Source organism: Ambystoma mexicanum, chromosome 3p, assembly GCF_040938575.1.
Source record: "Ambystoma mexicanum isolate Mex_15411 chromosome 3p, UKY_AmexF1_1, whole genome shotgun sequence".
Taxonomy (NCBI): domain Eukaryota; kingdom Metazoa; phylum Chordata; class Amphibia; order Caudata; family Ambystomatidae; genus Ambystoma; species Ambystoma mexicanum.
Window position 1 is genome coordinate 416,156,384 of NC_090925.1, and position 72,089 is coordinate 416,228,472.

The window sequence follows — 72,089 nt, forward strand, 5'->3', positions numbered from 1 at the left end:
AGCATTTATCCTTTCACACTTGTCCGGCATAGCTGCTACATGGGCTAACCCTCTGTTGGAAACCTACCACCCCGCCCTCTATGATTTCGATCTCTTGATAACTGAAATGTCACGTGTGTTCGATACCAGACACAAAGCGCAGTCTCATGACTTAGAACTATTAGAACTCACTCAAGGTAGAGAGTCCCTTATCGAATACATTACTCGATTTAATCAACTAGTGGCGGCAACATCATGGCCGGAAAATAAGAAATCAGTGGTCTTCTACCGGGGTTTAAGTAATCCGATGAAAGATGCCCTATCAGTGGTCCCATCCTTGCCTACCCAATTTCCTGATCTTGTTGATTTGGCTCTCCAAGTGGACGCCTGACGTTCTGAACGGAGGGCCCAGGCCGGGTCTCCCTTCCCCTCAGGTACACCCACACCCGCGTCATCTTCTGATGCCTCCGGGGAACCCATGCAGATCGGAGGGGTTAGGTCCCCTATTACTTCAAGGGAAAGAGAGAGGAGGAGAACAGATAATGCCTGTTTCTATTGTGGTCTTGAACGGTCACTTCGTTAAAGAATGTCCCCGTCGACCTAAACCAAGGACTCAGGTTTTTCGCACAGCTCGACCCTAGAATGGGGGCCTGGATCGAGCGCTCTCTGTCAGACCCCAGACCCTGTTCCCGCGTTTGGCTGTGTTAGGCCCATTCAGGTACAGGCCACCCTTCAGCCTACCCCTGGCACCATCCATCCAGTCACTATCATTATCGATTCAGGAGCCACAGGGAATTACATCGATATCACCCTAGCCCGAACACTGAACCTACCTTTAGTTAACAAAATCCGACCAGAACCTGTGCAAGCAGTCGATGGAACTGCATTGACCTCCGGTCCCATCAAACAACAAACAGCACCACTCATGTTAACAATCCAGTCCGTGCACAGTGAAACCATTCATTTCAATTTGATCGCCATGCCCCAGTTTGGGCTGATACTAGGGATACCCTGGTTACGGGACCATAACCCTCATATCAATTGGGGAACGGGTCAGGTGCACTTCGAGTCGGAGCTATGCCAGAACTACTGCCTCCCTATGGTCAGAGAGGAAGGAACACCTGCGTCAGTGTCGGGGGCTATCGCTCATCTCAGGGTGTCAGACGACCTTGAGTCTCCACATATAGTGGGTATGGTTGCCGCTAATGTCCCTGCGGTATACCATGATTATGCTGAAGTCTTTGACCAGGGTTCTTCCGAGGTACTTCCCCCGCATCGCCCCTATGATTGTCCCATTGATCTAACCCCTGGGATCCCAGTACCTGTGGCTCGTATCTATTCTCTGTCCCCATCCGAGGATCAAGCCCTTAAGGACTATATTACGAAATCCCTACGTTTGGGCCATATTAGACCCTCCAAATCATCAGCTGCCAGTCCAATCTTCTTTGTCCCGAAAAAGGAGGGCGATCTTCGTCCCTGTGTGGACTACCGACGTCTCAATGCCATTACGGTTAAGAATCAGTATCCCATACCGCTTATCTCTCTCTTACTGGACCGCCTAACCAATGCTTCCGTTTTCTCCAAACTGGATCTACGGGGGCCGTATAACCTCGTCCGAATGCGCAAAGGGGACGAGTGGAAAACCGCCTTCTGTACACAGTATGGTCTTTACGAATACACCGTCATGCCTTTCGGGCTCTGCAATGCCCCGGCCACGTTCCAGCATTTCATGAATGACGTTTTTTGTGATATACTGGACGTGTTCGTGGTAGTGTATTTAGATGATATTCTCATCTTTTTGTGTAGTCTGAAAGAACACGTACAACACGTCCGATAAGAGTTCTCTCTCTTGAGGAAACACTCCTTATTCGCTAAACCCAAGAAATGCCAGTTTCATGTAGAAAACATCGAATTCCTAGGGTTCAACATCACACCTGGTGGCCTGGCGATGAATTATTCCAAGGTACGATCGGTCTTAGAATGGCCAACTCTGAAGACCCTAAAGGCCCTACAATATTTCTTGGGTTTCTCCAACTTCTATTGCCGCTTTATATCTGGGTTCTCTTCCATAGTGTCACCGCTTATGTCTCTTACGAGCCCTCACACCCCTTTCGTCTGGACAGAGGTACACTAGAAGGCCTTTGAGGATCTAAAAACAGCCTTTACTACCGCTCCCGTATTGCAATATCCCGATTCCGAACGTCCATTCATTGTCGAGGCAGATGCCTCCTCATTTGCTGTAGGGCCGGTTCTGTCACACACCTGTGCCTCCACTGGTCGCTTGCATCCCGTGGCCTACCACTACCGTATATTTAGCTCCACGGAGGCCCATTACACCGTCACTGAGAAGGAGCTGCTGGCGGTTATGGACGCCTTTCGGGTTTGGCGACACCACCTCTTGGGGGCAAAGCATAAGACCACTGTGTTTACTGACCATCAGAATCTGCAGGACCTAGCCTCCCTTAAGTGTGTGAATAGCAGACAGGTCAGATGGCATCAGTTTTTTGCAGCCTTCGACTTCCAAATCAGGCATCGTTCTGGAATGGCTCACGGCAAGGCTGACCCGCTGTCTCGTTCTCCTGGGGGGGTTGCACTACCTGTCTTCCCCGAGACTCTCCTACACCAAGGAAACGTTATCTGTACCTGTACACCCCCACTGGCACTACTTGACACGATCCGTACTTGGGCACTGCAGCACCCCGATCAGGCATCAGAATATGGGACCCTGTATACTATGATGGATTACCTTATGTACAAAACCATCTAGTCCTACCCACCAGCAAAACCAGAAATATAGCCCTGGATTGGTCCCACGACTCCCCTGTCAATGGCCACCCGGGTCAGGACCGTACTCTGGACCTCTTGAAACGCTGGTGCTGGTGGCCCTCCATGAAGCGGGACGTTGTACAATACGTACAGACATGCTCAGTTTGTGCCCAGTGTAAACACTGCAGGAGCCGACAGGTGGGCCTCCTACGACCGCTACCCATCCCACCGAGACCTTGGCACACTCTGACCATGGATTTTCTGACCAACCTTCCTAGGGTCCGGGGATTCGACACTATCTGGGTGGTGGTTGATACCTTCACCAAAATGGCCCGTTTTCTTCCCTGCCAGGGCATTCCATCAGCCCCTAAATTGGCAAACCTGTTTTTTGAGTCCGTTTTTTGTTTTTTTGGCCTGCCATCGGTACTCATTTCGGATAGGGGTTCCCAGTTTACGTCCCGTTTTTGGCATGCCCTGACCGGCATTCTCGGTATTGACACACGCTACTCCTCTGCCTACCACCCAGAAACCGATGGTCAGACTGAAAGGACGAACCAGTCAATGGAACAGTACCTGCGTTGTTTGACTCTGCAACTACAAACAAACTGGTTGCAGACCCTCCGGTTTGCGGAGTTTGCCTACAACAATGCTGTCCATTCTTCCACCGGTTCCTCACCCTTTTATGCTTTGTATGGTCAGAATCCACGTGTTTATCCCGTCCCTGATATCTCTTCGGCGGTCAATCCGGCCGCTGCTGCCTGCATTCAGGATATGTCCTCTGTTCATGCCCAAACCATCACTCACCTCAAAGAGGCGCAGGCATCAATGAAGTCCCGGGCAGATGCTAAATGGGACCCAGCCCCGGTATATTCTGTGGGGTCGCTTGGCGGGTTGTCGGAAGCTGCTGCCCCGTTTCATTGGTCCCTACGTGGTTTCCCGGGTCATCAATCCAGTGACTTACCGTTTGGTGCTCCTGTCCTCTTGGCGCATACATCCCGTCTTTCACACATCCCTGCTCAAGCCTTGCCCGGACACATCCCGTCTTCGTTCCTCTGCTGCCCCAGTGTCCCTAGGTTCCCCTGATGTTTTTGAGGTTTCTGATATCCTGGGTTCCCATCTCCTTAGGGGTGGCTTGCAGTATTTAGTGGACTGGAAGGGTTATGGTCCTGAAGAGAGGTCCTGGGTTTCCGCTGCAGACGTCCAAGCCCCCCGTTTGGTGGCTTGGTTCCATCGGGAACATCCTTCCGGCCCACGTGGTCGTGGGCCTTTGGGGGGGGCTCTGTCATACCCTCTGCTCATTCCACTAGTGAACCCAGATTCCCTTCAGCCCGACTGCCCCCACAACCCCCACAACTCACTTCACGCAACTCTCACGGTTTCCGGGGCTCACGTTGGCAATCCGGTTTGGCCCGCGGACGGGCGCAACATCGGCCCAAGGTTTGCACCCTGCATTCACGCCTACGACCTTTTCTTCATTGGCAGTTGCCCTGGAGACTAGGAAGCAGTACGCTTCGAGGAACGCATCCTCGTCGCGTTGCCGTTTCCATCCATTCACGTGACCCAGAGTCTCGGTCACGTGATGCGTTCTCACGTCACGTGACCAGGAAGCGTTCAGTACAACGGCCGTAATTCGCTTTCGTACCGCGCTTCACAGCTGTTTTTCTTTCGGAAACTCTTTTTGGCTCTTGTGCTTCCTGTATTTGCTCTTGGAACCTGTACCCGGCTTCGTCTCACGGATTGTGTTTGGATTACCCTTGGCTTTGAATTGGAACTTCGAAATTGTTACTTTGCCTGCCGACCTCGGACCGTTTTATGGACTTGTTTTTGGATTGCCCCTGGCCTTCGTCCTACTGACTCAGAATTCTACGGACTCTCCTGCTATCACATGCTCTTGCCAAGTACTAAGGAACCCTCTCCAGGAACGAGCCCATGTGGGGTTTCTTGGATCTGCAGTTGGCTTTCCTGCTGCTTCCGTGGCATCTTGAACCTGTCCGCGTGAGTCCTGGAACCCTTCCACACCCCTAGGTTTCCCTCAGTTCTTCTGACAACACTTGGTAAGGTCTCTTGTTTTACCTACCTTTGCACAAGTTATTCCTGCTTGCCTAGTATTTAACCTACGTTTCTTTTCAGCTTCCTTGGGGTTTCCAGCACTCGGCGGCGTCGGACTTCTCCACCTGTGGCCTCAAGGTGTATTCAGGGAGTAGATTTATATCTCCCTGCGTGACAGTTGGGGACGGAGGTCTCATATATCTGCACGACAGTCAAGGTCTAACAGTTACTCACTAGGGCAACCCTACCAACCTTTTTTCTTGGATCAATCAAAGAAGTGATACATTTGCAAACTATGGAGGATATGAACATGGTGTAACCAAGACGCAGATGACGTCACCACGGAGACTGAAACGCGTAGATGCATTAGACACAAAGCAGAATGCATACACCATGAAGCTACACAAGCAATAGGTAATAATGCACTTAGACGTGAAAAATATGCTTGCATCCAATAGACCAGAAAACACATTCTTCATATATATGCTGTAAACGCAAGACACATATGAATACACATAAAGCTTACTTAATGCAAAAACACGACAGAAATAGGTGGCCATGTTAATCAAGATGGACGGTGAACCCACGTTCAAGTGAATGGCAGACATTGAGAAGCCTTGAAGCAGCATGGGGACCTGGCTCACTGAGTTAGCAGAAAATTCAGACCTGAGCAGCCCAGACAATAATCGTACAGCCTGTGCCAGGGTTATTGTGCATAGGGAAGGGTTGGATAGGCACCCAGGAGAACAGACGATAACAGTTCCCAGTCGTAAGACTCATTTCTCTTAGATAAGCAAATAAACAATTCCGGAAGATCACATTCCCATTAACTAAGGATTAATATTGGGAAGAAAGTAACCCATACAAGCCTCTAGAGGCCAGGAAGGGTACAAACGCCTGCATTAATAAGGGCTAAAATCTTTGTAAATGCTGAGCAGAATAATCCAAAATGTGATCTCCACACACGTGACCTACAGTTGGAGAACAAGGACTATTTATCAAATTCAGGGACAGACAGACTGAGGCCTTCGTTCCCATTGACTTCTCAGGAGAAAAGATACAAGATAATGCCAAGTTAAAAGCGAAATGTCCTGGCTCATGGCCTAGAGAATCAGAGATGGTAACCTTATTGGGAAAAGTAGCACCTTGGTGCAGTTCTCACCAGCCCCTATTTTTGCTCATGTGCTGATAACCCTCCAAATTGCCAAGGCTGAGAAAGACAACACCAACCAATCCCTACCCACCACTAACACTCTTCTATAATTGTTGCACCAGCCTTTAAAACTGCATAAAGATGAGATGTATTCACCTTTATCAGTTTAGTAAGTGGTCTGGGACAGCGCCACCAGAAAGAGTATAGCCAATGAACATACTAACACCTATAGAACATATACATAGATGATCCCCTTAACCAATCCCTCCACCTCATAGGTTTTCTAGGATGAAACGTCAATTGTGATGTAATTCTTGTTTTTAAACCATTGTCAAGCATGAAGATATTCGAGTGCTTAGAGATTGTCTTGATGTCCACAGCTGTCCCTGTTTTATATGGGTTTTGTTGAATAAAACAGGTCTTGTCAAATTCTTTGGACTCTTCTGTTATTGGGCATGGGATTTCCCTGGCCTGTCCTTTCTTCTTGCCCAGGGGATTCCACCCTTTCTTTACACCATGAACAGTGCCAACATCTTCCTGATGCTGATATATTAGTTTAGTTTAGTTTCATGTATTTGTATTGCGCGCCTGGCCCAGGGGCATCTGGGCGCATGGCTCACTGAGTTAGCATATGCACCTACTGGGTGGGAAACATATTGGACACATTCTTTTTTCCCGTCACAGATGCTACAAGAAAGGCTGCACCCATTGAAGGTGTGGACCCCTACATACCACCCTTGGAGGACGATGAGTTGGTGCTGATGGTAGACACCTGCGGAGTCCCAGGGCGATGCAGGTGGAAAGAGCTCTACAGGCACAGCAGACCCAAATCAGCCACCAGATAACCAGATCAGCGCAACATCACCCACCATTCTCACCAACCTGCCACAACCTGGGTCAAGTCCAAGATGCCCAGGGAGGAGTGCACATACAAACAGGCAATGCACAACCCCTTCACCAGCAGGAAGGAGTAACTTCGGCAACACCAGGTCACAGTGTACACCCAGCTCACTTGCATCAGGAGCACCTGGGATGAAGGGCTAATGGCCATCTGAAAGAACATTGCGGGTTGCAGACAGAGAATGGGGTGGAATCCCAAGCTATCCAGGAGGGGTGCACGTGTACCCGGGAGGAGAGCAGAGCAACCTGGGAGGAATCAGAACTGCTAAGCAGCATGCAGCACATGGCACAGAGGTATACCTCCAGTTGAGGCAACATGCTGAGAGTAAGACTGCAGCAAATCAGATCACCTCAGCGATAGAGGGTTATGTAAACACAATAGTTACTGGCTCCACTCGCAGCTCTAGTCCCTGTGTTGCCTCAGAGGAACTTTATCCAATAGCTGATACAACAGTGTGTGATACACCATCGGCTCAATCTGTGAGAGGGGAATCCTAATAAAAGGAGCCCACACGTCTAAGAAGAAACAACCACCATTCACACAAATAATTTAATGGGCATGACAATCAGTTGGTTAGTTCTTGCTACAATGTTCATCGTTTTCTAGTCATGTTTTATGTTAACCCAAAGAGTGTCAATGTTGTTTATTTCTTTCATAAAGTGGTCCAATAGGCCAAGCAGTTGGCCACACATTGTTCATGCCACACACTGTTCATGCCACAAGTGGAGCAATCCCCTGATTGGGACAGTGAAAAGGCTGCGTGCTATGTCACTTGGTTCGCCAACACAGCGAGCACCAGAAGGTGCTCCAAAAGGGTCTTGGAGGATTTTCTTCATTCATCCATTACTGTTTCAATGCTCTGACCAGTCATGGGAGTTGTCCGTCATTAGTATTTTTAAACTACCACCCCACATATGTACAACAATGAAAAAACTAACAAAAACAGTTAAAGTATTACATATTTCCTTTGTTTCACATGTGAAAAAACTAAAGAAAGAAACATTTAAAATAAATGTTTTTTCTTATAAGAAAACATTACAAATATTCCTTTTAATTCACAACAGTCAAAAAATGAATAATGAAAGTTATAACAAAAAAAGACCAAGTATGTCTCAATTCACAGCATTCACATCACCAAGGGTGAACTGGGAACCGAAAGACGTCCAGGAAAAAATCTTTAAAGTGGCCCCATATTACACTTTTTCAGCAAGCCCACTCTTTTCCTATGAGAAAATGTGGAAATAACTCACAGAACACACAGTATAGGCCCAGGGTGCAAGCGGGAAACCTCCAGAGTTCCATATAGGCCAGTCACCCCTGCATATCACAGGTGTACCTCAAATAAACAACCGATAAACAAAAGGCAAGTGAACATTTCCAATGATAGCCCTATATGTGGCAATCAGGGATGTTATTTGAGGGTCGCCGAGGTCTCCCTATCTACCCCTGGGGTCTCCCCGTCTACCCCTAAAAGAAAGAAATATAAAAAGAAATTTTTTGTACACATTGGTTAGTGCAATGTGGCTCTTTTGTTTCTGAAATGACTGGAATTTTTGTTGAGGCCTCTAAAAAAACAGGAGGTTCCATAAGTGTAAAACTTTGAGCAGTGACCCTAAATAAGAAATAACAAATCATTTGTCTTTCTGGAATTCTATATAATAATTTCTAGTCTCATTAAAGGGGTTAAAGGTCGTGTTATATTGCTTCCCATGATGCCACTTTGAAGTGGGGTCAAATGACATCACTTCCTGTGATGTCATCAGATGTCAAAGGTCATGTGCTGTCACTTCCGCTACTCATGGCATTTTGGTGAAATGATGTCTCTGGTGGCAATTCTGAACCCGTGTATCCAAAACACTATGCCCTTTAAGACGAGGCAGCAATACTTTGAGATGGATGGGGATGCAGAATATACACAAACATCAATAATCAGACTGACTCAGGAAGTTGGCAAAGTAAGTCTGTTTTAATATCAATTGTCTAAAACATGGAGTACAACAAACATCAACGAATATGCGCTCTATCTTCTCACTCAGCGAGTTTCATAAAAAATACAACATTTATAGGAAAAACCTGTCATCATTGACATCAATCTACGTGACAGCCTACAAAAACCTACTTGGGAAAGTGATAGGCTTAGAGGGAACATCTAGGTATACAGTCCATATTTGTTTGGAAAATGATTGAGTCTCTAACATCACGTGGGGCAACTAAGCCCTTCTCTAGTGAAAGTCACTATGAACATCATCAAATACATGACGTCCCATTGGTTATACAAACTATAGGGCTCTCTGTTATGTGTCCCTCTGTAATTGGTTGGCACCCTTGCACCCCTATGTAATATTCCACACACGGTAGCAGCATGCAGGCTGGCACTCAGGTGCTGGTGGGCTGTTCATAACCATAGCTCCATACCTAATTAGTATGCCATCTATCATCACTCTTGCTGTCTGCCAGTCAATTAGCTCTTCGAATTTTGGCCTTGGAAATGTTCTCTGTGCCTGAGAATAGAAGGGAGTACAGACATACTTTTTCTTTTGGTTTCCATACAGCTCAACCTAGTATCTATTTTCATCCGACCATGTAAATGCAGACCATGTTTCAGAGCCTTTCTGTATTTAAAATACTATTAAATGATGAACCTCTGACGTCTTCAATGTTCCTGCTTCTCACCTCAGACAGGAGTTTGTTCTTTTCACATGTTCTGTAGCTATTGCATGAATCATCCACGCTCACAGTGGCCTTGACTTTCTGATGCTGGACCAGCCAAGCCTTTCTCTAACTCACCTCCTTTTATTAGGTTTTGATTTCTAACTGCACCACACTGGAAAAGCCTTTCTGTCCACTGGGTCCAAGCTCTGCTAAAGTGCTTTGTTGAATCGTCCATAGTCCATACATTCCTATGCATATACGTTTTTTCGCACCACCACAATCTATTCACTACCTAGCTAGCCTCATGATTACTTCATCTGCTTGCGTTTTCTGCATTTGTACACGTGTAAAATGACTTTGCATTTTCTTAATTGTTTCTGTAGCATGAGCATTTTCATCTTGAGCCCGAAATGGTGCTCATCTCTAACACCTCCTCCTTAGATATGTATAGAATGTTTATGTTCTCTCTCCTCTGCATCTCTTCTGGGTGTGTCAGCCCTGCTTCATATGATGTCACCAATCTTCTCTTTTGCTCATTTTTCACACTTCCTCCGGGATTTAATTCAAATGGCCATCAGATTCTCGTTAATGCATATATGGCTTCCTTAATGGGTACCTTACTTCCATGATTATTTGTGGCATAAGTATCTTCACTGGTACTGCTCTTGTCTCACACTCTGGCTCCCAGCATATAGGCAAAAAGAGAGCAGTTCTTGAGATGGGGGTAATTGGCTGCTTCTCTACACCCCCCGCCCCCGGGCGATTCATCGACCACTCTCTCATCACTCTTCACATCTAGACATCCTCGTCTGAAGAAATGCTTCTTTGCGACACATATTTTTATGGCTTCCTTCAGGTATCCAGCGGATTTCACATGCTCATCCTTGTTCCAGGACATAAGCATTCATTGTCCATTGGGAATGCAGTATATCCACTTCCCCATATACTTCTTGTGGTTCTTTGGGTACAGGAACTGTGTTCCCTCAGGTGCATGGATGCTGGCCTTCACATAGTCCCTGATCTCTTCATCTGTCAACTCTTTAGTTTTACATCCTGTTTCAATATCAATCATAATCTTCATTCCTACTGCCTTCTTTGCAGTCTTCTTGCACTGTGTGATTACTATTCTGACCACGCAAAATCCAAGCATGATCATCACCAACAGGGCTCCCAAGAACTTGAAAATATTCGCCATCCGCTGTGGAACCCAAGCAAAGATTAATCCAAGCCAACCGTCATCAGCAACATCTTGTACTTCATCTTCCATCTTGGCATGCAAGTTTGTCAGCAACATTATAGCCTCTGTCAAGGTGCCATTCTCGTCATCATGAGAAGGTATGAACGTGCAACATGATTCTCTATTTCTGGCACAAACACCTCCACCCATAGCTGTGATCATGACCAGGACATATCTATTGCAGCTCCTTTCACTCCAGGCTGGTCGTATCTTATTACATGATTTTTGGTGTGTGTCCTTGCCCTTGTCTTTGTGTCTTGAACATAATCATCTTTGTCTGGAGCTGACCATTCTGTTGCCCATACCAATGATGCTGTCTGGCCCATGAACTGACCTCTTGCTCAGCAGAGTGCTACGTGAGATAGCAAAGTGCTGTCTGAACATCTATTTCAATAGCTATGAACATCTTAGACTTTCCCATAGCGTAAAACAGGAGTGCACACGCATAGCATTCCTACTCTGAGGTTCTCCTTCCCACCTCTCTCATGTGCTGATACCACATGTTGTTCCCCAAATGTGCTGTACTATCTAGATAATCATTCAATTCATGATCATCCTCTCTTGTACTTCTCTTAGCTATCTTTCTTGCCTCATGGGCTTTTATGATCATCTCATGAAGTATATCAGCATAGTTCCTTCTCACTGGAGGAACCATAGGGTTAATTGTCAGTGAAATTGAGGTCTTTACATGTGCTACTGGTGCAGGGATAATCACATAAAGCATTGTTTTTTTCAAAAGATAGCTATATCTGTACCTTCCTGCTGCATAGGAAGATCCACAGGAATTACTGCTCTCTTTGGACCAACATAATAACTAGTGTGTATCGTGAGAAACAAAAGAATTATGAAGACTACAATACATGTATACATTATGTACCAATACGTCCAGCTCCAGCAATAGTGACTTCTTGCACATCACTGTGTTCTTTCGTTGGTTGCTACATTATTAATGTTACTATCAATGTTGCCCATTTTGCCAATGATTACTTAAAGGAAGGAAAAAACAATTTTAACTAGGCAATCTCATAAAATATTCTGGCAGCTGTTGAATCTTTTCCACCAGCTCCACAAGCAGCTGGCTCACTGCAGGACCACTGGTAGGATTCCGAACGAACACAAAGGAGTTGTCCTCATTCAAGAGAACCATTCATGCGTTCAAAGAGATGTGTCAGGCAGTAAACAAATCTTCCAATTGATTTCAGGTCGATTTCTGGGATCCCTTATAAATACATAAGAGCTGGTCTGTCGTCCCACAAGATAAGGATGATAATGGAGCAGAAAATAAAAGACCATTCCAAGCAGTTTGTGGGCATCCTGATCAAAAAGGACCATCTGTACTTTCACTGCAGTATTCAGGCAATTGGAGAATCTGATCAATTATTGCTGAGAGCAGTCTCCTCGTGATTGGACCATTTTTAGGATCTTGCAGAAACAGCTGAACATTAGTAGTTCTCCCAACCAGCGCAGGATATGCACGAAGAATGAAGAGGAAAACTGCAAAAATGATTCGAAGAATGTTGACATTAGACACCACCATAGGCGCCTCCAAAGAGAAACTCAGTAAAAAGGAATCGGGAAACTGCTCCCTCTTCCATTAATCAAAAATGAACTTGCGGTCTGGCATTTCTTTTTCCTTCAAGACTTCAATACGTCTCTGTCCAATGTTAGCAAACTCCTGTGGCTCAAGAACAGTAGCTTTTTCACTCCTTGCTTAGCAGCTACAAAGAGTGTTTCAGAAGAACCACTGTCTATGTGTGCACTTTCCCTCTGTCTACTGGACAGTCTCTGCGTCCTTCTTCCTCATCATCGATTTAGTCTGCATATGCTGAAATTCTTCTCCGTGGCTTGCTTCCGAATGGGGTGGGGTGCGGTGGCCTCTCTGACGTAGACTTTTACGTCTCCCTGGTGTAGCCAAGTGCGTTTTCCTAGGACCTTCAGTGGCGGTGGGGTAAAGTCCTCCACTATGAAAGGACCGTTAAATCTGGGTTGTGCCATTTGCGGGTAAAGTTCTTATTCAGAACATTATCTCCGGGAAACAGTTTTGGCAATAGTAGTTTCTTAGATCAATTTGCTGTATGGTCTTCATCTGTGTTCTGAGACCGGCACCCCGTCCGCTTGACTTGATCTGAAATGACAGCGATACTTTTAGTCATACATGTAAAGTAAGCACATAGCTCATCTCCTGACAATTCTGCTGTTGTCTGGGCATCACTTTTAGTCCTCGATGGAGGAGTGAGAGGCATTCTCATTCGCCTTCCCATTACTAGTTCATGGGGGGTGAGGTGATGGTCAGAGTCTGGTTGATTCCTCAATGCATATAATGCAAGGGGCAGGCAATACAGCCATCCTTTTTTCAACGTTATCTTCAACTTGTCTATCCTTACCTTGAGCATACAGTTGAGTCCCTCACATATCCTGTTCGCTTGCGACTGATAAGCAGAAGAAAATGTAGGTTTTATGCTGAGCAATAAGCTGATTTGCTCGAACACCTCATTCACAAAATGTGGGTCATTATCTGATCTGAACACCTCACATATTCCCCATCTAGGAAATACTTCTCAGACTAAACGTTTCGAGGCACAAGTGGTGTCAGAGTGTGCATACAGACCAGCCTCGATCCACCTAGAAAATGGGCACATCACCACTAACCTATACCTATATCCATTACAGATCTGCAGCATATCAACATAATCAATATGTAAATGCTGAAAAGGACCATTAGGTTGAGGTATAACTCCTGTGACTGTTCGCAGCGTGTGCCCAGCAGTAAACCTTTGACATATGATGCAATTTACTACATAAAAAGCAACGTGTTCTAACAGATTTGGTACAACCCAGTCCTCCGCAATAGTTACTGCAAGGCTTTCCCTAGTGATATGCGCAAGGTATTGTAGCTGTTCCACCGCCACCCTCAATAAGGCTACAGGCATCACCGGTTTACCAGTGCTGTCCTGTCACCACAATGCCTCAGAAGGGGATAAAGAACACCCCCTCTGTGTCCACAGGTCATTTTCATTCTGTGGTGCTCCAATTTGGACTTCCATCAATTGTGTTTTCGATAAAAGGTTAAAGCTTTCATTCACAGTCATGATCACCACCATTCTCTCTTTCACATCAGGTGTATCAAAACTCTCAGGTTAATATGTAACTATTTTTGCCTCTTTTTCTGTGGATTGGTTTCCTCGTGAAATAAAATCTGTTCTCTTAGTGTGCGCTGTGCACTTAACTACTGTTGTAGTGGGAGTTGTAGTGCTCCAATAAGTCTGTCTAATAAGGCGGCGTACCACACTGGAATGATGTCCGCTCAGAGGTAGCCCCTCCTTTTCCAAAGTTCTACCCCTGCATGTACAGTTGACCTCATGTAGGCGGAGTCACTCTACACCATTACTTCCTGGTCTGTGTGTCTCTTGAGTGAGACAATAAGCGCCAATAATTTTGCAGGCTGTGCTGAAAAGTGAGATGGTAGTCGTACACTTATTATTACTTTGAATTCCCCATTAGCCCTGTGTTTTACCCCAGCAGCACCTGAATGTCTTTGTCCATCAGTTTAATCGATCTTCGAAGAACCATCAATAAAGAGAATCTCCCCTGCTGCTAAAGCATTTTCTTTCACCCTTGGGATCTCATCATAAAATTCCTCATAATTCGAGCAATCGTGTGCCTGCTCGTCCTCTGCCTGTGGTTCAGCTACAAACGTGGCAGGGTTCATCATTTTGCACCTAACTATTTTAATTGATGGATTTGATATAAATACCTCATTGGCAGAAGCCCTTTGAGATGTCAGCATACCTTTAGGTTTTTTCCAAAACAGCAAATAAAGCATGTTCAACGAATAATGTCATGGAGCACCCCATTACTATGCTGGAAGACTTCTCAATAGCGAACACGGTGGCTGCCAACGATTGTTCGCAAGAGAAGTGACCCCTCTCTACTGGGTCCAAAATCCCACTGTAATATGTTAAAGGCTTGTACCCCAACGTGGTTCTCTGCATAAGCACTGCTGTCATGGCTGTTCCATTTGTGTGCGAAAATAAAAATAATTCCTCACAATATTAGGATTCCCGAAAACTGGAGTTGTGCAAATTGCCTTTTTTTAACTTATCAAACCCTTCCTCCATTTCCTCAGTCCATACAATTTTTTACTGATTCACCTGTGCTTTTTTCAGAGCCTGCACAAGGGTCTTGTGTATGAACTATAATCAAATACCCATGCTCTGACATTATTGCATAATCCCAGAAATTGTTGCATTTGCTTTATCGTGTGCAGTTTTGATGTCTTCAAAATCGCCTCGACCCTTTCTGGTGTAACTTTCTTTCCTTCATGCGAGATTAACTGACCTATATACAACATGAAAACTGCAATTTCTCTTTGTCCACTTTTATATCCTTTCTCTGCTAGAATAATCATTAGCTGAACTGAGTCACGTCTGCACTCTTCTCCTGATGTGCTGCAGATTAAAATATCATCTGCGTATTGCAGCATGACAATTGGCAAATCAATATTGCTTAACTCCATCTGCAGGACTCTATTGAAAATTGATGGAGACTCACAGGTCTTGTGAGGTAATCTTGTGCTTTTTAACATAGTCTGACGAAACATAAATGATGTTAGATCTTGAGAATCTTTATGCAATGGGATTGATAATAATGCATTTTTCAAGTCATTCACAGTGAAATATTGTGCATCAACAGGGATACTACATAGTATCATCGCTGGATTAGGAAAAAGGGGAAACGTGACCTCTAGAATCTGATTGATTGGGCGCATGTCTTGCACTAAATGACATGCCCCCCTCTTGATTTTTTCACCGAATACACTGCGGTATTGCAAGGTGACTCTGACGTCACTAAGATGCCCTGATCCATCATGGCGGATATCATCCCAAAAATACCTTCATCTGCGTTTTGAGACATGGGATACCTCCTTGCTCGAGGTAAGAATGCTCCTGGCTTCAATTTAATCTTGACTTCTCTAGCCCCCTTCAATAGGCCTATGTCATAGGGGCCTGTAGTAAAAAGAAACTGTCACTTTTGCCATATCTTCATCAAAAAATGCAGGACGCTGTTGTACTATCATCATTTTCTGTGGAACCTTGGATCTTTTTGTCCTGATCCAATACATAATACTCATTTCAAACACTACTTCGTCATCTGAAACAGATCCTCGTCGGTGATGTCAATCAATCTGTAACCCTCCCCAATAGCAATCACTGTACTCCATGATCTGCTGTTATCATCAACTCCTGTAAGCATGGCTACATGTCCTCACACAATAGCAGCTTGTAATTCTAAGGGAAAGACTTGTCCCCCCCTCTTCATCCATAGGTACCTGTGGCCTGAACAAAAATTCATCAGGTATTCTCACAGTTTTGCCCACTGATCCATGTAGCCATGTTAACAAAAGGCGTACCCCATAGTGAAAGACTACCGGTTCTAATGGTACTCCTCGTATGGCGATTTGTCCTGATAAATTTGCTCATGTTTAAAGAATGTATCCCTGGCATTGAACTCACTGTGCCTTCATCAGTAAACAAAATCATCATGTTTAGTTTCATCATTAAATCTCGGCCCAGTATATTAACTGGTATCTGTCTTAAATACAACAATGGGTCAGACATATTACATTCTCCTATGGGCATTTCTCATTAAAACGAACTCTACTTGTATCTAGATAATACAAATGTTTCCTCCCGTATACATGAGCGTGTTGCACCCGTGTATACAAAAAAAGAAAAAGATTAGGCTCCTATAGTGACGCCAACCCTCGGTTCCTCTTCAGGATTGGGAGTCACAGATAGTACTGAACACATCAAGTTGCTCAGTTCATTGTCCTATTGTGGGTACATACTTATTCCCGTGCGCATGAAAGTATTCCCACCCTCGATAATGACACCACCTATCCTAGAAGTCAGTAACTGTCCTGTGTTTGCACGCTGTGACTGTCCTTGTGGTGGATTCAATGGAGCTTGCTGTGGCTGCAAAGCCTGTTGCATTCTCGGCTCTTGTGCTTGATGCACTGTCTGATCTTGGGCAAACCTGTCCCTATTTTGTGAGCTATATGCAGGCGGATAACCGGTCCCCTTCTTGAGAACTGCCCATTCTGTACATACCCTTGGCTCCCACATGTTTGCGCGATATGCCATGTCATTCCACACGTCCAACATACAGGAGGAAGTCTTCTGACTTGTCCTCCATGTATGCCCTGAGTATAATTCTGCACAGGCTGAAAACCACCCTGGTTATTCTGAAAGTTTCCCTGATTATTCTGGAAGCTTCCTTGATTATTCTGGAAGCCCCATCCGCGGAAGCCTCCCCTGCCTCTTGGTATGAATACACTATTTCCTTGATCAAACTGCCGTTGGTTATTCACCTGTGGCATGCCTACTGCTTGCTGTAACCCTGTCCTTTCTCCACTAGTCAGCATTGCCCATTCTATGGCATATTTTGACATTTTCTTCTGCGCTAACTTAGCTTCTTCAACCTTCCTAGCATCACCTTTCTTTCGTTTTTTCTCCTGCAACTGTCGGCAATGATGTGCAATGGTCAACTGTATTTCTGGTCAGGGTTTTGCCTCCATACCCACCAGCTTCTTTGGCTGTCTCTGCACTTGGTCTGGCAGACCCTGACATAATATATGGTAGAATACAGGTATAGATTTTCCCCACGGCTCACTCATTTCCAAAGACCAATCTTCTTGAAAATTCAGAATATAAGCAAGAGGATCTTCCCTTTCCTGCATCTTATGTGCCCTTATAGCTCCCATATCTGACATATCAGGATACTGTACCCTAAGTGCTTTCCAGACTGCCGCTCTACAGTTATTAAATGGTGCTCCATCGTACGCTGTGTTCTGTGCAGTGACACTTGCGTACCCAGCTCTTGACCAAATGCCATCAGCCCTCTCCCCAAGTATAGCGGCTAGAAGGCGTTTAATGACTCTGAGGGCTAACGTGTTTCCTCCTGTCATTTGCTCTAATTCATGTATACATTTACAAGCTATTCAAACAAGAAGGAGAGATAAAGGGGTATGTGACACCAGCATACCCTCAACATAAAGGGATTAACCCTTAGAACTTTGCGACAACAAAGCTGGTGCTACTAGTTGCTGACCACGCTAGATGGACCCTATTCCTGTCCCATATTCACGTATAGGCATATGAACAAGCATTATTTAGACACAAATTTGTAGAAAAATATACATATTTTATTATTAAATTGCAAACGAAATTTAAGAACACCATCGGTGTAAAATCAGTGTACTTCTTGAATCTCCTACAGTGAAAATCTAAAAAAACAATTCACAGAATTCTATGCACAAGCTTCAACCCTTCAGTTGGTAAGCTAATAGATTCAAATTCTTAAACTTTAAAGTGTACTGTGCTGTGTTGTTTCTCACACTCAGACATACCTCACTTAGCACACCTCACTTGAACTCATTTCATTCACTCTCATCTTCAATCATTATCACCATCTCATTCAACACACACAACTAATGCCCAACATGTTTCTTTCCATTTAGAATGTCACTGAAAATAATGTTTGGAAATTCTTCAGGGGCTTTCTTGAAGGATTGAATAAACATGCAAAGTATTTCTGTCAACATTATAGTCTAAAACTAAATAATGACTACTGAAAACAGTCTCGTCTCAACGTTTCAAGTTGGGGTCTTAATGGTCTCTTCTCCTTAAGGGTTTGTAGTGCCTTTGCCGTCCATCTATCTGGAAGGGAATCACCACACTTTTATAAAATGTTGGTCCACTGTTTCTGTAATTGTGGGCAGATGACAGGGATCCTCTCACTCCTGTGGATCATGTGCTCCTGTGCTCCTGTGGATCATGTGCTCTCACTGGGCTAGTTGAGGAGACTTTCATTTCCTAAATTCTTATGAAGGTCATTGGCTTGCGTTAATCTTTAATCAACGGTCTTGTCTACTGTGGGTCCGACCTGATTCAAGCCAATATGGTGTGAATCAAAGTGTTCCTCTGGGCGTAATAGCTCCGTGTTTAGAGTTTGCAGGCTCCAATGAGTTCAGTCACAGCTGTGTCATTACCGGCACTTCCATTGTTGACCCACGCTTGCCGATTGTTATTTCATACAGATTAACTTTCTGGCCAGCATTCAATTACCAACTCTCTAGAGTTGAGGGCCACCATTTACTTTATTACGATTTACAAGTATCTTTTGCATTTCCCAAAGCACTGCAAAAGTGACGCTTTGGCAATCCACATTGCTGTCCCCAGGAAGTCAACGAGCATCAGTGAAAAGTGTGACATTTACAAGCACCAGAAGTTAAACTGGGTAGTTTACATCTTAAATTATCCTTATCCATCTGTGGCCGAGGTATATTCTGTGGTCTGGCCCCTCCTTTTTCTAACAAGGGAAACTGTGAAACCCCAAAATTGCATTCATCTCCCATCGTCTGCCTGTCCATAGCAGGGACAATTGTTCTGTATCGTCTTCTACCCGGTAATGCCCTTAGCCTGCTCATATAGGGTGGTGAATCCCCCCTCTCACATAGAGATTGCCTTTTAGGCCAATCTGGCCACACCAGGGGCTCTGGCATCCTTGATTTGGGGAGGTCCTGATTCACCATATTACTTCCTTCTCTGTTTGGGAACACCTCTCAGGACCACAGGCATCAGCTCCCTACTTCTCACAGAAGGTTTCTCTCTCTTCGTAGGACATGTCTTGCTCCCAACTAATGTGGCTACCATCTTTCTGATCTCTGTTCAATGTGAGTTTTTCCAAAGACAAAGCGATATACTCGAGGCTGAACAAGCCTCCTTCTTTGCCTTGCGACTGCGCACTTTCAAATCGATCACAGTTCCCTTTATTTCCCGATTCACTCTTTGTCCTCATCTCTTGTTAAACCTTATTGATTTTATCTCAAATGCTTATTTCTAAGTCATCCTCTAAATCTAGTCTAGAGGGTCCTGGCATTGGATCTTGTGCTGTGTTCCATCAATTTTGAGCAATATCTGACCACTCATTCAATTCACTCTTTATGAGCGCCACCTCGTCAGCTTTATCTTTCTCTCCTTTACAAATCTCAGTGTTTCCACCACAGTCTATTTCTTCCTTGTTTCTTCAATATTTCACTTCTTTACCACATACACATAATACAACATACAGACAGACAGGCAAACTGATAGAGTGGCCGGCCCACATATGTCTCTGCCAAAGTTCTCATGGCTTTTTCTCACCCCTAATAATTACTTTGATCGGAGTATGAGTTGTCCTCTTTAACAATCATTGATCGTTCGTAGCCTAGGTATGTCCACTTGGACTCTAAAACAACACCTTCGAAATGTCCTTGACGTAGGATTCCGGGCTTATCATATGGATCGCTCCTCGTCCACATACCTTAAACTATGACGCTCTTTGTCGTTACATCAAAAATACCCCAACCAAAGTTCTGTTATCACTTTCCCCCACTCAGTGCTCATTCATTATTTGCTCTCTCTATCAGTCTACTCACCATTTGTCTCTTTGACTTCCAACCCTCAGGATCGTCTGCCTCCTCTTCAACCAGGCGCTTCAGCTGCCTGTAGAAACCGCAAAGGGATTCCCTGAAAGAGGGACCCGTCCCACCTATCTCTTTAGTGATTTGCACGTTTTTACTAATAACCGCAATCTACAGGTAGCTTCACATTCCTCCATCTAAATGGCAGAGGACATTCGATATTTCCGAGGCCCTCAAAGCCTACTTGATTGATGGATCTGAACCATCCTCTGCTACCACGTGAACCTGTGTATCCAACACACAAGGCCCTTTAAGGCGACAAAGCAATACTTTGAGATAGATGGGGATGCAGAATATACCCAAACATCAATAATCACTCAGGAAGTTGGCAAAGTAAGTCTGTTTTAATATCAATTGTCTAAAACAGGGAGTACAACGAACATCAATGAATATGTGCTCGATCTTCTCACTCAGCGAGTTTCATAAAAAATACAACGTTTATAGGAAAAACTTGTCATCATTGACGTCAATCTACGTGACAACCTACAAAAACCTACCTGGGAAAGTGATAGGCTTAGAGGGAACATCTAGGTATATGGTCCATACTTGTTTGGAAAGTGATTGGCTCTCTAAAATCAGATGGGACAACTAAGCCCTCCTCTAGTGAAAGTCACTACGAACGACATCAAATACACAATGTCCCACTTGTTATACAAACTATAGGGCTCTCTGTTACGTGTCCCTCTATAATTGGGTGGCACCCTTGTAGCCCTGTGTAATATTGCACACACTGCAGCAGCACGCAGGTTGGCACCCAGGTGCTGGTGGGCTGGTCATAACTATAGCTTCCCACCTAATTAGCCTGCCATCTATCATCACTCTTGCCGTCTGCCAGTCAATTAGCCCTTTGAACATTGGCCTTGGAAATGTTCTCTGTGCCTGAGAATAGAAGGGAGTACAAGCATACTTTGTCTATTGGTTTCGATACAGCTCAGCCCAGTATCTATTTTCATCCAACCATGAGACTGCAGACCATGTTTCAGAGTCTTTCTGTATTTAAAATACTATTATATGATGAACCTCTGACGTCTTCAATGTTCTTGCTCCTCACCTCAGACAGGAGTTTGTTCTTTTCACACGTTCTGTAGCTATTGCATGAAACATCCAGGCTCACAGTGGCCTTGACTTTCTGATGCTGTACCAGCCAAGCCCTTCTCAAATTCACCTCTGTTTAGTACGTTTTGGGTGCTAACTGAACCACATTGAAAAGCCTTTCTGTCCACGGTGCCCAAACTCTGCAAAAGTGTGTTGTAGAATCATCCATAGTCCATACATTGCTATGCATATATGTTTTGGTGCATCATCACAATCTAATCACTACGTAGCTAGCCCCATGATTACTTCATCTGCTTGCGTTTACTTCATCTGTACACGTGTAAAATGGCTTTGCATTTTCTTCATTGTTTCTGTAGCATGAGCATCTTCATCTCGAGCCCGAAATGTTGCTCATCTCTAACACCTCCTCCTTAGCCCTTTATAGAATGTTCATGTTCTCTCACCTTTGGACCTCTTCTGGGTTCATCAGTCTTGCTTCAAATGACGTCACCATTCTGTTTTGCTCATTTTTCACACTTCCTCTGGGATTTCATTCAAATGGCCATCAGATTGTCGTGAATGTATATATGGCTTCCTTAATGGGTACCTTACTTCCATGATTCTTTGCGGTATATGTATCTTCACTGGTACTGTTCTTGTCTCACACTCTGGCTCCCAACATGTAGGCAAAAAGGGAGCAGTGCTTAAGATGGGGGTATTGGCTCCCTCTCTACAATTCTCTTTTATTCATTCTGTAGATAATTCAACATTTTTCAAATAACTTAGCATCATAAGACACTATATATGGAGCACCTGCTCTATCTTTACGATGTTTCATTTGTCATTTTTATCTATGTGGCTTCCGTTTACCTTGCCGTTAGCAACAGAGCAATGCGTTTGGTTCCATATAGACTTGTTAGATGCCATCTCAACTAACCCTTAACCTCTGACTTCAGGACAGTGGCTGGGTTGGAAAATGACTGTGCCTTTTGGGTTGGGACCAAGCCAGATTTGTGTATGGTCTTTCCTCTTTCTGTAACGGCTTGACAGGTGAAGAACGGTGGCCTTGAGGGTTGACCAGAGCGATACCAGAGGTTAGGATTAATTCTAAACATTACATCCATCACCTCTCTTGTTTTCCTATAGTCACACAGAGTGATAAGGGTATGCCCAGACATGGGTCCCATACCTGCCGAGCCTAGAGACCCAAGCTACTCCTCACTGATGAGGCACAAAAAGGCTGAAACATGTCTGGGGATGCTTGTGGTCTCGTGCAGAAGGGATGTGATCAAGCAGTTGTGACTGGACAGCCTCTTTTGGGTAGAACCAAGCCCTGGTTTTCATATGGTTTTTCCCCTTCTGTAATGGCTTGGCAGGCAAAGAACAGTGATCTGGAGGTTTGCCCTGAGCAATGCCAGAGGTTAAGATTCATTCTAAACCTTCCAGCCATCACCTCTTTTGTTTTGCTCTAATGTATGGATGACAAATCTCTGAGGGCCCCTACATGTCAGTAATGCCCACATGCTAATGGCCAAATAATTCAATAATTAGTCATACATATGAATCACAGAAAGTCACACAGCCCTGTGCAAGAAACACAACAACACTTCCAGGAATAAAGATGCACATACTTCAGAAATGCCAGATGAAGGTCATCTTAACTTGAAAGACTTCACACAAACCTCGACTTAAAAAGACCTCCTGGGTGAACTAGATCACCACACCCAGGGCCTTGACACTGATTCTGAAGAACTTCATGACAAACTTAAGTTTGACCTATAGTAGAGGAGATGAAAATGACTCGGAACTTGACTGTTTGATAGGATTATTTAACTCCAAAAAAACAATGTACTCATTGAATTTAGATGTTTATTTTGCGGTAGAAGTTTTGTAAAAATTAGTCCTTGAGCTACATGATTGTGAATCAATGTTTTCTTTTTGTCTGAACAGTCTGTTTCTGGCCATATGAAGAAGAGGAAAGCATCCTCTAAACGCATCGCCAATCTAATGGGACTCCATCATGTTTTAATTTATGGTGTTTATTATTGATGGTACATTGTTTCTTCTTTTGTAAACAATCTTTGAAGTTATTCCTACGTTGAATCTTCTTTCTCTTCACTGTAGTTCTCCATTCACACAGCTGATTCCATAATGATGCCAGCAAGTTCTTAGGGCCCCATGAATTGTATGGACCTTTCCTGATATGTGTATAATGTAAGAATGCTGATGATGTTTAAAGGGCTGTGTTGGCAAGTTCCCTTTTCCATGGAAAGTGCTATCTTAGAAAATAGTGCTATTACCTGGGTGCACATTGGAGAGTTGGTGTGGAGGTAGTGGGATTTGTTGTGGGGCATATTGGGGTAGGGTCAGGCGATCTAGTGTGTTCCCCATGGGGAGTGGTGGGAAAAGTAAGTAAACGTCATAGGTTGTACACAGAGCATCTTGGATGTGCGATGTGTTGCGCATTATAAAGGTCTATAGAATGAGACTTATTTCCAGACAGTATTAGTCCATATGGAGCAGGCGTTGAGCAGGCACATGAATAGGCTTAGATTATTCAGGCAAAAGAGCAGCGACCTTCATATTTAGTATATAGAAGATATAGGACATGGCTAGTGTGCAAGAGAAAGCTGATCACTAGCTTCTGTAGCCCCCTTCCTTTGGGCAGGCAGCGTGGAGCTGGTAACTTGATCACTTAAAGAAAATGATGATGTTATTTTAAGACTACGAAGATTTCAGGATACAGCATAAAGAGCGGTATTTTGACAGAATTTGGGGTGGTTTCCTAAATTTTGATCCGGATTAAGCTTGTAACGAAAGATGTAACGCTGGATAAAATAGGTAAATGTTTGTTTTATAGCATTTAAATTAATTCACTGTAATATTCGTAACAAGAAATGTGTGTTTGACAATGTTTTAAGTGTTATCCCTGTTAAAATGATGTAGAGGGCAGGTGTGCTTTTCCCCCTCTCTATTTCACTCTTCCACTCTCCTTCAACACACTTTTAGGTGTAAAATGGCTTCTTGGGGGGTGAGGGGTGAAATTATCGTTTATTTAAAATGTATTGTGAACTTGTGGTTAAGTTGTTTTCTCTGAATTGTACTTATTGCATGTTTGTATGTTTGAAAATTGAATAAACTAGTTCTAAAATTTATTTAAAAAAAAAAAATTAAAATAAAAGATTTCAGGGGCTGTGCTCCCTTATTGTTCTATGATTGAAGCTGCAAAGTAGCATCGATCTGTGCTGCCATTGAGGAATATGTACAACTGTTACAAACCATGACATTGAGCTTTTTTGGAAGGAAAAACGTGTTTGTCAACAGTCCTCCCCTCCCCGCCTCAGTTATCCATCTACATAGAGAACCTGGGAGATCGTCGAACAGAACAAGAACTATTAAGAGCCCCGGCTGATAAGCTTGAAATTAATGAGGCTATAACTGAACTTCCAGGTGGGAAGTCAGCCAGAAAAGACAGAATACATTTGACGTGTACACAAAGTCTGATACATGGATATGGATGTTGCCTGAGACAGTTATGAATGATCAACGGCAGGGCTCAAGTCGAGGGTACACGCGGGTGGACGGAGTCCCCCCACCCACCTTAGAGGCGTGTGTAGAATGATAAACATTGATTGTCTTTTTTACACCGACCTCGGGACTCAAACTGCAGTCACCAAGTTCATAGGCCAGCCTCTTCCCCATTGCACCACATAACCTGACGAAATGCAATACACAGCTAAAGGTGCAGGGATTACATTGGCATTGCTTCCTGGAGTTTAAAACATGCACACCTTTTAACGTTTTCCAAACACTATTAGAATAAAACCATCCTCCCTTGGTTTTGTGTGTGTGGTGATTTTATGAATGGCAACTGCCATTCGTCCTGTGAAATGTGCAAAGCCAATTGAATGGAAGGTGCATATTCCACCTTGATACGCTAATTTCTGCTGACGTCACATTTCATTGGTATGGTAATGAGTCCCCTCACTTTTACGTTTAGGACTTGACCCCCGAGGAGCCCCTTTCCACTTGGAGATGGGGACATATCTTGTTATTTCCAAAACATGGAAATACAATCAATTGCCCTATGCCTCTTTTAAATTAAAGTAGTAAACTTGTCCTGAATATGTGTGGCAGTATTTCTCCCATAAATACAGCCTCATGGAATTGCCACTAGAGCATGCAGTGAGCATACAGTAACGTGAAGGGTATGCTTAGCTCCGAGTCCTGTGGCTGCTTCCCTTATTCCCTACTAGGTAGTCCCATAGGATTCCATGGGGAAATACCATATTAACACATGCAGGGTTACCACATACGATGCTAATACATGCAGTGCTACTTCTGGCAACTAGAGCCACACAAATGCAGGTGTAACTGAAGAGTTTCGGAAGCTAAACTCTGAATTTGGCAGGGCGGTAAAACATGCCGTATTTCCAAATAACACATCGTTTACTGTTTCCACAAAATTTGTAGTCAGGCCAGTAGTCTGAGGTAGTAGTCTGAGTAGTCTGTAGGTTTGGGCCAATCACCTTCTCTGGAATAATTCCTTCAGTTATTGGCCCATAAAAGAATAATGCTTACAAAAAGGAAATCCACTGTGATAATTCATCCAAGCTCTGTCACAAGCATCTGCGGCATCAGGGAGCACCACCCATTCTCCACCAGAAGCATCTGAAGCATCAGGGAGCACCACCCATTCTCCACCAGAAGCATCTGAAGCATCAGGGAGCACCACCCATTCTCCACCAGAAGCATCTGCAGCATCAGAGAGCACCAGCCATTCTCCACCGGAAGCATCTGAAGCACCAGGGAGCACCACCCATTCTCCACCAGAAGCATCTGAAGCATCAGGGAGCACCACCCATTCTCCACCAGAAGCATCTGCAGCATCAAGGAGCACCACCCATTCTCCACCAGAAGCATCTGAAGCATCAGGGAGCACTGTGAAACCCCAAAATTGCATTCATCTCCCATCATCTGCCTGTCCATAGCAGGGACAATTGTTCTGTATCGTCTTCTCCCCGGTAATGCCCTTAGCCTGCTCATATAGGGTGGTGAATCCCCCCTCTAACTTAGAGATTGCCTTTTAGGCCAATATGGCCACACCAGGGGCTCTGGCATCCTTGATTTGGGTAGGTCCAGATTCACCCATATTACTTCCTTCTCTGTTTGGGAACACCCCTCAGGACCACAGGCATCAGCTCCCTACTTCTCACAGAAGGTTTCACTCTCTTCGTAGGACATGTCTTGCTCCCAACTAATGTGGCTACCATCTTTCTGATCTCTGTTCAATGTGAGTTTTTCCAAAGACAAAGCGATATACTCGAGGCTGAACAAGCCTCCTTCTTTGCCTTGCGACTGCGCACTTTCAAATCGATCACAGTTCCCTTTATTTCCCGATTCACTCTTTGTCCTCATCTCTTGTTAAACCTTATTGATTTTATCTCCAATGCTTATTTCTAAGTCATCCTCTAAATCTAGTCTAGAGGGTCCTGGCATTGGTTCTTGTGTTGTGTTCCATCAAGTTTGAGCAATATCTGACCACCCATTCAATTCACTCTTTATGAGCGCCACCTCGTCAGCTTTATCTTTCTCTCCTTTATAAATCTCAGTGTTTCCACCACAGTCTATTTCTTCCTTGTTTCTTCAATATTTCACTTCTTTACCACATACACATAATACAACATACAGACAGACAGGCAAACTGATAGAGTGGCCGGCCCACATATGTCTCTGCCAATGTTCTCATGACTTTTTCTCGCCCCTAATAATTACTTTGATCGGAGTATGAGTTGTCCTCTTTAACAATCATTGATCATTCGTAGCCTAGGTATGTCCACTTGGACTCTAGAACAACACCTTCGAAATGTCCTTGACGTAGGATTCCGGGCTTATCATATGGATCGCTCCTCGTCCACATACCTTAAACTATGACGCTCTTTGTCGTTACATCAAAAATACCCCAACCAAAGTTCTGTTATCACTTTCCCCCACTCAGTGCTCATTCATTATTTGCTCTCTCTATCAGTCTACTCACCATTTGTGTCTTTGACTTCCAACCCTCAGGATCGTCTGCCTCCTCTTCAACCAGGCGCTTCAGCTGCCTGTAGAAACCGCAAAGGGATTCCCTGAAAGAGGGACCCATCCCACCTATCTCTTTAGTGATTTGCACGTTTTTACTAATAACCGCAATCTACAGGTAGCTTCACATTCCTCCATCTAAATGGCAGAGGACATTCGATATTTCCGAGGCCCTCAAAGCCTACTTGATTGATGGATCTGAACCATCCTCTGCTACCACGTGAACCTGTGTATCCAACACACAAGGCCCTTTAAGGCGACAAAGCAATACTTTGAGATAGATGTGGATGCAGAATATACTCAAACATCAATAATCAGACTGACTCAGGAAGTTGGCAAAGTAAGTCTGTTTTAATATCAATTGTCTAAAACAGGGAGTACAACGAACATCAATGAATATGTGCTCGATCTTCTCACTCAGCGAGTTTCATAAAAAATACAACATTTATAGGAAAAACTTGTCATCATTGACGTCAATCTACGTGACAACCTACAAAAACCTACCTGGGAAAGTGATAGGCTTAGAGGGCACATCTAGGTATATGGTCCATACTTGTTTGGAAAGTGATTGGCTCTCTAAAATCAGATGGGACAACTAAGCCCTCCTCTAGTGAAAGTCACAACGAACGACATCAAATACACAATGTCCCACTTGTTATACAAACTATAGGGCTCTCTGTTATGTGTCCCTCTATAATTGGGTGGCACCCTTGTAGCCCTGTGTAATATTGCACACACTGCAGCAGCACGCAGGTTGGCACCCAGGTGCTGGTGGGCTGGTCATAACTATAGCTTCCCATCTAATTAGCCTGCCATCTATCATCACTCTTGCCGTCTGCCAGTCAATTAGCCCTTTGAACATTGGCCTTGGAAATGTTCTCTGTGCCTGAGAATAGAAGAGTACAAGCATACTTTGTCTATTGGTTTCGATACAGCTCAACCCAGTATCTATTTTCATCCAACCATGAGACTGCAGACCATGTTTCAGAGTCTTTCTGTATTTAAAATACTATTATATGATGAACCTCTGCCGTCTTCTATGTTCTTGCTCCTCACCTCAGACAGGAGTTTGTTCTTTTCACACGTTCTGTAGCTATTGCATGAAACATCCAGGCTCACAGTGGCCTTGACTTTCTGATGCTGTACCAGCCAAGCCCTTCTCAAATTCACCTCTGTTTAGTACGTTTTGGGTGCTAACTGAACCACATTGAAAAGCCTTTCTGTCCACGGTGCCCAAACTCTGCAAAGGTGCGTTGTAGAATCATCCATAGTCCATACATTGCTATGCATATATGTTTTGGTGCATCAGCACAATCTAATCACTACGTAGCTAGCCTCATGATTACTTCATCTGCTTGCGTTTACTTCATCTGTACACGTGTAAAATGGCTTTGCATTTTCTTCATTGTTTCTGTAGCATGAGCATCTTCATCTCGAGCCCGAAATGTTGCTCATCTCTAACACCTCCTCCTTAGCCCTTTATAGAATGTTCATGTTCTTCCACCTTTGGACCTCTTCTGGGTTCATCAGTCTTGCTTCAAATGACGTCACCATTCTGTTTTGCTCATTTTTCACACTTCCTCTGGGATTTCATTCAAATGGCCATCAGATTGTCGTGAATGTATATATGGCTTCCTTAATGGGTACCTTACTTCCATGATTCTTTGCGGTATATGTATCTTCACTGGTACTGTTCTTGTCTCACACTCTGGCTCCCAACATGTAGGCAAAAAGGGAGCAGTGCTTAAGATGGGGGTATTGGCTCCCTCTCTACAATTCTCTTTTATTCATTCTGTAGATAATTCAACATTTTTCAAATAACTTAGCATCATAAGACACTATATATGGAGCACCTGCTCTATCTTTACGATGTTTCATTTGTCATTTTTATCTATGTGGCTTCCGTTTACCTTGCCGTTAGCAACAGAGCAATGCGTTTGGTTCCATATAGACTTGTTAGATGCCATCTCAACTAACCCTTAACCTCTGACTTCAGGACAGTGGCTGGGTTGGAAAATGACTGTGCCTTTTGGGTTGGGACCAAGCCAGATTTGTGTATGGTCTTTCCTCTTTCTGTAACGGCTTGACAGGTGAAGAACGGTGGCCTTGAGGGTTGACCAGAGCGATACCAGAGGTTAGGATTAATTCTAAACATTACATCCATCACCTCTCTTGTTTTCCTATAGTCACACAGAGTGATAAGGGTATGCCCAGACATGGGTCCCATACCTGCCGAGCCTAGAGACCCAAGCTACTCCTCACTGATGAGGCACAAAAAGGCTGAAACATGTCTGGGGATGCTTGTGGTCTCGTGCAGAAGGGATGTGACCAAGCAGTTGTGACTGGACAGCCTCTTTTGGGTGGAACCAAGCCCTGGTTTTCATATGGTCTTTCCCCTTCTGTAATGGCTTGGCAGGCAAAGAACAGTGATCTGGAGGTTTGCCCTGAGCAATGCCAGAGGTTAAGATTCATTCTAAATCTTCCAGCCATCACCTCTTTTGTTTTGCTCTAATGTATGGATGACAAATCTCTGAGGGCCCCTACATGACAGTAATGCCCACATGCTAATGGCCAAATAATTCAATAATTAGTCATACATATGAATCACAGAAAGTCACACAGCCCTGTGCAAGAAACACAACAACACTTCCAGGAATAAAGATGCACATACTTCAGAAATGCCAGATGAAGGTCATCTTAACTTGAAAGACTTCACACAAACCTCGACTTAAAAAGACCTCCTGGGTGAACTAGATCACCACACCCAGGGCCTTGACACTGATTCTGAAGAACTTCATGACAAACTTAAGTTTGACCTATAGTAGAGGAGATGAAAATGGCTCGGAACTTGACTGTTTGATAGGATTATTTAACTCCAAAAAAACAATGTACTCATTGAATTTAGATGTTTATTTTGCGGTAGAAGTTTTGTAAAAATTAGTCCTTTAGCTACATGATTGTGAATCAATGTTTTCTTTTTGTCTGAAGAGTCTATTTCTGGCCATATGAAGAAGAGGAAAGCATCCTCTAAACGCATCGCCAATCTAATGGGACTCCATCATGTTTTAATTTATGGTGTTTATTATTGATGGTACATTGTTTCTTCTTTTGTAAACAATCTTTGAAGTTATTCCTACGTTGAATCTTCTTTCTCTTCACTGTAGTTCTCCATTCACACAGCTGATTCCATAATGATGCCAGCAAGTTCTTGGGGCCCCATGAATTGTATGGCCCTTTCCTGATATGTGTATAATGTAAGAATGCTGATGATGTTTAAAGGGCTGTGTTGGCAAGTTCCCTTTTCCATGGAAAGTGCTATCTTAGAAAATAGTGCTATTACCGGGGTGCACATTGGAGAGTTGGTGTGGAGGTAGTGGGATTTGTTGTGGGGCATATTGGGGTAGGGTCATGCGATCTAGTGTGTTCCCCGTGGGGAGTGGTGGGAAAAGTAAGTAAACGTCATAGGTTGTACACAGAGCATCTTGGATGTGCGATGTGTTGCGCATTATAAAGGTGTATAGGATGAGACTTATTTCCAGACAGTATTAGTCCATATGGAGCAGGCGTTGAGCAGGCACATGAATAGGCTTAGATTATTCAGGCAAAAGAGCAGCGACCTTCATATTTAGTATATAGAAGATATAGGACATGGCTAGTGTGCAAGAGAAAGCTGATCACTAGCTTCTGTAGCCCTCTTCCTTTGGGCAGGCAGCGTGGAGCTGGTAACTTGATCACTTAAAGAAAATGATGATGTTATTTTAAGACTACGAAGATTTCAGGATACAGCATAAAGAGCGGTATTTTGAAAGAATTTGGGGTGGTTTCCTAAATTTTGATCCGGATTAAGCTTGTAACGAAAGATGTAACGCTGGATAAAATAGGTAAATGTTTGTTTTATAGCATTTAAATTAATTCACTGTAATATTCGTAACAAGAAATGTGTGTTTGACAATGTTTTAAGTGTTATCCCTGTTAAAATGATGTAGAGGGCAGGTGTGCTTTTCCCCCTCTCTATTTCACTCTTCCACTCTCCTTCAACACACTTTTAGGTGTAAAATGGCTTCTTGGGGGGTGAGGGGTGAAATTATCGTTTATTTAAAATGTATTGTGAACTTGTGGTTAAGTTGTTTTCTCTGAATTGTACTTATTGCATGTTTGTATGTTTGAAAATTGAATAAACTAGTTCTAAAATTTATTAAAAAAAAATAAATTAAAAAAAAGATTTCAGGGGCTGTGCTCCCTTATTGTTCTATGATTGAAGCTGCAAAGTAGCATCGATCTGTGCTGCCATTGAGGAATATGTACAACTGTTACAAACCATGACATTGAGCTTTTTTGGAAGGAAAAACGTGTTTGTCAACAGTCCTCCCCCCTCCCCCCTCAGTTATCCAGCTACATAGAGAACCTGGGAGATCGTCGAACAGAACAAAAACTATTAAGAGCCCCGGCTGATAAGCTTGAAATTAATGAGGCTATAACTGAACTTCCAGGTGGGAAGTCAGCCAGAAAAGACAGAATACATTTGACATGTACACAAAGTCTGATACATGGATATGGATGTTGCCTGAGACAGTTATGAATGATCAACGGCAGGGCTCAAGTCGAGGGTACACGCGGGTGGACGGAGTCCCCCCACCCACCTTAGAGGCGTGTGTAGAATGATAAACATTGATTGTCTTTTTTACACCGACCTCGGGACTCAAACTGCAGTCACCAAGTTCATAGGCCAGCCACTTCCCCACTGCACCACATAACCTGACGAAATGCAATACACAGCTAAAGGTGCAGGGATTACATTGGCATTGCTTCCTGGAGTTTAAAACATGCACACCTTTTAACGTTTTCAAAACACTATTAGAATAAAACCATCCTCCCTTGGTTTTGTGTGTGTGGTGATTTTATGATCGGCAACTGACATTCGTCCTGTGAAATGTGCAAAGCCAATTGAATGGAAGGTGCATATTCCACCTTGATACGCTAATTTCTGCTGACGTCACATTTCATTGGTATGGTAATGAGTCCCCTCACTTTTACGTTTAGGACTTGACCCCCGAGGAGCCCCTTTCCACTTGGAGATGGGGACATATCTTGTTATTTCCAAAACATGGAAATACAATCAATTGCCCTATGCCTCTTTTAAATTAAAGTAGTAAACTTGTCCTGAAAATGTGTGGCAGTATTTCTCCCATAAATACAGCCTCATGGAATTGCCACTAGAGCATGCAGTGAGCATACAGTAACGTGAAGGGTATGCTTAGCTCCGAGTCCTGTGGCTGCTTCCCTTATTCCCTACTAGGTAGTCCCATAGGATTCCATGGGGAAATACCATATTAACACATGCAGGGTTACCACATACGATGCTAATACATGCAGTGCTACTTCTGGCAACTAGAGCCACACAAATGCAGGTGTAACTGAAGAGTTTCGGAAGCTAAACTCTGAATTTGGCAGGGCAGTAAATATGCCGTATTTCCAAATAACACATCGTTTACTGTTTCCACAAAATTTGTAGTCAGGCCAGTAGTCTGAGGTAGTAGTCTGAGTAGTCTGTAGGTTTGGGCCAATCACCTTCTCTGGAATAATTCCTTCAGTTATTGGCCCATAAAAGAATAATGCTTACACAAAGGAAATGCACTGTGATCATTCATCCAAGCTCTGTCACAAGCATCTGCGGCATCAGGGAGCACCGAGCACCACCCATTCTCCACCAGAAGCATCTGAAGCATCAGGGAGCACCACCCATTCTCCACCAGAAGCATCTAAAGCATCAGGGAGCACCACCCATTCTCCACCAGAAGCATTTGAAGCATCAGGGAGCACCACCCATTCTCCACCAGAAGCATCTGAAGCATCAGGGAGCACCACCCATTCTCCACCAGAAGCATCTGAAGCATCAGGGAGCACCACCCATTCTCCACCAGAAGCATCTGAAGCATCAGGGAGCATCACCCATTCTCCACCAGAAGCATCTGAAGCATCAGGGAGCACCACCCATTCTCCACCATCAGGGAGCACCACCCATTCTCCACCAGAAGCATCTGCAGCATCAGGGAGCACCACCCATTCTCCACCAGAATCATCTGAAGCATCAGGGAGCACCACCCATTCTCCACCAGAAGCATCTGAAGCATCAGAGAGCACCACCCATTCTCCACCAGAAGCATCTGCTGCATCAGGGAGCATCACCCATATTACACCAGAACCATCTGAAGCATCAAGGAGCACCACCCATTCTCCACCACAAGCATCTGCAGCATCAGGGAGCATCACCCATTCTCCAACAGAAGCATCAGCAGCTTCAGGGCGCATTCACCAATGCTCTGCCATGACCATCTGCAGCATAAGAGAGAATTCATCCATGTAGTGCCACAAATATCTGATCTGTGGCATCAGAGAGTGCTAATCCATGCTCGGCCACAAACCTCTGCAGCATCAGGGAGAATTCATCCATGTAATGCCACAAGCATATGATCTGTGGCATCAGGGAGAGTTCATCCATGCTCGGCCACAAGCCTCTGCAGCTTCAGGGAGAATTCGTCCATGTAATGCCACAAGCCCCTGCAGCATCAGGGAGAATTCATCCATGTAATGCCACAAGCATCTGATCTGTGGCATCAGGGAGAGTTCATCCATGCTCGGCCACAAGCCTCTGCAGCTTCAAGGAGAATTCATCCATGTAATGCCACAAGCCTCTGCAGCATCAGGGAGAGTTCATCCATGCTCAGTCACAAGCCTCTGCAGCATCGGGGAGAATTCATCCATGTAATGCCACAAGCATCTGATCTGTGGCATCAGGGAGAGTTCATCCATGTCTCGCCACAAGCCTCTGCAGCTTAAGGGAGAATTCATCCATGTAATGCCACAAGCATATGATCTGTGGCATCAGGGAGAGTTCATCCATGTCTCGCCACAAGCCTCTGCAGCTTCAGGGAGAATTCGTCCATGTAATGCCACAAGCCCCTGCAGCATCAGGGAGAATTCATCCATGTAATGCCACAAGCATCTGATCTGTGGCATCAGGGAGAGTTCATCCATGCTCGGCCACAAGCCTCTGCAGCTTCAAGGAGAATTCATCCATGTAATGCCACAAGCCTCTGCAGCATCAGGGAGAGTTCATCCATGCTCGGTCACAAGCCTCTGCAGCTTCAAGGAGAATTCATCCATGTAATGTCACAAGCCTCTGATCTGTAGCATCAGGGAGCGTTCATCCATGGGCAGTAACAAGCATTTGCAACATGAAGTAGTATTCAACGACAAAAACGTTGAAGCCAACAGTAAGCACATTTAGAATGAATATCTATCAAGAAAGTTACATCCGATGACATGGCACTCGGCGATTCTCCGGTATCCACTCGCTCCTTGCAAAGGGAAGGTTGTTTTGTTTCATGTGAGTAGTTCTAGCTGCAAGCGCTTCCCTCATTTCGGCTCTGTCAAAGAGATATGTGCTCTGATGTGATGAGCAGTGGACTTGGCGAGCATTTAAGAGCAGGCCCACTCTTGCTGGGCACTTTGACTGTTTCAAACGAGTCTGAGTTGCTCACGGCCAGTGCAAGTTTAAGGACCCACCTAACACAACAGATGTGTATTGTTACTCATCGACCTCGGAAGGATGGATCTAGCAGGATGTGACCCTGTGATCATTATAATGAACACAAAAGCCGGGCCTTAATGCATTGGGACTCTGGTCCACAATCCGGGCTAAAAATTCGGGCTTGTGGAATTAAACGACTCTCACCTGTCTCGTTGCAGAAAGTCGCCTCAAGCACTTTAACATGATCTGGCCTCGCCATGGTCTTAATGAAGTTAACGCTATTCATTGGGTACATTCTGGATGCATTTTCGCCTCGTTAACTTTCTGTAGTATGGATTGTGTACGTGATGAACAATTGTTTTTTTCTATTATGTTTGTTGCTATAACTTGCTAATAGAATACAAAACGTGTGTGCGCGCTAGTGCAAGGCTGCAAGGACAGCAGCAGCAAAAGCAGTATTAATGATTAAAGCATCTTTTTGTTTGGAACAAGCACACCAACGTTTTTGTTGGAAAATGTTAGATGCGTGTGGGATTTTTGGCAAGAAACGAACCAACGGAGCCGTAGGAAGGTCTTAGACCAATCAGCACCTCTCAATTTTTATATCTGTACAGACGTCGTATTTGTTTTACTGTGTGATACAAGCGTACACCAAAAGAGCTGTTATTCTGCTGCCGAGAACGGTCTGAGCCAATCAGATCCCAATATGCCTGTTGACAAACTTGCAAAGCGGTACAAGTTCTGAGAAGCTGCACAAAAAGCTTCTGTTTCAACTATTTAAAGACTCTCGCATCAATTTTTTTTTTAGGTTAGATTCCCTTTTTTATGTACTTCATTGCTTCATTCCAACTTTTCCCAAAGGCCTCCAACCTCTTGTCACTGTCGGGAAGATCTGCATCATGGAAGGCTCTCCTAAACTGTGAAAGACTGGTGAAAACCTTTTTATTTTCTGATCCTGAGTTCTCATACTTAGCTGGAACCTCTTGCTTCCCAGATCTCCAGCGCTTAACACTGCCTTTTGCTGTGTAATTAAACCTGTGTATGTATATTTTTATCTAATCATGTGTTTTGGGTTTGATTGCATACTGGCTCTTCAAACCCACCTCCCTCAAAGGCTGTATTTTAAGCTTGCCACTTGTCACCCAGAGGGTGAGTTGCTAGGAGCAACATTTGCAAGTGAATGACAAATAGCGGAGGCTTTTGAAACCTTGTGGGATTGCGTGCACTTGTTTCGGCAGCCTCTGATCCCTCATTGGGTATCTGACATTTAATTTTGACGTAAATTACCCAAAACGAGAAAAAATGGCGGCAGTTTACAGCAAATTAAGTATGTTCAATTCGTTTCCTAGAGATTAGGCAGTCCTCCTTTTTCAAATAACAACCAGGAACTTCAACAGTCCGAAAGGCCAGTGAACAAATGTGCTTCTTCTAACTTGGCTTGTTCACTTCTTGGGATACTCAGCATCACTTAATTGCAGAAAATGAGCTTCTCAGACCTAATACATGGGCTTAAAGTAGGTTTCATTTTTATAATGGAGACCTAAAGATTGTATTTCTCTATGTGCAGGTGTTCTAGGTTCCTATAAGGATTCAGCTGCTTCAGAATTGACTAACAGCAGATGCTAATCATTCATCTACATGAAAGAATCCGACCAGGGATCCCCGCTTTCCTGTTGCTGCTTCATACTGTTCTTGAACCACTCAAAATTGTGGTGAGACCTGAGGTGTGCATAAAGGGCATTCCGGTTTATGGACAAGAAAACAAGCTTATGGCAAATGCAAATAACTTCCTACTCCCTCGATCACCCCAGGATAATCTGTACCGCCCCTCCGCACCTTGATAAAACAGTTTTGAGAAGTGTCTGGATACAAGGTAATTCAAAGAAATTCAAGTCTATTGGCCCTGTGGACAATGACCTTTCACACGGACTTAATCAATGATTAAGACAAGATGCTTGGGGATCGTACAGAACACTGACATGGAAAAGGTTTCACAGCAAGTCTAGAATCCTCTGCTCGAACAGACACGTAGAGACTTAATGAAATGGCAGAGCTTAAATCTATTACTGTGGGGGTGGGAAAATAAACTTGACCATGATCCTACCAAAGTTCTTCTATCTGGCGAGGACCCTTCTGATTTGCTGCCTTGGGAGACATTTATTTTTAAGTTTATTAAGGTGTACAAGTAAGAAACCACTGTTAGGTTTGCAGAGACTGAAAATACTGGTTCGCAGGTGTGGATTCAGTTTCCCTAACATGAGAGTACTCTACGACATTCATCCTTCAACATAGTCACTTATGGATCAAAATTCAAGGGTATGATATACCAAGCTGGGTGACCATTGAGAAGGCAATGGTAAAGAAGAGTGAGCTTCTGGCGCACTTATTGCAGAATCCTTCAAGGCACAGACCAATGCAAACGCACTCTATTGCAGACACAACATGCTGCTTGGGGAGATTCGACAACATAATGAGTTTTGATTTAGCCAGACTGCCGTTGGTACCTATCTGGATAAACTCTAACTTGCAAATTGATTACCAAAGGATAAACTGTCACTCCTTGAGACAGAAACATGGCTTCAGTTGCTATGTTGCAATCTGAAGAGTTTAGGGCACTCTATAATTTGCGCAAGATTGAGATTGAAGATCACAAAGCCATTTGTGAGGCTCCATGATGAAGAGGTGGAAGCATGAGTGTCTTGGAAGAGGAAACATCTGGGAGTGGCTGAACCAATGATCAGTGCAGCAGTGATGTACAATTGGTTGACTGCATGTGACACCTCAATTGAGGAAATAAATAGTTTGCCTGGGAGGAAGAATTCGATATAACAATAACACATGACAGATGGTCAGAAATACATTTGAGTATCCAGAAAAATAGGTCTAGATTTGCATTTAATCCTAACACAGAAGAGAATCTTAAGGTCACCTGGCCTAAGCCCCGCCCACCTGGTGCCTTCCTGCCTGCTGCTCTTTTTCACCACTTAGCAAGCCCCGCCCACCTGGTGCCTTCCTGCTTGCCGCTCTTTTCCACCACTTAGCAAGCCCCGCCCACCTGGTGCCTTCCTGCTTGCTGCTCTTTTTCACCACTTAGCAAGCCCCGCCCACCTGGTGCCACCCTCCTTGCCGCTCTGTTTCCCTACCTAAGGAGCAGATGGGAAGCAGGTGCGAGTGGATCTAGGTCACCTGGCCTAAGCCGCGTCCACCTGGTGCCTTTCTGCCTGCCGCTCGTTTTCACCACTTAGCAAGTCCTGCCCAACTGGTGCCTTCCTGCTTCCCGCTCTTTTTCACCACTTAGCAAGCCACGCCCACCTGGTGCCTTCCTGCTTGCTGCTCTTTTTCACCACTTAGCAAGCCCCGCCCACCTGGTGCCACCCTCCTTGCCGCTCTGTTTCCCTACCTAAGGAGCAGATGGGAAGCAGGTGCAAGTGGATCTAGGTCACCTGGCCTAAGCCGCGTCCACCTGGTGCCTTTCTGCCTGCCGCTCTTTTTTCACCACTTAGCAAGCCCTGCCCACCTGGTGCCTTCCTGCTTGCCGCTCTGCTTCCCTACTTAAGGAGCCCTCCAGCTTATTTTCCTTTGCAGATGGGGAGCAGGTGCAAGAGGATCTAGGTCACCTGTCCTAAGCCCACCCACCTGGTGCCTTCCTGCCTGATGCTTTATTTCACGACTTAGCGAGCCCCGCCCACCTGGTGCCTTCCTGCTTCCCGCTCTTTTCACCACTTAGCAAGCCCCGCCCACCTGGTGCCTTCCTGCCTGCCGCTCTTTTTCACCACTTAGCAAGCCCCGCCCAACTGATGCCTTCCTGCTTGCTGCTCTTTTTCACCACTTAGCAAGTCCCGCCCACCTGGTGCCTTCCTGCTTCCCGCTCGTTTTCACCACTTAGCAAGCCACGCCCACCTGGTGCCTTCCTGCTTGCCGCTCTTTTTCACCACTTAGCAAGCCCCGCCCACCTGGTGCCTTCCTGCTTGCCGCTCTTTTCCACCACTTAGCAAGCCCCGCCCACCTGGTGCCACCCTGCTTGCCGCTCTGTGTCCCTACCTAAGGAGCCCTCCAGCCTCTTTTCCTTTGCAGATGGGGAGCAGGTGCAAGTGGATCTAGGTCACCTGGCCTAAGTCGCGCCCACCTGGTGCCTTCCTGCCTGCTGCTCTTTTTCACCACTTAGCAAGCCCCGCCCACCTGGTGCCTTCCTGCTTCCCGCTCTTTTCACCACTTAGCAAGCCCCGCCCACCTGGTGCCTTCCTGCCTGTAGCTCTTTTTCACCACTTAGCAAGTCCCGCCCAACTGGTGCCTTCCTGCTTGCCGCTCTTTTTCACCACTTAGCAAGCCACGCCCACCTGGTGCCTTCCTGCTTGCCGCTCTGTTTCCCTAGTTAAGGAGCCCTCGAGCCTCTTTTCCTTTGCAGATGAGGAGCAGGTGCAAATGGATCTAGGTCACCTGGCCTAAACCCACCCACTTGGTGCCTTTCTGCTTCCCACTCTTTTCACCACTTAGCAAGCCCCGCCCACCTGGTGCCTTCCTGCTTCCCGCTCTTTTTCACCACTTAGCAAGCCCCACCCAACTGGTGCCTTTCTGCTTGCCGCTCTTTTTCACCACTTAGCAAGCCCCGCCCACCTGGTGCCTTCCTGCTTCCCGCTCTTTTTCACCACTTAACAAGCCCTGCCCACCTGGTGCCTTCCTGCTTCCCGCTCTTTTTCACCACTTAGAAAGCCACGCCCACCTGGTGCCTTCCTGCTTGCCACTCTGTTTCCCTACTTAAGGAGCCCTCCAGCTTCTTTTCCTTTGCAGATGGGGAGCAGGTGCAAGTGGATCTAGGTCACCTGGCCTAAGCCCCGCCCACCTGGTGCCTTCCTGACTGTCGCTGTTTTTCACCACTTAGCAAGCCCCGCCCAACTGGTACCTTCCTGCTTGCCGCTCATTTTCACCACTTAGCAAGCCCCGCCCACCTGGTGCCTTCCTCCTTTCCGCTCTTTTTCACCACTTAGCAAGCCACACCCACCTGGTGCCTTCGTGCTTGCCGCTCTGTTTCCCTACTTAAGGACCCCTCCAGCTTCTTTTCCTTTGCAGATGGGGAGCAGGTGCAAGTGGATCTAGGTCACCTGGCCTAAGCCCCGCCCACCTGGTACCTTCCTGCCTGCTGCTCTTTTTCACCATTTAGCAAGCCCCGGCGACCTGGTGCCTTCATTCACCATCACTGTCTTGTGGCCAATGCTTGATTTGACTTTTCTGGACTTCATTCATTCACGGTGCGTCACTCTTTCTCAACTCTCATGCTGGACTTCCTTTGCATCTTGTACTCATGGTGACCCTGAATCATGCTGTTCCCATCTTCATCTTGTATCCAACATTATGTGTTACTACTGACTTCTGCAATTGTATTCGCTCTCCACTCTTGCTGCTCCACTCTTTTTGACTGCTTAATCACTTTTCTCTCCTCCTTTCCCTTCTCCCTTTTCCTATCTCCTCCCCTTACTTTCTTCTATGCACTTACTCTATCAGAATTGTCCCTGGACCTAATATGATAGCAACCTCGTCTGTTTCCTCCACCCTCCCATTACTGTTTTTTTCCTCCGCACGACCCCTCCAGCACTATCTGAAATGTCGTCAGGCCTAGTATGATAGTCGCTTGTTTTGTTCCTCCCCTCCCTTTCTGCACCCCTCTCCCTCACCTTTTGTTTTTCTCCGGCTCTACCAGAAATGTCATCAGGCCTAGTACGGTAGTCGCCTGTCTGTTTCCATTTCCTTCCCACTCTCCCCCTCCATTCCTTATCTATGTCTTAGCTCTTGCACTATCTGAAATGTCGTCAGGCCGAGTATGATAGTTAATTTCACATCCTTACTGTTCATGGCCTGTAAGAATGTGGTTGTATTTTCCCTTGTTCCCTCCCTTGCCTTGAAGCGCTTTGAAACACATTGTGCATAGGCGCTATATAAATAAACGATCATATCATATCAGGGTCCCAATGTGGATGGTCATACAGAGCTTGCAAGAAAATGGCAGCTGCTAGAAGTCAAAACAAAATGCGTTCACCAGCTCCAGAACTGCTCGTGTGTGGAGAAGTGGTGGTCTGAGATATGTGAAATGGATCAGCTTGTAAGGAAGGACATTGAGCAATGGCCAGCAAAAATGATCAACTTGGTAAACTTGAAAAGAATCTATCAAATGAGCAAACATCACCCAGAGGCCTTTGACAACATAGGGCCCTAGCTTGTAATAGAAGTATTGAGGTATAGCATCCTTCCTGGAGATAATAGTGATTGTTGTTTTCAATTGGACAAAGGGGGTTATGACAGCATCAAGAAAATTCATATGCTTTCTTATGATTGTGCCAACCAATGAAATATGGACTTATTGTTGACTTTCAAATATGAATGACCAACTTCTTAATTTGCAATTTTCTGCAAATCAAAATGGTCTGTTCAGGCCACATGGCGGGAGTGAACCTGACAGTATGTGCTTATTTCATATTATTACATTTTTTTAATTTGAACTTTTTGTAACCAAGGCAAGGTTTCCAATAGTATACCGACAGAAGACTTTTGTTTATTTATCAGGAACATGTGAATACTTTGATTCTTTTTGTTTATGTTGGCTGGATGGTGCAGGGCAGAATACAGTGTTATTTTCATGTCAAGTTTAGATTTGTGTTATGTTAATTGAATGTTGATAAGTGGAAAGGTACACTCCATATATTTATTTTCAACTTCTGTAATCATTTTCAACTCGGATATGTTTTGGATGTACTGTTATTACCATTCAATGAAGTTGGTGAAAACTTTTTTTTTTAAACAAGTAAGGAGGTGATACTCAGGGTATTATTATGAAATGCAATTACTGATACTGTAAAATCAAGCAAATATCGAGGCTTGGTACCACCAAAAATTAGATCCACCAGTCACAAAGTCAAAGATTTATTCTGTACAGATTCAAACATCAAAGCAGATAGCTATCTGGTTCACAGCACCTCACAGTGCGTACCAGAAACACTGTGAGGGGCGTGAGTGCTGGTCATCACAAAACATGCAGTATTTATACACAGTCCTGGTCATAGCTCAGCACATCTACAAACTAATAGGTTACAAATTTGGGTTTGTGCCCAGTTCACATGGCACATACAACAATATTGTCTTTACATACTTCAAGTGTTTTCCGGTCTTCAAAATACAATGGTTACAACTTTGTTCTGTCTGGTCATGTTGGTTATCCAGTTTAGGCTGATCCTAGTTTCAAGAAACAAATTCCATAGCTTATTTTTAAGGTACACAGTTCTAGTTTGTCTAACATTCAGTTCTTATGTTTGAATATGGCTGAGGCTAGTGATACAGAAAACACTTTAAATTGGAGTTCACTTTAGCCCCAAAGTTCCTTAAACATACTGACAAACTTTGTTGCCGTCAGCTGTGTGTATCTTTAGCTTTCTAAAGTAATTCTATTTCCAGAAATGTACACAGGATTCCTTCAAAAACATGCAGCATTAGTTTACATTCATTGTATAACACTGTTTGTGGGAGGGTGAGTTTTGTAGACATAGATAACACTTTGAATGAGAGTTTGTTCTGACTACAAGGTCTTGTTTGCACAGGACAAATAGTCTGCTCTGTCACCCCTAGTGTTGACATAGGCTCAAAGGTCGATAATGCTCTAGAAGCTGAAAACATAGCTAATCATTACTGAAGAGTGAGCAGAAGTTAAAACCAAGATGGAGGACTTTTTCCAAGATGGAGCTTGAAGTCAATTCTAATTCAGAACTTTGTAACGTGGTTTTCCCCATGGAGCAACTAGGCTTAGGCCAATATAAATCAAAAGGAGGCATAATATGATTTCTGTTTAACAAACCCTCCTTTTGGCCTAAGCCAAGTGCTAAACTAAAAACTAGTCGCTTTACGAGTAACTCCACGTCTCAATGTCCATACATCCTGAATCACATTCATCAGATATATCAATTGCATTAAGATCCGCGGCGGAAATTTCCTTCATCACATATTTGTTGGTCATTCTTTCCGGTGCGTGTACCTTTGGCCCTAATGTTCCCATAGTCTGTGCACAACATCCCCCTAACAATGAACATACGGCAGGAAGGCATTGTATACAGCAACAGCAAAACAATAGAATACCCAGAATTATCAATAAGACCAAGAGAAGCTTCCATCCCCAAGATCGTAAGAAGTCCCAGAACCAAGCACTAAGATCCCAATTTCCTTTGGGAACATGCACTTCTGAACTTAAGACATGCAGATTTTGTATTGCGTTAAAGATGGTTGGGGAGGAATCTGGTTGAAAACACAGCAAGTGTACCCCACTAATTTGCATACTCCACCATGCTCAGCCAAGATGACGTCTAATACCATCCGGTTTTGTAGCACCACTAATCTAATTGCCTTTTGCTCTAGAGTCATGTTATAGAGTATGTCAGTGGTCTGGTTGATGGTTTTCTCCAGTACTCTTGCTAGTCTCCTGATATCCTCAGAATTCATAATCTGCCCCAAAAAGGTACAAAGGATTTTGCTACTTCGCCCAGAACTTGTGATGAAGAATCGCCATTCTCGTCCCTCCTAGGATGAGCCCTAGAGATTTCAGTGGAACTGGCTACATGTACCCCAGGTAGCAGAATTCCCAAATAACAAGTTCCCTGCCAATCCATAGGTAGCCATGGATAAGCTTCATTACCGCAAACGAAGTAGACAGGTTCGCCTACATACAAAGGTCTGTCCTCACTGGTCAAGTTTGCAACACTAGTGCAACCCTTGAAATCACCCATTGACTGAGTACCATTCCTCTTTATGCAGAAAATAACTGAGTTCGGGCTATGGTTAAAAGTGTAAGAAGGTGGCGTGGCATCCCTATTGCCTATAGGAGCCATCTTAAAAGAAAACAAAGATTGAAAAGGTCGGGACAATCTATCAGAAGGCCTAATAGAAGCAACATTTAGCTTGCTCCGATTTGTGAAGAGTGAGCATCCCAGAGGCATTAGAACTCGCCTTTCAAACTTGTTCAAATTCGTTCCATCAAAGTTCCCCGAGATGCTATCATTCCATCGGCCAAAGAATAGTGCCCTTAGAGAAGCATAACATGCAGTAGTTAAAGGCAAAGGGTGGATATACCAGCCCAACCCTTTTTCCCCATGTTGCAGTAAATGGGAGCAGATCCAAAAATGTGTCCTATTCAAAATGGCTTGAGTTGCGTTCATTATAAGCAGTAATGTATTGTTATGATAGCTCTGTCTATGTTGAGAGTCTCTAGGAGATAGAGTGTGCAGGTGCATGAAAGGTGTGGATACAGTAGGAACATTCCCAGTAGGCAAGAATGTTTCAAGTGGATGTACTTCTTCCATATACCAAAATCCTAAGGCAACTACTATTGTGAAACCAGTTAACATGATTACAAGAAAACAATACATTTTAAAAGACCATGTATTTGATCGTTCATTGTCATTGTTGGCCACACAGTCACTTGTTTGTTCCGTACGAGTAGGGTCGATAACAGGCATTGTTCCTTTGAAACGAAAACTCTGTAGTCCGTTTGCTGGTGATCTCCTGATCACGTGTTTTCTTAGACTTTCCCTATCCCCAGCCAACTACTTTCCTTCAGATGCAAAAAATGGGGCGAAGGACAAGCCCTATATTTATTTTCCTGTGGGCACAGCCGAACCGTGCAGTAAGTCTAGCTCTGTGGACGCAGATTGTACCTTGTGACTCCTGGTACAGTGTGATCTGTGAACAGCGTGTGGTTGCTTCCTGATGGAAGTGATTAATTTGCAGCAGAACCAGACAAGGATGCAAAAGGATCTGCAGGAGAGTGTGGAGATGAAGCAGCTGTTTCCCCAGGCCCCGCGGGGTCAGGGAGTGTCTCCCAAGCACTCTCAGTACTGCTCAGTGCTGAATGATCACCGGGAGCAGAGCAAGTAAGTTTCTCCTTATCTTCTTCGTTGTGTGGCAAAGGGAAAGGTATCTTCTTGACACGTATCCAGTGTTTTCTCCCAGTTACTCGTACCACCGTTTGTGTGGCCAGGAGGACCTGGTGGGGCCCTTTCCACCTTGGTGTGAGACGGGATGCTCTCTCAAATGATTTAGTAAGCACCCAGTCACCAGGTCGGATGCTGTGACCTGGCCCCTCGTATTTAGCTGGGAGTACTTCTCGCACCTGTTGATGAATCAAATACAGATTTTGAGTTAACCGTTCACAATATTCAGAAAGAAGTACATGCTCAATATCCCACAATGCCCTAGGTTTCGGAAGATTCCAAATGTTAGCTGGTTTACCCATTACCACCTCATATGGGGAGAGCCCAGTCCTAATCTGTGGGGTGGTGCGCATCGAGAGTAACACTATCGGTAAGGCGTCCGGCCATTTCAAATTGGTGCCAGCACACATCTTAGAGAGCTTGTTCTTCAAGATTCCATTGTGTCTCTCTACCAATCCAGCACTCTGAGCATGTCTGGCCGAATGGAACCGTTTATCGATCTGTAATCCCACACATATCTGTAGAGTTACAGCAGCGATACAATGTGGACCATTGTCTGACTAGATGACGCTTGGCAAACCAAACCTAGGAAAATATTCCTTCGGCATGGTTTTCGCCGTTGTCATTGCTGTGGCTTCTTTTACAGGAAAGGCTTCAACCCATTTACTGAAAGCACAAATAACAACCAAAACAAATTTGAAATTATTATTTCAATAAAGTCAAAGTGGATCACTTAGAAAGGGACAGAAGGTGGACCAAACTACCCCTTGGTGTTGATGTACCCTTCCCTATATTGTGCTGTAGACAGACCATGCAACTCTGGACAAAACGCTCAGCAGTTTTCGGGATTTTAACATTTACCCAGACAGTTTCTAACATTTTGCAAATTTTCCTAGCGCAGATCCGAGTGGGACCATGAGCCATTGAAACCAACATAGTAATGTACGCATCTGGCAGTATCCATTTTCCCTCTAGGTTATCCAACCAACACCCATCATCATCCAACCTCGCCAAGCCCTCAGCCCATTACTTAGTTCCTTCTAGAGTGGCATCGGCTTTGATATTCTTTATAGACTCAATTCCTTCATCAATATTACAGACATTTGTGGCTTCCCTTGTAGTGTACATATCTGAATAAAGATCAGTAGCAGTTTGTTTGGCTATCTGGTCAGCGAAAGCATTCCCTTTTCCTACATCATTTATGATTTTCTGATGTGCCGCGCACTTCATAATTGCTAACTGAGTTGAAAGTGCAAGCGCTGAGAGTAGCTGAACTATCAAGGTGCCATATTGGATCTTTGTTCCATGTGAGGTCAACAAACCTCGTTCTGCCCCAAGTCTACCGAAGTTGTGAACCAACCCAAAAGCATACTGACTATCAGTATATATGTTTACTCTAAGCCCTTTGGAAAGTTCATAAACTGGAGCCAATGCAATAATCTCTGCGGCCTGCGCGGAGCTATGCGAAATTCATTTGGTCTCCACAATTGTGCTTACTGTAGTGATGGCATAAGCAGCAGTGGATGTACCATCTGGAAGTTTGAAACAGGCGCCATTGCAAAACAGCTCCCCTTGTGGATCGTTCAAAGGAGTATCTTTCAAATCAATCCTGCCTTTAGTTTCTTGTTCTGTGGTATAAAGGCAGTCATGTGACATTTTGTCACTACAAGCAGTATCTTGCAGGAAAGGTAATAATTCAGTTGGATTCGATACACAACACCTCTGAATATTTATATGTGGTGCACACAGGCAACGTACTTTAAAGGTGGTATGCAAAGAAGGGAAAAATATGCTAAAAGTGATTTTAATTCCCTATAAGAGATTCAGGGTGGGTGATAGCTACTTTAAATTAGTTCAGGATCACTTTAGCAATGCTCTATGAATGATTGTCAGGTTGCAAACGAATTTCAGCAAAGGAAAGCAAGAAGCTGCTATTTTGACAAGTGAAAAAATTTGAGCCAAATCGCAAATCGCGGCACTTTTTCTGAGTGCGTCGAGCGCTATTACGGAAACAGTATAATGAATAGAAAGTCGGTTCTGGGTTCGTTGGAAAGCCTAGAATCTTAGCTTTAAACTGAAAGTTGAAAATCGGAGAAGTGACACACGATTCTATGATGCAGTTTTGGACAGGTTAAATGTTTTGAATCAGATTATTTTAAGCTAAGAGATGGGTTCTGCGCAGTTCTAGCTGGGTACTCACACTATAAATTTGAAACGAATGGCCTCGTCACGGATCTGGTCAACAAGTTTAGCTGCGGTTCTCTCTGCTCGGCGGGTCAATCAGGCACCGGTTCTGCTCACAGCGGACTGGGTCTGGTCTGCGGTTTTGGATACAGCGGTCTGGTCTGGCACTCAGCACTGCACGGATCTCTGGTTCTGCTGGTCTGGATCAAATGGATTCTGGATATAGCACTGCTTTCTGGGTCTGGCACAGGGTTCTAGGCCAGAATCAAACAGCTCCGCCCGGCTGTTTGAATAATTTGCAAATGATTTTGAGGCCTGCTGAGAATACTTTTGCTTGCAGTAGGCCTTTTTGGTTCAAAGTTCTGTAGTCTATTTGGAGTCAGTGTGGATCTCTGGAGTTCTGGAGTCTGGATGTGAAGTCGTCCGTCAAATGCTCCGCAGAAATGGAAAATGAATGTCCCTGTCTGGCTTCCAGTGGCTCTTTTTATGTCTTTTGAAAATGGGTGTGGATGCTAACTTTCTATGCCCAACCCACTCGTGACCTGATAGGTCAAGGATTCTCTGTGACCCGATTTGAGAAGGGATAATGTGTCAGAGTGAGTCAGAGTCTTACAGTCTATTGAAGAAACGCCCATTTGCTTTTGCTTTAGAAAATCATTTTCATAACTAAACATATTTCCCAGATACCCAAGTGGTTGACATTACATGTACATATTACAGATTACTTATGGTACATTCTGGCCCAACTCTGATGTTTCTAAGAGCTTGGATTAAGAAATGACAACATTTTGCGCTTTTTGGTTAGTTTTCCAATATTGGATTTTTACCAAAAATTACACAGATGTACACCATCTCTCTACACCTATTCCCGTAATTTACTGTGTCTCTAGCATAAACACAGTGTCTGTAGTATTAATAATTAGCAGGGTTTTGCCTCAGAACATCACAGAGCGACCAGCCTAGTCTTGAACTGGGAGTGAATGTGTCATTTTAAAGATCCCAAAGTTGTACATTTCTGTCATCTGGTTACAATTAGCTATCAGTATTCTTATAAAACATATATTTGCCTTCAATTTACTTCACTTCAGTGTTTGGGTCGCCCCCAGAAGCTTGGGGAGTCAGATGGTCACATGGCCTTCTTTGCTGGTAGGGCACTGTTTACAGTCAACACCCAAATCAGCATATCCTATTCAATGGAAAGAGTCTATTGTGTTGGGTCCTGCAGGCTGGAGGAGAAACCCCTCCCTCTCAATCAACAGGGCCATGTGATATCCTGCCTTGTTGTGTGGAGTCCTGAGGTGAGAAGGTTTCCCAGCCTCTTGGACTGTTAATTGAATCAGCCTGTCTTCTGGGAACAGCAGGTGTTTAAGAATTTTAATTAACCAAAAGGCTTTGAAGTTTCCAGCTGGCTCAGGATCCTTTTGCAACTCCTGAAGTACAGTTCTCCTGTCAGAGTTTAGACCGCTAGCGCCGGTTTGTGTCCAATGCCGGTACTGCACCCATTTTTTTAGAAGTTGTCTTGAATTAACTCCTTTTCAAAAAGGGGATTTTCTTGATAGTATATGATCATTGCTCAACATGGCCTTGGTGTGGATTCTGCAGTAGAATAATTTTGTGCCCCTAATTTTAGCCATTTTTGACATTAATTAAAACAGATTTTGAACAGATGGTCTCCTGTATTAGCTATCTTGCAATGTTTAAAATGGACATTTTAAGCTAGCATTCAGAGAAACAGAATTGGTTTAAAAGCACTTTTGAGCTAACAGGCCCTGCTGTTTTTCCTTGGCCACCACCTTTTCCCCATGGCGCTTCCGGTCCATCACGCTCGCACTGGTGGGTGGCAGGTTAGGCGACCATTTTGGTGTGCGCAAAACTGCGCGGTTCTCCTGGATTCTGGCATAACGTGGGCTTTCCGGCCATCTTGGATTTTCTAAGCCCACAGCACCAACTGTTGCAGCTTAATGACTCAAACGTGGGTCAATACCCCTGACAAGCCCCCCGCCCGACTGCACTTTGATTTCGAGTCGAGGGGGAGTCGGGTGCAAAGGACGTTTTGATCCACGCGCTGGTATGTCCGCATCATCTTCTTCCAATTCCGTAGATGGCACAGTTCAGCATTTTTTCCTCCATCCAGTTGGATCGATCGGTTTTCCTCGCCGGTCCTGATGGGAAAATTGGGCGGTACCTCGGGCCCCTCGGCTCTTTGCTCCCGGTCCCCGGGTCGTCCTCCCAGTCTGCATGGTTTCATCTCTCCTAGGATGATAAAGCAAAGCGGCAATACACATTCCTAGACATTTTTCCACCACTATTAATGCTGTGGCGAACATATACATTTTATACATCAGGATACATTTTGTAGTCTTATTTTAAAATCAAGATATAATCAGGAGACATTTTCCTTCAAGAATCAGAATATTTTAGAGACCATATGTGGGATATTTTAGAGTTGGAACTGAATTACTCTGGAGCGGCCCCCTTTGGGATTGCAGAGGACTCCTCCAGTTGCTGCAGAGTGTGCCTGGGATGGCAACACTTTAGCTGATTGATGTGGACCCACTTGTCTTCCCCCTCTGCTAAACTGCCTTTGGGGAGGCAGATCTTGTATGCAACTGGGGAGATCTTGTCTATAATTTCAAAGGGTCCCTTCCATGTAGGCAAAACTTTTTGCTGTTTGGCCTGGTTCCTTTGGAAATTGTATAGATAGACCCAGTCCCACTCCTTATATTCCTTCCTGGTGGTTTTCAAATCATATTGAGTTTTCATGCAATCAGCTGATCTTTCTAGATTCCGCTGAGCATAGGAAAAAGCATGTTGGAGGTGTTTCCTCAAATTCTTCACATACTCATGAGTTGTGGAGGCATTGATCAACGTCTGCTCTTGGGTCCTGTAGAGCAAATGCTGGGGAAGCGCCATCTTGCGTCCCGTCATCAACTCAAATGGTGACCTTTTGGTTGCAGATGAAGGGGTAGATCTGATGGCCATTAGGACCAGAGGTAATCGGATATCCCAACTTGGCCCAGAATCTGCCACAAACTTTTTAATATGCTCACAATGGTCCGGTTGTAGCGTTCTACTGCCCCAGAAGAAGCTTGCCGTTAAGCAATATGTAGCTTCCATTTCACCCCCAGTATCTCCCACATCTTTGTCATTACCTCGCTGGTGAAATGGCTACCTCTGTCTGACTCAATCCTTTGGGGTAGACCAAAACGGGAAAAGATGTGGTTAATCATCAGGGCAGCTGCTGTTTCTGAATTGCAGTTTGGGGCCGGGAGACATTCCACCCACTTGGTAAACAAGCATGTGACCGTCAACATGTACTTGTTTCCCCTAGACGAGCGAATCACAGGGCCTACGAAGTCGATTTGCAAATCTGACCATGGCAGTGTCATCCCCCTCTTTTGGAGAGGCGCACGGTGTGTGAGGGATGATGGCTGAAATTGTGCACACACCAGACACCCCTTCAAGTATTGGTCGAGGTCCTGCCCCATGTGTGGCCAGTAAGCAACCTCTCTTAAGATCTCAAGTGTTGTATGAAACCCCCTATGACCGGAGGTGGCTGCATCATGGGCGTGACTTAACATCAGGCTTCGGACTGAGGTAGGGACCACCCACTGATCATGGCCAGCTTGGGATTTCCTTACCAACAAACCGTCTTGGAATCAGAACATTTTTGGACATTTCATCAACACTCTAAGGTCCTCCTTCCCAATGTAATCGGTATCCGTCAGGGGAAAGTTCTCAGGGTCCTCAATGTGTTGGTAAAACTTACCAATTATTGGATCCCCCTTCTGAGCCGTAATTAAATCAGCATCAGGGGTCTCCTTACTCCATTGTGCAGTTGAAAGATCGTTGTGAGCATTTGTTTGGGACCTAGTGATAGCAGTGACCTGGATTTCCCTCAACAGGGACTCTATTTCTATTAGATTCCCTTGGATGGCCCCGGTTTTGGCCAGCAGATCAGCTAAGTCATTCCCAGTTTTGTCTGGTCCCTCTACTTTGGAATGACCCTTGATCTTTTTCCAATAGATGGTCATCCCATTCAAGGTGACCAGATCATCAATCTTTTGGATCAACTTCCCATGTTTCAAGGGTTTGTTGTTAGCACATAGCATGCCTCTGGTTTTCCAATTGACCAGGTGCTCCACGAACCGTTCCGTACATAATCCGAATCCGTGATTATGACCAGTTTGTGGAGTTGATGTTGGACAGCAGCGAGGATGGCTTGATGCACAGCCATCAACTCTGCTACTTGACTACTTCGGGGACCGATTTTGTACCCAGCGGAGGGTTCTGGGGGCTCATTCACCCACGCATTCCCTACGCCGGCCACAAGTTCTTTTTCCTCGTTGTTGTCAACATGGTAAGAGCATCCATTCACATAGACAGTGGGTATTCCTTCACACTTGTCTTCAAAGACTTTGTGTGGGGACTTGAGGTATGCCTCCATGTTGTCCTTGGTTTTTAGACTTTCGTCCTCGAGACAGTTTTCTCTGGCACAATCATGCAAGTCAGCCAGAACTTGCGCGAGGGGACTCTTCTTGTTTTGGCCATACCTGACCTCCACAGGAAAGCCTTGCATTCACAAAATCCACGAAGTAATTTGGGAATTACTCACATTTCTGGCCCGGATTCTGTCACTTTGGAGATATTGCAGAGGCTTGTGTGGAGTCTCCACTATGATGTGTTCCCGCTGGATGAACGGGTGGTAATTCTTCAATGCCCACACCGTTGCCAAGAGTGCCTTCTCACAATCGTTGAATTTTTCCTTCACAGAGGATAAAGTTTTGCTCGATAGGAGATTACTTTATTGACCTTGTCATGCTTTTGGTATAATACTGCCACCAAGCATGTATTAGAGGCTTCTTTTGAGTTGTCTTACTGCCTCGGATTGTTCTGGACCCCATTCCCACTTGACCCCCCTTCAAGTGATGAATCAGGGGTCTGGTGGTCTCTGCGTAGCCCTCAATGAACTTTCTGTTGTAATTAGTCAGTCCAAGGAGGCTCCTTAGTTCCCGCAGAGTTGTGGGGTCTTTCAGTTTCTGAAGTGCTTCCACTTTCTTTTCCTGGGGACAGAGACCCTGAGGAATAATCTCAAGCCCCAAGAAATTAACACGGGTTCTACACCACTGTGCTTTCTGAAAGGAAAGTTTTGCTCCGGCAGCCCTCAACTGTGTCAGAACATAACAGATCTATGCTATGTGTTCCTCCACAGATTAACTTTTGATGAGGACATCAGCTACATAAGCCACTTTACCCCTGGTACCCAGGTCGGGCATGGCCTTGTGTAGGAAAATGTTGAATTCATTGCCGGAGTTGAGATATCTGAAGGGAGTCCGGGTCCATGTGTACTGCTGGCCCCCAAAGGTAAAAGCCAGTTTGTATTGGTCCTCCCTACGAACAGGCACGGTCCAGTATCCATTGGTCAGGTCTATTGCAGTGAATACCTGTGACCCCTGAATCTGGGCCAGCCCTTGGTCAATGTAGGGCAGGGGCCATCCGGAAGTATGGACCCGTTTGTTGAGCTCTCCAAGGTCGGCACAAAGTCTCCACTGGCCGTTTGGCTTCAATATTCCCAGCACCGGATTATTGAAGGTGCTGTGTAGTGGATGGATTATTCCCCGGGACTCAAGGTTCTTAATTATTTCAGTAAGGGACTCCATGGATGCGAGAGGCAAGCAATATTGCTTCACAAACACTGGAGTCATGCCAGGGTCCATGGGAATTGTTGTTGTGTGGATGTTGGTGCGACCACAGTCATATGAGTCTACCGCAAAGAGATCTTGGAAATCCAAGAAAACTTGTTTCAACTTTTGCTTCTGTTCCAGAGTCACGCAGGCATCAGCTAGGTTGACTCTCTCTTCCACCATCTGCCTGATGCCTGGAATGACTTCTGATTTTGCTATCTCAGCGGCCTCCTCCAGCTGGGTGGAGACGTCCCTGGTCAGAGTGCTGATTTGGACCGGAGGCTTCAGGTGTTAAAGGCAGCCCTCATGGACTTGGAAAATCACCTCATCCTCTCTGAAGTCACAAGTCACATCTTCCTTACCATAAAGGCAAGAAGTGTACACCAGGAAGTTCCCCCCATGCCGGGAAAATATCCTGTCTGGTGTTGTATTGTCATCACTGTCACTGTCAAAACAGTCCTTCGGGATTGGTCCTAACAGTTCATTTCCTAAATCAATGGAGAAATGTTGGTCATCAACCGCCATTCCAATAATGGTGCCTACGGCTAGTGTAATACTCTTTAAGTCGCTGTTATCCACCTATATTGGAATGGTGTCATGTTCTATGTTGACTAATGATGTTGGGTTTACCCCTAACCCTTGCTGTTGGAGGGAAGCATTTAGATGAATATAAGCATCAGGGTTTTTCTATTTTTGTCCTCTTTTAACTTTCACTTCCAGGGAGAATTGTCGGGTCCTTTCTGGGATGGTGACTTCCTCTTTAACCTGAATTTCAACTGCATAAGGTAGCAATTGAGCTTACCTAACTGCTTTTTCTGGATCATCAAAGCCCATGGGATTATCCGCTAATCGGGTCTAAGCTTTGAAGTTTATTAGGTCCAAACTAATGGCAAAGCGATTGAGAATGTCACTGCCTAAGTAAAAGGCGGCAGTGACGTCTCGCACGACCCAACAATTATGGACTATGCTCTTGTTGCCAATGGAGATTTTGAGTATACACCTGCTTGGCAGAAGATGTTTCGAATTGGGTGTTTCCAGATCCATTTCCCATTTGTCTATCAGTTTGAATGTGGGAATGGCTGGATCTTTTGGGAGTTGGCGGAACATGGCTTCGCTGATGAAGCTCTTACCGTTGTTCACACACACTGGGCGAGAACAGAGTCCTTCCCATCATTTAACCGAACAGGGATGAACAACTGCTCTCCAATTTGCTCAACATCAGCCAGGCTCTGAGCTGATTTCACCTCTTTCTGGACTATAGGAGTGGGAGTTTCTGATTGTGGATTAGTAAAGAATTTCTGAGTATTTCCTTCCAGTGTGGCGTACCACCTTAAATTGGAGGGAAGGTTGATTTTCAGAAATAGAGAGGAGCCCCCATCAACAATCTGTTGTCCTACTGCTATTAGTGTCACGTCTGGAATTTGGTTGTTCTGGAAGTGAAATTCTACTTGGTCAGATTTTTGTTCAACCATGTGGCAGGTGCCGTTTAAACTAACATGGTTGACGCTCTGTTTTAATTTTATTGGTCGGCTAGTCTGGGTCCAGAGGACCTTGTTTACGCAGTCTATTAAGGGTGACAACCTTCTCAGGAGGTCATTCCCTAGTAAACAAGGGGTGCCCTCTGGAATCACTACTATGACCGGGTGTTTCACCTTGTGTCGCCCAATTTTGATGTCCAAATCTGCAGTCCCCTCGACTGGAATTTCCTTCCTGTCAAAGTTCTGCAGTTGTCCAGGAAGAGAGGTGAGAGGAATCTGGTATTTCTCCCCCCTTCCTGCATTTAGTTCATCAAAGGCCCTTTTGGACAGAAGGATAGCTTGGGATCCAGTGTCCACCAGTGCCAAAATTGTACCCTGCCCCTGTACTTTACCCGGGCATAGTATCTTCCCTCCTTCTCCTCAAGGGTGCACAGATAATGCACATTTTTGGACAACTGGTGGGCTAATTTTCTGGTTTTGGACATGGGGAGAGAAGAGATTTGGGCACAATTCTGTGGAGAGTCATGGGAATCTGCAAGAAAATGTTGGCATCTTGAAAGAGGATATTCGAGTTCCCCTGGTTCCGGTCCTGGCCGCCCCTCCCCCTTTTTGGAGGCAGTCACCAGAATGGGTTTGAACCCGGAGATTTTGATGCCGTTGGTTCTGGGATAGAATGATGGGCGGCGACAGCTCAATCCCCACATCTACCCAGTCTATTGATGCGGTTTTGGGTTCCCCTGGTTCCGGTTCTGGGCCGCCCCCCCCTTTTGGAGGCAGTCACCAGGATGGGTTTGAACCAGGGGTTTACGGTCTTGTTGGTTCTGGGATGGAATGATGGGCGGCGACAGCTCAATCCCCACATCTACCCAGTCTGGGTTGGAATCCCTTGGGACCGATTTTCCTTGGGAGGAGCTACCCTATCTCTGAAGGAGAAGATCCTTTTCCCAGGATCCTCTGAGGATCCCTCTCCCTCAAATTTGAAGACCTGTACCTCCTCCACAAAATGGGTCTCTTTGGGTCCTTTTTTTCTCCCACCTCCTCTCTGCTCCTTGGGTGGCAGACTTTCAGGGGTAGGAGGTTTTGTTTCCGGTTCATGGGTTTCCAGGGGCTGTTTACAAGTGGGGAAGGAAGCTTCCTCCAAGGCTTTACACCCCCCTTCCCCTTGTGCCTCCTCCCTGGGAACCAGTGGGTTATCGGGGTGCTGCCCCCGTCATTGTTCTGGAGCACCAGGCCCAGAGTTTGGGGCATTCTGCGGTGGCATGCTCATCTGAGGGTTCTGTTGAGCCCTCAGTATGTGACCTAGATCCCGTGCCATATTTTGGACCTGGCGCTCTAACTGTGAAACCCGCTCAGGCTGATACAGGGTTCTATTTTCTCCCCTGGGCTGATCCCGGGAAGGGTAGATATCCCTTCTCTGGTAGTACCCCGGGTTGGGAAGATTTGGGTACCCCTCCACCCTTGGCCTCCCCTCTCCCGGATTAGGTGGTCTGGGCTCAGGGAAGTGGGGAAAGAAGGATGGATGATTTTGGGGTTGGAAGTTGGGTGGATATCTGGGGAACAAGTTCTGCCCAGGATTTGGTGAATTTCTGCCCTCCTGGGGGAAGTGTGGAGGGAAGTTCCCTGGGTTGAGCGCTTGGTTGGATCCCCCCCTTGGGCTGGAGGATTCCACAAATAACCCAGGATTGGACTGTTTTCCTTATAGCGGGGACTTACATAGTCAGGGGTGCGGGGGACCCGATTTGTGGGACTACCTCCTTGACTCCCTGTCTGTGACTGGCCCGAGGGCCTTCTGGGCTGTGAATTATTTGGTGCAGGCAGGTTTTTAGGTCCCCCCATCTCCAAATCTAAAACGGGGGCAACCTTTACCTCTGTCACCTTGGTAGCAGCAGGGGTGCTGTTGGTTTTGGGGTTTTTGGGCTGATTCTTATTTTCCACCGGTTTCTGCACCTCATAGATGCGGGTGGCCTGCTCAATGACCTAGTCTAAAGATCTTTTCTTGTGAAAATCTCTCACGAGCTGGGTCATCATGTATTTAGGTAAGGCATGGAAAAACGTATTAACAAATTCCTTACTGTCGGTGCGCACCCTTTTGGTAGCCTGCGCAAAAGCACGCTTTAACACCTGCACAAATTCTTGTGGGGCCTGATCCTCCCCACATTGCAAATTGTAGGCTGCCTTGCGAGCCTCTTGAGGATTTCTATGAACAGAAAAATGTTTCAAGACGGCCGCCCTATAGGTGGACCATCTTGAATGATTTTGGTCCTCCAGCACCCAAAGAAACTGGAGTATTCTGGAGAGAATGTCCATTTGACGTACTGGATGCAGCTACTGCTGTCCTTCAAATGGAAAGTCTCCATCATTTGCTCAAAGAGCTCCAAGTGTTCCCAAACAGAATACTTAAGCAAGGCCCTTTTTTGCCTTATTGGCCTTTTTGGTTCGGATAACCCTGGTCCATTCATCCTCTGACTCAGAAGCACTGCTCCCAGAGGTGCCTGTCTGATCTTCCAGGTTTTCCCGGATTCTGCAAGCCTGTAAATGTAAATGGTTGGCAGAATGTGGGGACCTGGTTTCCTGTGTCCTGTGATGCTCAGAGGAGTCTTCAGATCCCTCCTTGCTACCAGGATCTGATGGGTACCCCCCCACTGACCTAACTGGGCAGATGTTTTCAGGATGCCCTTAGTGGGCCTACTCTCCTGGGGTTCCCCACTAAATTGCACTGTGCTTGGGTACCCATACCCGGATGCCCGCCCATCCTGGGAGGTACTGGCCTATGAACCCCATACTTTTGGCTGGATAGTAATCTGCCATCCCTGTGGCCCCGTGCTCATGCGCGCCAGGGCACATGGGGGTGGCAGAGTCCAAGGACAAGGAGAGATGAAGGCCTCTGGTACTAGGGCTCCTGAGGTTATGCTCAGGTGTTTTCCTTTCCCAGCGAACTTCATCTCTGTCAGCCCCTGCTCCCTGTTGCAATGAAAGAGCCTGCGCTTTCAGTTCCTTAGTTAAGGCCTTACTAGACTCTATCAGTCTCTCCTGCATGGCTACCTGTTGCTGGAGCCTATCATTGTGCTGACAGAGAGCCTCATTTTCTCTCTGCGCCTCCTGATTGGTCCTGGAATACTGGGCCAGTCTTTGCTGCAGGGTGGTTACCTCCTGGGTACCATCCTACTGGCCTGCTCCTTTCTTGTCAGAGCATCTTCCACCCTCCTGTTGTGCTCAAACAAGTCGTGGTGCTCTTTTTGGAGGTCACCCAGTCCCTGGAGGGCCAGGTGATTTTCTTCCATTTTCCTTTTTAAGTGGCAGACTTCTTGGCCTAAGGTATACCTTTCCTGAGTAAGAGCCTGCATCTGTGCCGCCAGGTCGTCCCTCTGCCGTTGAAGAGCACCAGCTTTCTGGCGCTCTTCATCAAACTCTGCCTGGGTATCCAGGTCTTTCAAAATCATTTTATTGCTTTCCTCTTTCTCTCTGTCTAGTTGGATTTGCAGGGTGGCTACCTGCTCTGTGCACGCCCTGTTGAAATGTATCTGTTGCCCCAGCTTTTTCTGGCTCTGCAGTAAGGAGTCCAAACTGTCTTGGTGCTCCTTCTGCAAGGCCAGAATTATGGTATCCTGGTCAGTCTTTTCCTGTTGCAGGATATCCATATCCTCCTTTATTTTAATGATGTACTGTCTACTCTCATTTTTGGACTCCTGGTTTCTGTGCAGCCTCTGCTCAGAAGAGTCCAGATCAGATTGGGCCTTCTGTAATGCCAGAAGTTACCTACTCGCCAGATCTTGGCCTTCAGCACATTTGTCCTGCATGGCTCCCATATACAGATATAAATATGCCACTATCCTGACAATCTTGTCATGCTCATCTTTTGCTTTTGGAGCCATATATAGTTTACTCATGGCCACATGTAAGGGACTCTGATCTCTCCAGATATCTGACTCAGTTGTAGTGACCTGTTGTGTGATCGGCTGCAACCATACATTTTGGTCCTGTTCAGACCATTCACCTCTCACAAACAGTTTATGTAAGAGGTTCTCTCTCGCTATTTTGATGTCTACCAGTGTCGTCATTCTGGAAACTGATTTCCTTCCTGACTTACCGAAGTTAGTATTTTATTTTGCAAAACAGACCGTTTCTTGAGAGCGTTCCTTTTTGAGGGGTGTTTTCACAGCATAGCACAGCGTGGTGATCCAACGGGATTTATGTAACCTATCAGTTAGTACACTGTATTAAGCTGCACAAGCTGAAAGTGGCCCCTAGGGGTCCCTCGTGCTATGGAAACAAGGCAATGACCATACACGAAAAGATGCGCCAGACACAAGGTTTCAAATTCCCAATTCTAGGGTTTATTGCAAGCAAAAGATAGTATCAATTGGCCAATTCTGATCTCACGCCCCGCGACGTGAGTTTCCTAGACCTCGAGGGACGCAAGAGAGCGAATTACGTACATCAGTTACATATATACAAAATGCATATCATACAATCAGCAAAGTCATGTTCAACACCCCTTTGTATTAAGTTCCTTTGAACTCGGGATGACGATGGACATATCCGACGAGTATGACGATTATAATGCTTTCGATGTCTATTCTAGTAACAATGTGCAATTTAGAAAGTGCAGAGGCATCTTTTAAAACACTGTGGTTCTGTTCTTGGAAGCAATCTGTACAGGGGGGAAGAGCCACATTCCAAGCTTTGCTATCTATGAGGTACTATTCGTGTCCTGGGAGCTGACACGTTCTAAAGGGTTTTGCGAAGGGGGGCCGTAAGAGAAGCATAATTCAAGCCTTTAACTGTATTATTCTAACATATTCTACCATCGTACGAGACTGGCTGGCAGCTTTGATGTGATTAAATGCCCTGCAGCTTCCTCCCAAGGCTACAGAGAGGGAGCGTGGGCATTCCTCTCTGGGCTACTCATGAGGAGTTTCAGCAAACTCTTCAGTCCCGCGACCTTGTCCTTTCATATTCAGACAATAACGTTAACAGTTGAGCAGAGTAAGCAGAATTCGCAAGAATTACAAGCTGCGAAGCAGTTTTTAGACAGAAAGCAATGAGCAATGGTTAACAAGCAAAATGGCGATTCTTGCTACATTTAAAATGGCCGCTCGTCGGTCAAGCATAGCAGTTTATATTTCTATAATTTGGTGCATAAGACGGTTGGCCCACGGCCATCAAGTTACGTCTATCATTCAAATTAAGGGTATTCATTTTTCCAGATTGACAAACCCTCCTTTTGGCCGTGTGCCAAATGTCTTATTTATTCATTGTATCCTCCTCTTCTGAGGAGGAGTCTGGGGTATCTGCATCTGAATCATCTCCATCATTAATGTCTATCGCCATGAATTGTTTTACTATTTTTGTTTCCTCAGTGTCTCTGTTATTCCGGCCATGCGTTTGTTTTCCTCTCAACACCATGTGCATACATCCCTTAGTACATCCATCAGTTATTTCAGTGCATATTATTGGTAAGCATTGTATGCAACAGCAGCATGTTATGAATATCCCGAGTACCATCATTAGTATCGAAATTAACTTCCATCCCCAAGACCGCAATAATCCCCATAACCAGGATTCTATCCCCCAACCCCCTGCTTCAGTAGAGAGTGTGGAACTTATGACATGTAATTTCCGGTTCGCTTTAAATATTGTAGGGGAGTAGTCATCTATATACACACAGCATGCAGTTTTTACAAACTTGCAAACTCCCCCACGATCAACTAATATTATATCGAGAGCCATCCTGTTTTGAAGTGCCATCAGTCTTATTCCTTTTTCTTTTAACGTCATATTCAATAAAATATCTGTTGTGGAATCTATTGTTTTTTGTAATATTCCAGACAGTTTTCTTATATTGTAAGAGTTTTCTATTTGGGACAAAAACGGTATAAATGATTTCGCTATATCCATTGCTATCATTCCACCCTCACTACTCCTTTGAGTTCTACCTTTTGTTCGTCTGGCTACTTCTGCTGTCTCCAAGAGGAACACTCCTGGGAACTGTAGACCTAGGTAGCATGTACCTCCCCAGTTCCTAGGTAACCATGGATATGCTTTTTCTCCACATGTAAAATAAACAGGGTCTCCCACGTACACGGGTTCTATTTCATGTTTTAAGACCACTGTGTTCAGGCATTTGCTAAACGTTCCTACTTTATAGGAACCCTTTTTCTGTAGTCATAGGGGAGCAGTTTTGGGGCTGTGATCCACTGTATAGGCAGGGGGCACAGCATCTTTGTTCCATTCATCCCTCATCCGAAATGTCATTACTGATGTTCTTTCTGCTGGCGGGGTTGGTCTATTCTGCCTATGTAATCTATCTAGTCTTGTTATTTTTCATGTATTCTTTCTCACGGGTTCTAGTGCAGATACGCGAGCTTTTTGGAATATGGAACAACCCACAGGTCTCATGATTACTTCTTCAAATTCATTCATATTGGTCTCATCTAGCTGACCTGTATTACTCTTGTTCCATTTCCCAAAGAACATTGCACTTAACGTTACTTCACAGGAATAAATCAATGGCAATGGTTGTGCATACCAGCCTATCCCTTTCCCACCGTGCTGTGGCAAATGGGCGCAAACTCAGCAATCTTTTTTCTTTAACACTGCATGGGTCATGTTCATGATGAGCAACAATGTATTGTTGCCGTAACCTTCTCTATGTCTTTCTTCCATTGGGGGCACAGTACCAGTGATTACATGAACCGGGCTTTCAGTAGCTGTTTTTGGCAAAAGTGTTTCTAATGGGTGTACGTACTCCAGGAACCATAGTGTAATAGCTGTTATTGTTGGTACTATCATACTTAAGAAACATAGGACCAATGTCCAAATCAGTACCTTATTCTTTTTTTCATGCTTTTTCCCTAAATTTACAGTCTCCAAATCTATCATTTTTTTAGCAGGGGTGCAGGAGGAGGCTGAAACCGGTCTTGACTTGCTCTTCATCGTCCTTCTTCTTGCTGGCGAAGTTCGCCGTGAATGTCTCTCGTTCTTGATGCCATAAAAGTTCAATGAAAAATGTCACAGTTCAATTGTCCCAGCCTTTTCACAGCCTGGATCATTTCTCCACTCCCGAGCAAGATTAGTTGTTCTTTCTCCCACTGCCCAGACGATTTCTGAACAGTTCTTTATTGATAGAGTACCATGTGCATCCAGCTGGTCCGCTCTGGCTTAGGACTCATGTACTCCATCAGCCTTAGTACTTATGTGCGTCCAGCTTGTCCTGCTCTGGCTCCTGACACATGTACTTTATAAGCGCACCGAGGGCCGTGAGTTTTCAATTGTCCGACTTGCACAATTCTCACACTTCTCTCCTCTACACCCCTGGTTCCTACTCCGTCCATGAGTAGAACCAAAGGCCAAAAAGAAAAGCACCAAGGATCTGTGGATCACTTTGCCTGTCGAGGCTGCAGATTATATCGATTCACTCCTGCTATTTTATGATCCGTGAATAGTGCCCTTGCATTTCCGGTATCAGGCTCAGTGTCAGCCTGTGGCACAATGATGGGCAGCGATGGGCGTCATGGCAATGATGTAGTTTCTTTCTCTGGCTTTGATGCATTCGCGAGAACTGGTGGGCGCCAAAGGGGTGCACATGTTGTTTCTGCTCATGTTTGCAATGCAGGGTTTGTGTCATTCGGCAGTGATGTTGTTTCCGCTGAGCAATGTTGGGCCACTTTTCGCCCTTCCCCCTTACTGGCAGCCTCCTCAGACTCCGCTTCAAATTTCACTTCTCGTTTGCGCTTTGTTTCAACTTTCACTTCTCGCTCAGGCTGATGCTGTGGCACTGGACTGGCAAAAGTTTCTTTCGTTTCCGAGACCGTTGTCTTTTTCTCATCGTCTGGATCAGGCAAAGTTTTCACTGATGCTGGGAACCTTTTGGCATGGGTAGCATGGATCCATGCCTTGCGTCCGTCCACTCGGATGGCCGTCTGTGTTGCCAAAAGTACTTGATAGGGGCCGCGCCACCTAGGTGCTAGTTCTGTCTTCTGTTCAAAGTTTTTGATTAGCACCCAGCTCCAGGCTCCAGTGAGTGCCCCGTCCTGTATATCGCATCGGCAACGCCTCCTGCACCTGCTGATGAATCAAACGCAACTTTTGTATTAAAAGTCCACAGTAAGTGCTTAACATAGGATGCTCGACCTCACATAATTTTCTGGGCTGCGGTGCGCACCATACATTTGCTGGTCTCCCCATTATATTCTCATAAGGGGAGAGCCCAGTCTTAGCCTGCACAGACGTGTGCATACACAACAGCGCTAGGGGTAATGCATCCACCCAACTCAATTTGCTCCCAGTGCAAATTTTCGCTATCTTTGACTTCAGGATTCCGTTGTGTCTCTCCACAAGCCCGGCAGAACTGGGATGCCTGGAACTGTGGAATCGCTTCTCTATTTGCAGACCTGCGCAGATCTGTAGAACTACTGCGCCCACAAAGTGGGGGCCGTTGTCTGACCACAGGACACGAGGCAACCCAAACTGGGAGAAATACTCCTTCAGCATTACTTTTGCTGTGGACATGGCAGTACAGTCTTTTAAAGGATATGCCTCCACCCACTTGCTGAATGCACAGATTACCAATAACACGTACTTGTAGTTCTGGCACCTTTCCATTTCTATGAAATCAAAATGGACCACCTCAAACGGCATAGAGGCTGGACCGAAACTACCTGCTGGAGTCACGGTTCCCTTTCCTACATTGTGTTGCAGGCACGTAATACAATTCTGCACTAGCCTTTCTGCATTCTTTTTTATGTGCTCATTCTTCCATACTGTGGATAAATGCTGTACCATTTTCTTTGCGCAAATGTGGGTAGGGCTATGCGCCATTATAACCATTGCAGTTACGTAACAATTTGGCAACATCCAGTTCTTTGTTTGCTTGTCCACCCAACATCCTTCCAAATCTAACTCAGCAGAGCCCTTAGCCCACCCCTGAATCTCTTCTGTCGTGGCCTCAGCCTGCATTTCTTTGACTGTGGCAACTCCATTCTCTATCATACAAGGTACTTCCTCAGTCTGTACTGTCATCATTTTATTCCCCAAATCTGTGGCTGTTTGCTTCGCAATCCTGTCTGCAAACGCGTTTCCCTCTCCCACTCTGCATGTTACTTTCTTATGCGCCTCGCACTTTACTATAGCTAGGCGCTTTGGAAACGTGAGCGCAGACAACAATCGCACACTCAAAGGGCCATGCTGAATCCTGGCCCCATGTGATGTCAAGAAAACCCTCTCAGCCCAAAGTCGGCCAAAATTGTGAACCACGCCAAAGGCGTACTGGCTGTCAGTATAAATATTTACGTTCAGATTCTCAGAGAGTTCACAGGCTCGGGTCAGTGCTATCATTTCTGCGGCTTGTGCCGAATTGTAGGGGAACCTTCTGCTCTCTACAACTCTCTTTAGGGTAGTAATTGCATATGCAGCCGTTGATGTGCCATCAGGTAATTTAAAACAAGAGCCATCGCAAAATAACTTCCCATCTGCCTCTTTTTGTGGGATATCGCTCAAATCAATACTTCCCTTTGTTTCTTCTTCAGTGATCATTAAACAATCATGGGGTGGTGATTCGTTGTCACCAATTTCTGCTATGGGCAGTGGCATTAATTCTGCAGGATTCAATGCGCTACACCTCATAATTTGGATGTGGGGTGCAAACAAGATGAGCTCATATCTTGTCAGTCTAGCTGAGGTGAGGTGTTGCGTCTGCGTCCTATTTAATAGAACGTCTATAGCATGTGGCACCATCAGAATTAAAGTGTGCACCAATACCATGCCTTCCGTTTGTTTCACTGACGCAGCAGCCGCTGCGACGGATCGCAAACATCGTGGTAGTGCGCGCGCTACAGGGTCCAATGCGCAAGAAAAATAGCCGCACAGCCTTTTTCTTCCACCTTGTTCCTGTGTCAAAACTGCCAATGCACATCCTTCACTCTCACTCACAAATAGTCTGAAGATCTTTTTTTAGTTAGGAGTGCCTAAAACTGGCGCAGCACACAATGCAACTTTCAATTGCTCAAACGCTTTCTGACATTCCTCATCCCACTGCAAAGGCATCTCTGCATCCTTTTTAGTCAATTTTATCATCGGCTGCACAATAAATGCAAAATTACTGATCCACTGCCGACAATAAGAGGCCATGCCTATTACAGCTCTCACTCCTTTTTGAGTTTTTGGAATAGGCATACTAGAAATACTTTTTATGCGTTCTGGTGTTAATCTTCTCCCTTCTTTCGAAAGTAGGTATCCCAAATAAGACACCTCCTTCTGATTATATTGGAATTTCTTCAAACTTGCCTTATGACCATGGGTCGCTAAGTGTGTCAATAGTAATATAGTACTTTCTTTACAGATCTCTTTCGTGTCAGCAGCTAATAACAAGTCATCTAGGTACTGCAAGAGTATGCAACCTTCGGGTAATTCTAGCATGTCTAGCTGCTCTTTTAGCGCTCTGCTGTAAATGCTTGGGCTTTCTGTGTATCCTTGTGGAATGCGTGTGAATGTGAATGATCGACCTCCTAGAGTGAACGCGAACAGATATCTACTGCTTTTATCCACTGGGATGCTAAAGAATGCGTTCTTCAAATCGACTACACTAAAGTATTCTGCAGTGGCCGGTATCATTGTCAGTATTGTTGTGACATCTGGGACCAAAGGGAATTGTGGGTCTACCACTTTGTTTAATGCGTGCAGATCAATTATGAAACGATAGGGTACTTCATTGCCTCCTTTCTTGTAAACTGGAAGAATCGGGCTGTTGCACGTGCTCCCTGCAATTTCCTCAACCACCCCCAATCTCACCAGGTCAGTAACAAGCTTTTCAATCCCTTCTCACCTTCAATAGAAATTTTATACTGGGGAATTCGTGGTAGTGTTACACCTTCTTTCAAAGTTATTTTTGCTGGCTCTATTTTCAAGCATCCTACATCATTATCATGCATTGCCCACAGATAGGTTGGTACTCGATTTAGCTCTTCTGGTAATGCTTTTGACATAAATTCCGTCTCCGGTGCATCGTGAGGCCACATCGTGAGGAACACCCCTTCTGCCGTACAATGTATGACTGCCCCCAATTTTCTCAACAAATTTAATCCTAGCAAGTTCTCTCCACAATTTTCTGTCAAAATAAATGGACACTGATCCATAAATGGTCCTATTGCAATTGGGACAGCTTCGGACATGGGGCTAATTACTGGTGTACCTGCGAACCCTACGGAAACATTCTTCTGCCCCGACAGTGGTATCTCCGGAACCAAGTGGTGGTCTATCGAACACTTCTGTGCCCCTGTATCTACAAGGAAACGGTGCTCCTTATTCCCGACTCTCATTTCTACGTAGGGTCCTCTCTGTTTCACGGGAATAGACACTGGTTCCGACCCCTGTCGTGGGCTGTCCTATCGCAAAAATAACACATCGTCCGATGTGTAGTCACCGCTACTGCTATAATACGTGTTTGGTTGTGTATCAAAAATATTCCCATTTCCCCCCCGATGTCCTCCACTCTGATCATTCCTCTGTTGGCCCTGTCCGCCCTGATTTTGGTTCGAAACACTTTGGTTCAATGTCTGGTTCTGTTGTGCTTGGTTTTGGCCATATCATTGGGTTTGAGTACCTCCATTGGTATATCCCTGCTGCTGCTGCATGTTACTTCTGCTTGGGCTGTTCGACCCCTGATGTCCTCTATGAGGCCTTCTCTGACCAAACCCACCTCTATTCTGTAGGTGCGGGCATTGCGCTCGCCAGGGTCCTTCCTCCTTACAGTACGCACATTAATTTAATCCCAATGACACCCCATGCATATTATTCAAATTTCCCCGGCCTTGTGCATTACCTCTACCTCTATTGTATCCAATGACCTGCTGCAGTAACACCCCTATTATCGTTTGCATCGCTTCCTTTTTCATCTCCAATGGGTACCCATTACATATCTCACTTACTTCTTTTACTGACGTTCTTTTGTTCGACATCCATCGCATTGTTTCCCCTACCCATACCTGCAATCTTTGTTTATCGCCTATCTGTCCCGGTACCGGCAAATGCTTTGTACCACCTGGAAAAACTCTCGGCCATGATTTTTTTATACTCAACCTTGACGCCTCCTTCCTACCTTTCTTAATAAACTCTCTACTATACTCAGGTGTAGCAAACATTTCAGCATATCTGTCTTCCATTTTATTTTTTACTTCAATCAGTTTGTGCACATGTTTTCTTACATCCTCATCTCTTTGCTCACTGCGTGCTAACTTATTCAAATCTAACAACCGCTGTGGCGGTAAATTCCCAAGTATCTTTTTCCATTCTCCCACCAGAATTTCCCCCATGCATTCCAACACTACCTGTCTCTCGTCTCTTCTTCGGTACCCAAACAATGAGGCCAATGCTGTCGTCTTATCATTTCCTTCTATGTACATTTCTGCCTCTTGTCGTAATTCAATCTTTCTCTCTTTGCTGATTGCGCTTCGAGTTACCCGTCTAAATCCTGTTCCTTCAGCCCCCCCTCTCGCCTCCCCAGTCTCAATCTCGACTTCGGGAGGGACGGATGGTGCTGAATCTGTCTCTAGAGCAGGAGGTGCGGATGGGACAAGTGACACAGGTGGCATCTGTGAAGGGCCTTGCTGGGTGCTGGGAAGTTGTGTGTCCGTGGTCTGCGCTTGTGGGAGTGCTTGTGCTGTGGGCGGGGCTTGGGTTAACGCTTGCGTGATGGGAAGTGCTCGGGCTGCGGGAGGGGGTATGAGAGCTATTGGTTGGGCCTGCGCAGTCACTGCTGGCGTGTTTGGTTTCGATTCTGGTTTTGGGCCTCGACTTGTGTTAGTTAACAAATTTTCCATTAATTCATCTGCTATGTGCAGTTCCCGCTGTGGGTATATTCTGTCTATGTTCATCTGGTCCCGTCTCCCTTCCCGTCTTAGACTCTCAGTCCACTCCTCCTCTTCCTTCTCTTCTGCTATCTCAAGCTTTGTTTTATGCCTGCACGCATGCTTCTCTCTACTCCTTAGTCGGAGCATCGCTTCCCTCCTCCAATCTTTGACGGTCCCAAAAGCTGCAGGTCGCGCTTTCTTTCTAATCAGCACCCTCTCTAGGTTATCTATCCTCCCCATCTCAAAACTACCATTAATCGGCCACTGATGGTCGGGTTGCTTTCTAGTTTGCCTTTGCCAAATTTCACAAAATATTATCGCACCCACACCATATTTCGCATACATATCATAAGCCGGCGTTCCCCCAGGCGGTGCACTTTGGCCATATTCCAAGGACTGTCTACCGCAGCTGAAAAGCCCCGCTAAAGTGGACAGTACTCCAGGCATGTTTCTTTAACCTTCCCCTTTGGTTAGCCACTTTTACCTGGACGTTTGAGTTTGCAAAATCAACACTCTACCAAAAATCAGGTTTCTCTTTGAATCGGTGAATGACTCACCTGATAAAACAAGTCGCCTGTTCTAACGCAACCTCTCCCTACATCGTGTCTGCGCTTCTCTGGCTTCTGCCTCGTCTCGGGACCCTCGCCTCCTTTGCCCTCTGGCCCGGTACGTCGATCAGGGATCAGGTGTGTGCAGATCTGCGGAAGGAATCTCTCCTCTCTTCTACAGGGCGCCCCGTACACTTCTTGATCCCGGCTCGACCGTCCCGTCCTCGTCTTTCTTCCGCCTTTACTCCGTTACAACGTATACGATGGGGCAAGTGGGGGAGGGTCCCTATTCGGACGCCATCTTGAAAGGGGCCCCTAGGGGTCCCTCGTGCTATGCAAACAAGGCAATGACCATACACGAAAAGATGCGCCAGACACAAGGTTTCAAATTCCCAATGCTAGGATTTATTGCAAGCAAAAGATAGTATCAATTGGCCAATTCTAATCTCACGCCCCGCGACGTGAGTTTCCTAGACCTCGAGGGACGCAAGAGCGCGAATTACGTACATCAGTTACATATATACAAAATGCATATCATACAATCAGCAAAGTCATGTTCAACACCCCTCTGTATTACGTTCCTTTGAACTTGGGATGACGATGGACATATCCGACGAGTATGACGATTATAATGCTTTCGATGTCTATTCTAGTAACAATGTGCAATTTAGAAAGTGCGGAGGCATCTTTTAGAACACGGTGGTTCTGTTCTTGGAAGCAATCTGTACACGGGGGAAGAGCCACATTCCAAGCTTTGCTATCTATGAGGTACTATTTGTGTCCTGGGAGCCAACACGTTTTAAAGGGTTTTGCGAAGGGGGGCCGTAAGAGAAGCATAATTCGAGCCTTTAACTGTATTATTCTAACATATTCTACCATCGTACGAGACTGGCTGGCAGCTCTGAAGTGATTAAATGCCCTGCAGCTTCCTCCCAAGGCTACAGAGAGGGAGCGTGGGCATTCCTCTCTGGGCTACTCATGAGGAGTTTCAGCAAACTCTTCAGTCCCGCGACCTTGGCCTTTCATATTCAGACAACAATGTTAACAGTTGAGCAGAGTAAGCAGAATTCACAAGAATTGCAAGCTGCAAAGCAGTTTTTAGACAGAAAGCAATGAGCAATGGTTAACAAGCAAAATGGCGATTCTTGCTACATTTAAAATGGCCGCTCGTCGGTCAAGCATAGCAGTTTATATTTCTGTAATTTGGTGCATAAGACGGTTGGCCCACGGCCATCAAGTTACGTCTATCATTCAAATGAAGGGTATTCATTTTTCCAGATTGACAAAGCCGTAGATCTAATCCAGAATCCTCGGCTACGAGCCCCCACTCTGTTAATGACTCCAATCAAGCATTCCCACTAAGTCAGTGCCTTGTCTGGGATTGCTCAAGGGAAGCCCTTATTTATATATTGTTATGACAAGTTATAATATGGATGATGAACCCTTGTATAACGCCCCTATCTTAGAATCCCCCTGACCCCACTGAGCCAAGAAGTAGGTTTGTTTTGCAAATTAAAAAGGTTTATTTGAAAAATTAAACAATAGATATATATCACACTTTATAATAAATTAATATTTGATATCACACTTTTGAGTATAATGTCGATAAACAATGGATAATGTTATACTAGCACACTTATTTTATTACTTAGGAGTTGGTACGGAAAGAACAAGGTAGCTGGGAATGCTTTATGGTTTCAAGGAGATGCAAAGATGAATAAAAGGCAGTACAGAAATAAACTTGATATGATTTCAGCAAAAGATAATATGATAACTTTTTCTCTGACAATTCACTCCCCCCCTATGCAATGTAAGGAGATAGAAGTAACACACACAGTCTTCAGGAATACAATCACAGTATAATCTGAATTCAGTTCCCCCCTAGCAAGCTTAGAGAAACAGGGATGATTTTAAACACAGGCAAAGTACTTTAAAGGTGGTATGCAAAGAAGGGAAAAATATTCTAAAAATGATTTTAATTCCCTATAAGTGATTCAGGGTGGGTGATAGCTACTTTACATTAGTTCAGGATCACTTTAGCAATGCTCTATGAATGATTGTCAGGTTGCAAACGAATTTCAGCAAAGGAAAGCAAGAAGCTGCTATTTTGACAAGTGAAGAAATTTGAGCCAAATCGCAAATCGCTGCACTTTTTCTGAGTGCGTCGAGCGCGATTACGGAAAAAGTATAATGAATATAAAGTCGGTTTTGGGTTCGTTGGAAAGCCTAGAATCTTAGCTTTAAAATGAAATAATGATTCAAAATGGCAAATGACACTTTTACAGGTTTAAAATCGGAGAAGGGACACACGATTCTATGATGCAGTTTTGGACAGGTTAAATGTTTTGAATCAGATTATTTTAAGCTAAGAGATGGGTTCTGCACAGTTCTAGCTGGGTACTCACACTATAAATTTGAAACGAATGGCCTCGTCACGGATCTGGTCAACAAGTTTAGCTGCGGTTCTCTCTGTTCGGCGGGTCAATCAGGCACCGGTTCTGCTCACAGCGGTCTGGGTCTGGTCTGCGGTTCTGGTTACAGCGGTCTGGTCTGGCACTCGGCACTGCACAGATCTCTGGTTCTGCTGGTCTGGATCAAATGGATTCTGGATATAGCACTGCTTTCTGGGTCTGGCACAGGGTTCTAGGCCAGAATCAAACAGCTCCGCCCGGCTGTTTGAATAATTTTCAAATGATTTTGAGGCCTGCTGAGGATACTTTTGCTTGCAGTAGGCCTTCTTGGTTCAAAGTTCTGTAGTCTATGTGGAGTCAGTCTGGATCTCTGGAGTTCTGGAGTCTGGATGTGAAGTCGTCCGTCAAATGCTCCGCAGAAATGGAAAATGAATGTCCCTGTCTGGCTTCCAGTGGCTCTTTTTATGTCTTTTGAAAATGGGTGTGGATGCTAACTTTCTATGCCCAACCAACTCGTGACCTGATAGGTCAAGGATTCTCTGTGACCTGATTTGAGAAGGGATAATGTGTCAGAGTGAGTCAGAGTCTTACAGTCTATTGAAGAAACGCCCATTTGCTTTGCTTTAGAAAATAATTTTCATAACTAAACATATTTCCCAGATACCCAGGTGGTTGACATTACATGTACATATTACAGATAACTTATGGTACATTCTGGCCCAACTCTTATGTTTCTAAGAGCTTGGATTGAGAAATGACAACATTTTGCGCTTTTTGGTTGGTTTTCCAATATTGGATTTTTACCAAAAATTACTCAGATGTACACCATCTCTTTACACATATTCCATTAATTTACTGTGTCTCTATCATAAACACAGTGTCTGTAGTATTAATAATTAGCAGGGTTTTGCCTCAAAACATCACAGAGCAACCAGCCTAGTCTTGAACTGGGAGTGAATGTGTCATTTTAAAGATCCCAAAGTTGTACATTTCTGTCATCTGGTTACAATTAGCTATCAGTATTCTTATAAAACGTATATTTGCCTTCAATTTACTTCACTTCAGTTTTTGGGTCCGCCCCCAGAAGCTTGGGTAGTCAGATGGTCACATGGCCTTCTTTGCTGGCAGGGCACTGTTTACAGTCAACACCCAAATCAGCATATCCTATTCAATGGAAAGAGTCTATTGTGTTGGGTCCTGCAGGCTGGAGGAGAAACCCCTCCCTCTCAATCAACAGGGTCATGTGATATCCTGCCTTCTTGTGTGGAGTCCTGAGGTGAGAAGGTGTCCCAGCCTCTTGGACTGTTAATTGAATCAGCCTGTCTTCTGGGAACAGCAGGTGTTTAAAAGTTTTAATTAACCAAAAGGCTTTGAAGTTTCCAGCTGGCTCAGGATCCTTTTGCAACTCCTGAAGTACAGTTCTCCTGTCAGAGTTTAGACCGCTAGCGCCGGTTTGTGTCCAATGCCGGTACTGCATACATTTCTTTTAGGAGTTGTCTTGAATTAACTCCATTTCAAAAAGGGGATTTTCTTGATAGTATATGATCATTGCTCAACATGGCCTTGGTGTGGATTCTGCAGTAGAATAATTTTGTGCCCCTAATGTTTGCCATTTTTGACATTAATTAAAACAGATTTTGAACAGATGGTCTCCTGTATTAGCTATCTTGCAATGTTTGAAATTGACATTTTAAGCTTGCATTCAGAGAAACAGAGGTAGTTTAAAAGCGCTTTTGAGCCAACAGGCCCTGCTGTTTTTCCTTGGGCACCACCTTTTACCCATGGCGCTTCTGGTCCATCACGCTCGCACTGGTGGGTGGCAGGTTAGGCAACCATTTTGGGGTGCGCAAAACTGCGCAGTTCTCCTGGATTCTGGCGCAACGTGGGCTTTCGGCCATCTTGGATTTTCTAAGCCCACAGCACCAACTGTTGCAGCTTAATGACTCAAACGTGGGTCAATACCCCTGACACGTGAGTCTCGTGTTGAGCATGATTCGAGAGTTCTGAAGGTGATGAGTGTCTTTAAGGCTAGTGGTCTCACTGTCAAACTTAGTAAATCTAAAGTGGGTG